General features: G+C 39.9%; 3 protein-coding genes across 3 annotated transcripts; 2 read left to right on the top strand and 1 right to left on the bottom strand.

Annotated features, from left to right (window-relative positions):
- The first annotated feature begins 5,054 nt into the window (after positions 1-5,054).
- ics (ras suppressor protein 1) lies at positions 5,055-7,715 on the top strand. Its single transcript, XM_029301477.2, has 8 exons — positions 5,055-5,284; positions 6,101-6,151; positions 6,237-6,357; positions 6,436-6,554; positions 6,629-6,711; positions 6,807-6,921; positions 6,995-7,127; positions 7,318-7,715. Exons 1-8 carry the CDS (start codon positions 5,137-5,139, stop codon positions 7,400-7,402), a joined length of 855 nt encoding a protein of 284 aa, XP_029157310.1. The 5' UTR covers positions 5,055-5,136; the 3' UTR covers positions 7,403-7,715.
- Positions 7,716-8,486: 771 nt separating this feature from the next.
- Positions 8,487-10,418, top strand: LOC114932813 (tubulin alpha-1 chain). Its single transcript, XM_029305218.2, is given in 5 exon segments — positions 8,487-8,697; positions 9,016-9,845; positions 9,935-10,098; positions 10,190-10,211; positions 10,213-10,418. Coding segments are annotated over 5 exon segments (1,293 nt in total). The 5' UTR covers positions 8,487-8,522; the 3' UTR covers positions 10,315-10,418.
- A 179-nt stretch (positions 10,419-10,597) lies between these two features.
- On the bottom strand, positions 10,598-40,338 carry neur (E3 ubiquitin-protein ligase neur). Its single transcript, XM_029305157.2, is given in 5 exon segments — positions 10,598-13,589; positions 13,591-14,686; positions 15,158-15,726; positions 16,478-16,644; positions 39,374-40,338. Coding segments are annotated over 5 exon segments (2,190 nt in total). The 5' UTR covers positions 39,705-40,338; the 3' UTR covers positions 10,598-13,562.
- Between the last annotated feature and the right edge of the window lie 14,045 nt (positions 40,339-54,383).

Here is a 54,383-nt window from a genome sequence, read left to right as displayed (position 1 = left end):
ATGCTATTTTTTACCCCTGAAACATGATTTGTCGGTCTAAAAAGGTCTTACTAACGTCGACTCTAAGAGTATCGTTTCTTCAAGCGTTATATAATAGTCATTATTGTGGCACGAATCATTTGATCTCGAAAATGCTATTTCTCTCGAATCAATTTCAACTTCATTTCAATATATGTCACAAATTTTAAAGACGTATTCTAGGAACCAAAATAAGAGAAAACGTTCCGATAAACATGGGTCCGTAAATACTTTCCCTCCGAGTTTAGCCGTCTAAAGTTGGGGGAAAAATCGAAAAAATGTATTCTTAGAGATTTCTTCACCGAGATTGTTGAAAAAGTCTCCGAAAGCTATATACAAACATTTCTCTATATTTTTTCACTCATCTTTAAGAGGGTTATAACTCGGAGGCACGTTTGGACCCATGTTCACAGCAATAACTTTTCCTCTTCTTCGACTCCTAGAATACACCTTGAAAATCTCTGACATAATTTTAGAAACACCCTGTATATAAGAAATACAGAGATGAGTTTCCCATTCTCGCACACTATATCGACCGCGTGTATGAAAGGAGGCGGAGTGTGCTCTTAGAATCTCTGCGGTCTGCTACATCTATTTATAGCTTGCACACACACACAAATGCACGCGTGTTTCAACCAAGCACATTGATCGCCGTGCATAACGGGCTTTTATACACGTTGCACTGAATATTCCTCTCGCCAGCCAGAGAATCCGCGCGCGGATTTCTTTCTCTCTTCCTCTTCTCAGCTCATCGTCAGCCGTCCTCTCTCAATCCGCTCGTGCACGCGTACGGAACGCGCGCCACATGTGTCCGGTCCTTACTCCTTCGTGTCTTATTGTTGGACGCGTCTCACGAGTTACGCGATTTCTCGAGGGCGATTAGCTTTCTTTTTTAAGGCTCCTCAGTCACGTTGGATTGTGACGTCAGAGAAAGCACACGCTGAGAATTCTTACATGCCATTTTTAAATGAAAAATTCCTCGAAAACGATTCCTTTCCTTTGACAGTCAATCAACAACTGTGAAATGATAGGGTGTCTAGAACGGTCAGGGAAAACCGGGCATCGTCTGGGATTTTATAAATCTGGAATTGTCAGGGAAAAAGTCTGGAAACTTAACTATTTATCTGGATTTTTTCACATTATTCTACATTTGTCTTAATAATTGGAAATTTTTTATTTAAATAAATATAAATTTTTTTTTGACTCCCAGCACGCTAATTTTCTGTGTTAAAAATCGTTTGTTTCGATTATCGTACATAATGCAGATTGTATAATTGATTAAAATTTTTGTTTTTTTAACTTCCGAACCTTATTCATTGTTGACAAAAATATCTCAAGGATTTCATGATTTGACATTTAATTGATTTATTATATAGATATATGCAAATTATATATTTGGAAAAGATAATACTAAAAAGTTAGGGAAAAAATGAATTTCTGGTCTTGGAAAATCTGAAAAAGTCAAGGAATTTTCATTGAGTCTGCTGAACACCCTATATAATTATGATATAATGATTGATTATAAAGGGAAGAGGATAGTTTTCGAGAAATTTTAAGAGTGTAGCCATCTGTAGTGCTGCTTCATCGAAATATCTTTTTATTTCGAAATGCCATCTAAGAATTTTTAGCGTATGTTTTCTTGCCTTGCATTTGTCTTCTCTTAAAATCAATAAAAGAATTAATTGTACTTGCTCTTCTTTTGAATAAACACTGGGATGAATTTGCATAATTAAAATTTAAAAAAATAAAAAATTAAGAAAAAATGTAATCATCTCTCCCTCTTCTAGAAAAAAATCCTACGGACACCCATGACCTTAATTATAAAAAAAAAACGAGATTATTTCGATTACTCTTTTCGGAAGTTGAAACGAGACCTCTCCAATTGCTTGGATCCAATTCAGATTACACGCAATCTCTCCTCGGTTCTAATTAGATCCACAAATTTATAGCTCACGGAGCATACACAGTTTGCGCTCGCTCATTATAAAGGACCACTGTACTAAGGACAGCGGCGCGTTGTCCGGTCGCAGCGTTTGGCTCTCCTTCTCTCGTTGCGGTAACGAGATTTGCTTTTTCCGCGCCGGCCTGGCGAGGGAGAGACCGGTCACGGCGTCAGTAAATTGACCGATAATGTTGCTTGGCACTGATTACCGGATAGCAATGATGGATACTCGAAGAGGTGGGCGCCTTTCCCTCGTCGTGTCGTCGTCGTCGTCGTCGCTCGTGCGTCTTCCTTTCTTACCTTCCCTATGTGCGTCCTGTCCTTTGCCTTTACGTGCACGCCAAGGTCGCTAACCTTACGAGCCCTCGGGTGCTGTTTGGCGCCACACTCTGCTCTCTCGTAGCTTTTAGCCTGCTCCTGTTACCGCGGCCGTCCGCCGATAACGGGCAGGGAATATGTATAACCGGGCACGTGGAGGAAGCGGACCGGATCATCGCACCGGGATATTTATAGTTTTCGGAAATCGCTACCGCGATTCCCCGAGATAATCGTCAGCCGTGAGGCGTTTGAATATTCAATTTCGGCAAAATACGAAGAGAGAGATTATTTCAGCGAAAATTAGGAAAAATCGAGAAATGATCGACGCGATGACCCATCGATCTTTTTAATTAACTTGAGGCGAGAGCGGATCATCGCACCGTCGAGATATTTTTAGTTTTCGGAAATCGCTACCGCGATTCCCCGAGATAATCGTCAGTCGTGAGGCGTTTGAATATTCAATTTCGGCAAAATTCGAAGAGAGAGATTATTTCAGCGAAAATGAGGAAAAATCGAGAAATGATCGAGAAACGATCGCATCGGGATATTTTTAGTTTTCGGAAATCGCTACCGCGATTCCCCGAGATAATCGTCAGCCGTGAGGCGTTTGAATATTCAATTTCGGCAAAATTCGAAGAGATTATTTCAGCGAAAATTAGGAAAAATCGAGAAATGATCGACGCGATGACCCATCGATCTTTTTAATTAACTTGAGGCGAGAGCGGATCATCGCACCGTCGAGATATTTTTAGTTTTCGGAAATCGCTACCGCGATTCCCCGAGATAATCGTCAGTCGTGAGGCGTTTGAATATTCAATTTCGGCAAAATTCGAAGAGAGAGATTATTTCAGCGAAAATTAGGAAAAATCGAGAAATGATCGAGAAACGATCGCATCGGGATATTTTTAGTTTTCGGAAATCGCTACCGCGATTCCCCGAGATAATCGTCAGCCGTGAGGCGTTTGAATATTCAATTTCGGCAAAATACGAAGAGAGAGATTATTTCAGCGAAAATTAGGAAAAATCGAGAAATGATCGACGCGATGACCCATCGATCTTTTTAATTAACTTGAGGCGAGAGCGGATCATCGCACCGTCGAGATATTTTTAGTTTTCGGAAATCGCTACAGCGATTCCCCGAGATAATCGTCAGTCGTGAGGCGTTTGAATATTCAATTTCGGCAAAATTCGAAGAGAGAGATTATTTCAGCGAAAATTAGGAAAAATCGAGAAATGATCGAGAAACGATCGCATCGGGATATTTTTAGTTTTCGGAAATCGCTACCGCGATTCCCCGAGATAATCGTCAGCCGTGAGGCGTTTGAATATTCAATTTCGGCAAAATTCGAAGAGATTATTTCAGCGAAAATTAGGAAAAATCGAGAAATGATCGACGCGATGACCCATCGATCTTTTTAATTAACTTGAGGCGAGAGCGGATCATCGCACCGTCGAGATATTTTTAGTTTTCGGAAATCGCTACCGCGATTCCCCGAGATAATCGTCAGTCGTGAGGCGTTTGAATATTCAATTTCGGCAAAATTCGAAGAGAGAGATTATTTCAGCGAAAATTAGGAAAAATCGAGAAATGATCGACGCGAGTACCATCGATCTTTCTGATTAACTTGAGGTGAGAGCGAAGTGAGTGTGTAAAATTTATTTTCAGCCATTATCGTGTAAACGGCTGAAAAAGAAACTCTAATGCATCATCTATTATCGGTAATAAAGCATAGATGTGTGCGTGCAGTGTAGCTATGCATCGATCGGTTAAGCACTCTGCTATTTTCTAAATTGACGAATCGAGGGATGCAGCGGCACAAAGGTGGGCGACTTGAAATCCGTAATCTTTGAAATCTTCGCGGATCAAATTATCTCGCTAAGCCTCAGATCCTTATCCCGCGTCGCGCGAGAATTTCCCTTCCTGTTATCTTTAATGTCGCTGCTGATCTCGTCTTCGTTGAGCTGCGGAATGCGCGCCGCTCCGGTTTCAACCGCAAGGGAGCTGCGGCTGCAGAGATAAAAAAAATCCGCGAACATTATTAAAACCAGTTTATTAAAACCGTGCCGCCATCTCTCGCGTCACTGATTCTTTCTCGTGATCCCGTCCCGTAATTACGCGCGATTTATTAACGCGACGCTGAGATCGGACGCGTCTAAGCGCGGATCAGCTTCATCCTGAGTTGTTTTTCGGCCAGCTTCGAAATCGGAAGAACACCCCTTTCTTTAAATTTACCCTTTAGTTTCATAAAATTACATTCTTCGAATATGAAGAAATTTTTAAAGAAAATATATTTTTTTTTAAATTGTACCACAAGAAATGCATAAATATTTATCATTTTTGCGCACCCTTTTCTTTTTATTGGTTGAAAGAATAATAAATGCTTTTCCACGATTAAAGTACTTAATTTTTTAATTTAAAAGAATTCTTTGTTTTTAACATAAAATTGGTAGGTTTGTCTTTTGTTTCAGTATACACTTTAATAAAAAGAAAAAGGTGCGTAAAAATCGTATTCTATCCACAAAACAGGACGGTGTTTAAGATTCCCTTAAGCAAGTAAAAAATCGACGTACAACAATGAAAGGAAAGTTTAAAAGAAATGTTTATGCTATCGAAAGAAATGAAAAAATTGCTAAAGTACTCGATGATGAAGTCTCGTGTCGGATGAGAGAAAGAGGTACAGGAACCGCCATCTAACGAACAGAAAGAAGCCGGCTCCGTCGATCGGGACGGCTCAAAGTTAACAGAGTGCGCCGAGGCGAGACTCTTAGAACGGGCGTGTATTCACGCGCACGCTCGCAACGCTCGCTCCGTGGTACTATTTCTCGGTACGTGTGTCGCAGGGCGATTGCGCGGCGCAATGAATCAGACCGCGCCAGTGTCGTGTATTCCTGCGGGGAAGATGTCAAAGGCGAAGAAGGTGCTGGACGAGGCCCGGGAGATCCAGAATCCGGAGCTGGATCTCGCGGACAAGGGTATCGCCACGTTCGAGGAGATGCCGGGATTGCGTGAGTCTCGTCCCACACGTAGTCGCGCTCGTATCGCGCCAAATTAGGCAACTTGTCGCGGCTGGTTTCGGCTGACGCGATCCGCGCAGCTTCGGCCATCTGAGCGTCCGGACCACGTGGGCGCGTCAGAGCGCGCGCGCGCGCTGTCCTTTTAAATTTGACATTTCGCGCTTAACGTAAACATCGAGTTATACGCAATGTACACAGTAGGACATTTTTTCTTGTTAAAAATGGTTCCCGCTGAAAATTTTTGTGTTAAATATTTAACGCATTCGTGTGTTAATTTAACATATTGTTGTGTTAATTTAACTTATATGTTTAATTATTAAAAGACTGAAAAAAGATGTAAAATTGACACAATGTGCATCTATTTTTTATTTTACGTAACAAATATGTTCTGTTTTATTAGTGACAAGATTTATCTGTTAAAATTTACAAAAAAATATTGATTTTTTATTTTATAATATAAGTGAGGATTATTTTAACTATGTTTATTTTATTACAAAACATTTATTTTAAGTTACTTGAGGTTTTGCATTTATTTTGTGTTAAAATATTAACACAGTATTCTGTTTGGGACATGTGATATCTTTTTAACACAAATTTTTTAACTGTGTATAAATCTCGCGATGCGCGAATTTGAAGGTTTGAAACATCGTGACTTTATATTGTGACAAAGAAGTGTAGATACACGTGTTAATGTAGGATAAATTCTAAACTTTTTTAAAACAAATTAGTTTCTTGTTAGATAAAATTAGTAAAATAATCAACATTAAAATATAATATTACAGCGGCTTTTACTTTATTATGTTTCAGTGAATATGATTAATGTAACGAGGCTGACGTTAAGCCACAATAAAATTCAAGGTAATGTAGCTTGACGTAATTGCACGCAATTGTATGTTCGATGATTCAATTGATTCATTCAGATCGATAATTGCTTTCGATATAGCGGTTCCACCGGGTCTCGCCAATCTAGTCAACCTAGAAATACTGAATCTCTTCAACAATTGCATCACCGAGCTGCCTATATCACTGTCGCAAATGCCAAAGTTGAGAATCTTAAACGTAGGGTCAGTATAATTTGTAGGTAAGCTTTTTAATTGTGTATCACACGATAAAGATTTACTAGAGTATTTGACTTCCGGCAGGATGAACCGATTAGATGTGCTTCCTCGCGGTTTCGGTGCGTTTCCGGTTCTCGAGGTACTAGATCTGACGTACAACAATCTCAGTGAAAAGAATTTACCCGGAAATTTCTTCATGATGGGTCAGTCGTATAGTTATTAAATTGTTTAATGCGTCTTCCCGCAAACCGCGCATTAATCTTTTTTTTTCCTTTAGAAACTCTAAGAGCGCTCTATCTAGCTGACAATGATTTTGAGTATCTACCACCTGAAATCGGACAGTTGAAAAATCTGCAAATTGTAAGAATTGTCAGACACTTTCGCAATTTTTAAGAAAATAGTTTTGAAAAAATCTGTCGATCTTGGAGGAGATTACAGAGATTAAAATATTTTAGCTCGTACTGAGGGAAAACGATCTGATCGAATTGCCGAAAGAAATCGGCGAGCTGGCTCGCCTTAGAGAGCTGCATATTCAGGGAAATCGTTTGACGGTGTTGCCTCCCGAGATAGGTATGACTAGTGAATAGCGGTAAAATAAGTTTATCGCCGAAAGAAAAAGGGTCTACATAAGTTTACCTTACAGGAAACTTGGATCTAGTGAGTAACAAAGCGGTATTTCGAATGGAGTTCAATCCGTGGGTTACTCCGATTGGCGATCAGCTGCAAGTGGGCATATCTCACGTCATCGATTATATCCGCTCGGAAACGTATCGATAGTAGGTGTTTCTATTATCATTAGATGCTGTGTCACAGCACAATTTAATTAAGAGTCGAACAAATATTTAGAAGCTTAAACTCGACGATTTCTTCGCATTTGTTTGCATTTAACATCACAATTCAAGGCTACTAACATAGAATTATTGATTGAAAAGTCTGGACGATGAAGGTAATTGTCACTTTTTGCAGTGTTTACAATCGACACCAAAGCGCCAAAGGCCCGCCACCTCCTATCGAGACCGATAAGAGCAAGAAGATCTCACGTGCTCGTTAACGTGCGCTCGTGTTCGTATACTTCTGCCTAAATAGTGCTATCTGTGACTAATCTTGTTTCGGAGATTATTTTTATAAGTCGTATATACTGCCAATTTTAATCGTTAGTTCGCATTAATTAATTCAGGAATTAAATGGTGCCTTTTAGAAATAGAGGAGAATAATAATGAGAAATAGGAAAAATGTAATGTGCATTTTAATAATATTATACTTTTTTAATACCTATATAATATATACTTACATATATATTATATACATATTATTTTAATCCAAGAAAATTGTATATGTGTATTAAAGATTTTTTTACTAATTTATTCCGCCTTTTTTATTAAGAATATTAATAATGGTGGACTAAGTTTTAAGCTGAAAAATATTTCCTGCATCTGTAGCTATGTGTGTAACTTGGATTTTTTAAAATTCATAAATGATTCCGGTCGATGAGAGTACATAGAATTCAAAACTGCTCTGAGAACATTTTTATATAGTTTAAAATTATAATTTATTGTGTGAAACTTATATAAATTATTTACTTTAATTGAAAATAATTGCAAAGATGCGTTCTTTATTATACTATTTTTAAGAAATTAATTTTTTTATTTGAATTATTTTACAAAGTAGAGTAGTAAATGAATATATTTCACGATAAAAAAATACTTTATCTGAAAATCAAAGCTTATTAGATTTTTGCACCGATTTCTATCGCTCCGGGCAACGGGAACAAAATCGCAAAACAAATCATCTCGCCGTCAGTTTGCGCCAAACTTTTTCGGTGTCAATATTGTTTGTTTATCCCACCTTTTCGCTGCAAGCTAAAAAAAACGTCTTCAAAATGGTGATTATCGAAAAATATATAACTTAATTATTTGCAGACTCGTCGAATTCGAAATAACATTTTTCATAATAGAGACTGAGTTATTCAAGATCGATAAGCTTTATCAACCTCGAAATACACTCCACATGTTTGAAATTAAAAATTAGAATTAAAAAAATGAATATTACTCCTGTTTATTACAAAAATCTATTTTATAACGAGAAATAGGGAGACGCGATAACATACATTAATTAATTAAAATGGGTAGCGCGAGGTACTTTCGATCCACATTGGCCAAGGCGGCGTGCAGATGGGCAACGCCTGCTGGGAGCTTTATTGCTTGGAACACGGTATACAACCGGATGGTATGTTGCCACCGCAGACTTGTACGAACGACGAAGGTTTCCAGACCTTCTTCAGCGAGACGGGCGGCGGAAAATATGTGCCCAGGGCCGTTTTCCTCGATCTCGAGCCGACGGTGATAGGTAACTCGTAGAGAAAAAATATATAATCTTATATAAATATAATATAATATATTATATTAATATATTCTATATAATATAATATTAATATATTATATAATATATAATATTATATATTATATTATATAATTTAATATTATATTATATAATTTAATATTATATTAATATAGTATATAATATATAATATAATATTATATAATATAATATCATATAATATAATAGTATATAATATATAATATAATATTATATAAATATTATATAATGTCGAAACGATAAACGAAAGACGAAATAAATTTCGCCCAACTTACCGTCCATCCTCAGACGAGGTGCGCACGGGAACCTATCATCAGCTGTTCCACCCCGAACAGCTGATCTCCGGCAAGGAGGACGCCGCGAACAATTACGCCCGCGGTTTCTACACCCTCGGCAAGGAGATCATCGACCTCGTGTTAGATAGAATCCGCAAGATAGCCGACATGTGCGCCGGTCTGCAAGGCTTCCTCATCTTTCACGCGTTCGGCGGCGGAACCGGATCCGGTTTCGCGAGTCTGCTGATGGAACGACTGTCCCTGGATTACGGCAAGAAATCGAAGCTCGAATTTGCCATATATCCGTCGCCGCAGATCTCCACCGCTGTCGTGGAGCCGTACAACGCGATTCTGACGACCCACACCACTCTGGAAAATTCGGACTGCGCGTTTCTCGTGGACAACGAGGCGATCTATGACATTTGCCGACGTAATCTCGACATCGAACGGCCGACTTACACGAATCTGAACCGGCTGATCGGCCAGATCGTCTCCTCGATCACGGCGTCTCTGAGATTCGAGGGCGCTCTAAACATCGATCTTACCGAATTCCAAACGAATCTCGTGCCCTATCCCAGGATACACTTTCCCTTGACGACCTACGCGCCCATCGTGTCCATCGAAAAGGCTTATCACGAGCAGCTCACCGTGATGGAGCTCACTTCGGCCTGTTTCGAACCGGCCATGCAGATGGTCAAGTGTGATCCTCGAAGAGGAAAGTACATGGCCTGTTGTTTATTGTACAGAGGCGACGTGGTGCCGAAAGACGTCAACGCCTCGATCGCGATCATCAAGACCAAGAGGACGATACAGTTCGTCGACTGGTGTCCAACGGGTTTCAAGGTTCAATGTCTTTTCACAAATTCTTCGCGATATAGTCTAGGTTTTCGTAATCGAGTGATACTTTATTTATTTAATTGGGCAATAATTAGGTAGGAATCAATTATCAACCGCCGACTGTGGTACCAGGAGGTGATCTGGCGAAAGTGCAACGAGCCATGGCCATGTTGGCGAACACCACGGCGATCGCCGAAGCGTGGGGCAGATTGAACAGAAAATTCGATCTCATGTTCCACAAACGAGCTTTCGTTCATTGGTAAACTTTGCGCGGATTTTTATTTTTTATACAATTTAAATTAAACTCTTGGATTGTCACTCGCGAATTGTAGTCAAATATGCGTTATCAGGTACGTCGCCGAAAATATGGACTGAGAACGAATTTAACGAAGCTAGGGAAGACCTGGCCGCGCTGGAGAAAGATTACCACGAAGTCGCGGCGGATTCTCTAGACATCGGCGAAGAGGAGTCTTAATCGCTCCTTTGAAAAGACTTGCATGCATTTTGGTGGGATAAATGAACCCTTTTTTTTTTTACTCGAGTGTACCGTTTTTATAGGATTTTTACAATTTTTTTGTATCGTCCCTTATATTTTAGATATCATTTTTATTTTAGACATGAATGTTTATGCGCGTCTTTGTGATATAATAAAAAAGTTGCACCATTCATAGTCTGCGATTTCTTAAGAAACTTGGATTAAAGGAACTTCTCGGGAGATTTTCGGGAGGGAGAATATAATTAACGAAAAACAGCACTCGTAGATATTATAGGCTTTTATTGTATAGAACAGCACGCGGCTGCGCGAATTATATTACATATGTATAAATTTCCGTCGGCATCTTTACATCACGGTCGGAGAAACTCTCGCATCGCGCACGTAAAACTTTTGCTTTCTGTTTTCTTCGAGTGTCTGTAAATGCGGTGTAAAAATCGGTTTCGGTTATTTGTGCATTGTTACGCTGATACGTGAGAAACTTAGGATAGATATTGCAAAGAAGACGAAAGGAAAAAAAAAATATACTCTCTTGCGGAAAGAGCACAACTAACCGTTGCGAATATAATAGTCGAATTAAAAAGTCGTTAGTCGTATAATTACGATGATAATAATAAATGTGTGTTTTGCGCAAATGATCGAGGCGCGGCCAAGCTGACGACAGAATAACACACGACAACTAATCACGCTGATCACAACGATAACGATGATAGGATTAATCATAAACATTCGTCGTAATTATTATCAAGCATTACTCTCTCTCTTACGCTATCTCCCTCTCTTTTTCGCTCTATCGTCGGCAAGGTTTTTTTCTGTTCTTATCTCGTCGTATCATATCAATAGAATAATAATAATCTATTGTTATATATATTTTTTTTTAATAAAATCTCGAACGCGCCATTCACTGGCAGACGCGCGTGATAATTTGCATCTTCTCCTCCTTCGTATCTATAAAATTTCTCGGTCTCTCTCGCTCACTGTATTCTACCTATCTCCCTCTTTCGTTTTCTTAAAAGGAAAAAGGGGGAAACGCTTTTCTTTTCATCAGTACTTTTTGGATTGGCAGACTGAATCTGCCGCTCGCTGGACTAGAGATTTTCACTACCGCTTTATTGCGCATCCGTTATTATAGTCGAAAGGAGGGATACTCCTCCTTCTCGTTAAAAATTAATTCCTTAAAAGGGCCAGACGCTTCGTTTTTTTTTTCTTTTTTTTTCTCTCCCCTCTAGAAAATCGTTTCTTCCGTTTTCTCTCGACTGTGGAAAATTCGTCTTCCTCATTCTCTTTCTTTTTCTCTCTCGGGTAGACGAATCGCAAAATAAAATACGGACGATTCTTTACGTGGACAACCTCGTTTCGTTCATCATAACGGATCAAACGCTGTGCGTTTACGAAGTTTACGTTCAGAGGCGAACTTTGCCTAGGGCAATCTCTTCTCGAGATGAGAAACTTTTTACAAACACGCGATTAACAAAACACCGAACGCACAAAACATTGCCTCGAAAATTGAGCAGAAGGCTGTTCTCATCCGAAGGCTCGATACAAATCACTAAAACGCAAAAATGAAGGAAGTCTAGCGACGGAGTTTGAAACAAATTTAAATCTTCAGTCGCTTCAAATTCCGTCGAAGAGTCATCCAAAACGAGGTCGCATGAAAACTCGCAACAATTACATATGTATGTAGCTTCAAGACTAAAATGCTTTTATAAAAAAGTTACTGGTCGTAGGATCTGATTGTCAAACATCTTTAATCAAACGCATCGACGTAATATTTGTGTCACAATCTATCTATATAAAGTTTTAACGTTGCCGCAAAACAGAGATTAAATTAGATCGAACTGTCGTTCTCTCGGGGCTGCTTGCACGCGAGTTAGATGTCGCGAAGGGCGGAAAACGCTTAGGATCTTTGGTAAAGTCCCGCTTAAAATATTAGCGGCGATCATAAACGTTCAAGCGTTTTATCGTTGAAGGCGGAAATGATCGGAACAAACTAAACTGCTTCGTATGCCTGAGCCCATCACGTTCTCGTGACTTACGATACGGGACGACAAGATCTGTCGGATCGTCCTCGAGGACGGCGGAATGCGCGAATAAGCTTTCCAAATGCCCTAGGCGTCATAGTTTGATCAAGTTCGCGGCTATCAAGTAAATCACCCGGTCCATTAAATAATAATGCTACGAGATAGTGACTATGTTAACTCACCAATCATATTATAATCGGCAAATCGTAAAAGTAATAGCTATTGTGGCAAAACAAAGCTGCTCGCAAGTAATTAAAGACAATTATACAATGCTCGAATAACTAATAATATAATTGATAGTAACGATAAGTATTAATATTAATAATAAAAATAATATATATAGTAATATAATAATAATAATAATAATAATTATAATAAAATAATAATTAAAGGTTGGAAGAGTAGTATGATAGTATAGTAATAGTAATAGTGGATAGTAGTAGTAATAGTTGAGAGCGGTAGTAATAATTGTGGTAATTGTAGTGACGATTATGTCGCTTGTGAAAATATCTAGGATCGATCTGTCTCTTTGATGACGTAATCGCACTCATTCACGCGTTTCACGCTCACTCACAGACTGGCAGACAGCATATCGATATACAAGCAAACTCGATCAACTACAGCGATTTGTCACTCATTCTCTCTTTCTCTCTCTCTCTCTCTCTCAGTTATTCGAATCCGCGGCGATTCATCTCCCTTGTTCTCGCTTGATCAGCAGTAACGGTGGCAGTGATCGCGTTTTCGAAAGCACCGCTGCTTTCTTTGTGCACGATGCGATGGTCCACCTATTGACATGTTAATTGACAGCGACGCGACCTCGCGGGCGCCTCGAGAACTGCTTAATTTTAATAAGCATAATCTTCGGATTGGCACGATCCTCAAGTAATTTCGACGCGAGACGTACGTCTTAACAAATGATCGTTGCTTTCTCGATATACTTTAAGCACTCTTCCGTTAAGAAAAAAGATAGACAATGGCAGTGTGAAAACGGCGACTTTCGCTTCGATTCGTTTATTCGTTCTGGTAATCGCGAGAGGACACGGGCGAGAAGCGCGACGGGGATGAAGCGAGACGGATTCGACGCGGAAGGAAACCAAGACGACGGAAGCACGGTGACGGACGCGGCGGCGACGATAACGATGGTGAAAACATCCGGGTGAGCATCCGCGATCTCTCTCTCCCTCTCACGCTCTCTCAATTCGGAATCGTTCAGGAGCGGTAGATGCGGATGACGTCAGCGGATCGGCGCTCGGCAGAGCGGACAGTGGCCGCCGCCTTTGCCGCGCCACTGCTGAATCGCGCAGGTGTAGCACATACACATGTGGCCGCACATGTAGAGAACACTGTCGATGCTACGCTCGTAGCAGATGGAGCACTCGCTGGGCTGGCCGGAGAGCGTCGGCTGCAGACCTTCGCTCCACTGCTGCAGATGAGACGACGTTGCGTGCGACGAATGCGTCAGAGTGCCCTCCAGGCTCTGGTAGGTCACCGGGTCGACGTACGTGGACGAGCCGGTGCTGGCCATGGTGCCGGTCAACGGAGGCGAGGACTGTCTCGAGGAACCGGGATGCGGTACCGGCGCGGGCGCGGCCGCGGAAAGATGCACCGGCTGTGGCGGTGGATTCCTGTGCGTTGCGGACGCGTAAATCGGTTGTGGCGTAGGTGGTGGCGGAGTCGGGTAACCAGCCTGCGGCGGCAGGTTCACGACCAGCACGGTGCCGCCACCTACCGCCGGCTTGAACTGCACCATCTCGGAGAATCTCGAGAGTTCCGTGGCGGCGTTGCTGTGGTTCGAGTGTTGCTGTTGCTGCTGCTGTTGCTGTTGAACGATGTTGGCCGGCGAAGGATTGCTCTGACGCTGTCGGGGTGGTGAGGTCGGTCTGCTGGCGAGCATTCGGACACGTTGAGTGCTCCCGTAAGCGTCCACGAAGGCCCACAGCTGAAGACTCTGATCGACGTGCATGACGACGTTGGGCGGGCCGCCGTTCTTGCTCATCTGCACCTCGCCGTAATGCGTGACCGTGAAGGCGATCTCGTCACCGGGTTGCGGACTCGACGCCACGTCCTTGGAGACCACCCAGTACTCGGGACGATCCAGCAGCAGGTCGCTGTCGTCCGGCAGGTCCTCCGCCGTAAGTCGCGCCGGGTCGCACGAGGTCAGGCCCAGAGCTAAAGCACCAACGTACATCGGCTCCGTCGAGAGGATCTGCACGACCAGTCGCTCGCCCAGAAGCAACGGTCGACCCGTGAACGCGTAGCCGTGACAGAATTCCGTGTCGGTGCGCGTCGCCACGCACTGCTGATTGCTGAAGCGGATGTTCCTGCCTCGAGTTCTGCGGAAAAACAAAACCAGGAAGCGGTTAGCCTCGGCGGCGCTCGGCTTGACACTAATGACGGGGGCGTCTTGGGAAACCGTGAAAAGCGGATGGCGAATTAGTTCTGTTTGGCTGACCGGTACGGCGAACCGTCGGCTTTCGCGCCTTCTATCGTAGACTGATGACTTTGAACATTTGCATGTTTCTATCAGCGATTTTGCGAAAGGAGTAAAAAGCGCTATTATACAATTCAACCGGACGACTTGAAAACATAATCGCGTGGCATTTTAAAATGGACAAGTTGCATCCGAAATAAATTTCCTCGATCGCGTGACTCGAGGCTGAATTGGTTCGAGAGGTAGACGAACTTAAGGCTACCGAGTGCAAGAACCTTTTCCACGTTAGCGTCACGTTAGCTTACGTCGGGCAGACCTAGATGATGCGGATGAGAGGCGCGTAATAGATGACCTAGGTACGATCGATACTCACGAGTGGAAGGGCAAAGGAGTGAAGATGACGCCGGGAGGTTGAAACCTGAGTCCGGGTAGCTCGACGTCAGGCTCGTGATGAATCGACATGTTCTGCATAGACGGCACGATTATCCTTTCGACGTCTCTACCGGCGTTGCTGGCGTCGTCCATGGCCGAGTGCCTGCTGTGCTGCGCATTGTCCTCGTTGCTGTGCTCGGCGCCCCTGCGGATGTTGTTGAAGTGCTGGCGATTCGGGTCGACGAACTCGATCGCCGTGCTGTTGCCGTAAACGTCGATGATCGCCCAAAGCGGACCCCGGGTCTCGACACCGCTGAAGAAGAGGCCCTTCTCCTCGCCGTTCACGCCAAAGTGCACGTCGCCGGCTGACGTCACGTAGTAGAAGAGCACCGTGTCCCGCTCGGCGAACCGCTCGGCGAGAGCCTTAGCCCAGTAACCGGGCTTGTTCGTCAAATCTGGACACGCGTACCTCGGCAGACCGCTCCGTAGGTTGATCGGGTCGTTGCTGGTGAAGCCGAAGCGGATCACGCCGCTCCAATTGTCGGAGATCTCCAGAAACTTCACGCAGACCTGCGTTGTTCCACAAAAAGGCAAACATGTAGCTTAATTGTGCGTAAACGAGTAGACCAAATTGGGAAAATTTTGCAGTACAAAATCAAAATAGTCATGAAACTTGATGTAGACATAGTATGAGGTGAAATATGAACTTGCGTGACGATTAGTTTTGTACCGTAAAATTTTCTCAATTTGGTATACTCCTTTAGAGAGAGAGAGAAAGAGAGCAGGAAAGGAGGTGACGAAATTACGGGGACCAGAACGATCGAGCGATCCTAAAATGGAATTTTGTCCGAGGAGGCATCCTCGGAATTGATTGTTTCGAATGACGTTCCACATTATAATAATTTTACATCTCGCCCGCGCCCGATTAGCTCCAATCCGTCGTAACCGAAACCGAAAATACACCTAACGCGTCGCCCACACGCTCTATTAGCGACCGGTCATCGTATATTTATTCGAGGGTCCACGGAACGTCGGTCCACCGTTTAGCCCGACTATACTAATCACACTCGTGTTATCTAACGCTACAAATAACAGATACACTAATAATAACTCAAGATAAGAGAGTTCGTAACTTTAAAGTGGAACGATATGCAAAAGAACGATTCGCGGGATAAAAACGATCCCTTCTCCCTCTTATAATTGCGGGCAATAGTCCGTTCTAATAATATTGGAGAAATATGCGATCGGTGGAGCGGAACGAGATAGTGGCTCGGTTTCCCACAATTAGCGATTCAGTTACGGCTTTAAGAGACAAACTCACCTTCTCGCCCACTCGCACAGGTCTGGCGCTAAAGGTGACACCCTTGCAAAAGCTCTCGTGCCTCCGGGCGATCGTGCCGCCATTGCACAGCCTGATGTTGTCACCGTGGACGTGGTGAAACGTCAACGGAGGCAGGTTGTTGGTACCCGCGCTCGAGGATCTGGGCGCTGCAACAGAAAGCGTCGATCATTAAATAACGGTACTTCATATTCGCAAGATATTCATAGGAGATTGTAGGCATCTATTATTGTCGGCGGATCTATCCAAGTGCGTGTATGTATATATACACTTGGAGTTTCAATTTACTCGTTTCGCAAGTGCGTTGTTTCATAATTTGTACAACCCGACTAACGTCGCTGGAATGTGACTGCGCGTATATATGCATATATAATATTGATCTAACGAAGGCCACGCGATAGCGCGATCTTGAAGATCCTTTTCCCGGATGTTCTTGAAAAACTTGAGGAACTTGTCAAAGAGTTGTATATACTCTCGCGCGTTCGACAAGGAATTGTTTACGTAGGCGTCGTCGCGAACCGACTTGATTTCTCTTTTTCGCGAGGGAATCAAAGTAACGTCGCCGCAAGAAATGGGCCATCGACCGCGTTCTAACGTCCTCTCTCTCTCTCTCTCTGGTCGGGAAATTCACTCGAGGCGGATAAGCACTTCGCGGATGAGGAACAAAGGAGAGTTCTGCTCCAACAACGCGGAGGAGAAAAAAAGAGGGAGCGAGAGAGAGATTCGAGCGGGGAAACTCTCTGATACAAAAGCGCACCTCTTGGGGCAGCTCGAGCGTTTCCACTTCGATATTTCATAATAATGCTGGCTCGCCGATCCGGAATGCGGGGATACACTCCGTGTATAATATCTTCAGGCGAAGACGAACGCGTTTGCGAGTTGGTGCATCGAGGTACCAAGGTACATGAAGGGAGAATCTCCTCGAGAGAGATATATAATCAGCTGTTTTTAACATTCACCCGCGGAACTGTGTACACACGGACAGAATTTGCTCTTAGAATTTACCCTGACAATCATTATGATAATCGTAAGGCAATTTGGTATATTGGAATAATTTTTTAAAAGTTTCTCTCATTAATATTTATATCGCAATAAAAAAAATATTATTATATATATATGTAATAAAATTAATTGAACATCACATTTTATATCTTATTGTGGCACACTGAAACAAAATTTATTGAATTTGAATAGAGAATGTTTTTATATAAGAAAATCTTTTTGAAAACAGATCAATATTTATTAATTTAATCATTGTTTTTCATTAATATTTTTATTGTAGTAAATATTAATCAGTCTTATGAAATTCTTCCAATACCATATGATTACCATGATTTTCCGGGAAAATTCTCTCTGCGTAAATAATTAGACCACCATATCGTCGATTTTCATCGCGCACTTTAATACATCACTCCTGAACCACGATAATTATTTATTAACAATTAAATAAATACATGCAAATTTTGAAGGAAGAAGAAAGAACTATTTCTAACGCGAAAGACGTCGGTGCGCGAAATAGTTGGCGAGTCTTTGTGTCGATTTGAAAGTAAATCGGGAGTGCCGCGTCGATTCGACCGGCGCCTGCGAGAGTCTCGTTCTTACTGACGACTATCGATATGCCGAGGCGCGTAGCCGATTATTGTATGCGCGCCGGAAACCGCACGTTTCGTACCGGAAGCGGCCCGCGCGGGAAACGTCAAGTACGCCGATCCGCTTTCTCCGCAAAACGGATGCGACCCGAAAAACTGGCGTTATAACAATGCACAGGGCGAGAGGAAGGTGTCGATTTACACCTTGATGACTCTGATCATCGACACTTTGCGTGCTTCCTTGCCGTATTTGTATACGACTGAAAGAATAACAAAAAAACGACGGTTCAACATACCCGTGGATCAGTAACACTATATAGTAATTTTAATCGCAACAAAGAAATATGTACGATGTATCCTGTCGGAAATTTTAAATTAGAAGAACAAAGATGAATACAAAAAAGATCGTAAAGAGCGAGGATTAATATTCTACCTGTAATTAAAAATTAAGCCTCTTGTTACGATCGTTTGTTCGTAAAGCGCGTGTTCAGCAAAGTATACATTACTACATCCTCATTCATTCGCGAAAGCAATTTCATTCAGTTCGTATTTAGACGTGTATTACAAAGTATTCGAAATCAACGAAAATACTAATCCTCGATGATTAATCGAAGTCGAGTACCGTCGAGATCGATGGAATAATAATCGCGACACGTACATACCTATAAATACCGGTAAAACATCGCGAGACCGTTCGATTTCTCACGCTCCCGCTCGAAGGCTCGCGTATTAGGAAACGCGCTAATTGTAATTTCTAATTTCCCCCTCGAGAAGGCGGTCGCGTTTTTTCCCTCCTTTCCACGCAAACGCGGAACCGTTACGCCGCGGTGCAACGCGATGCGAAAAGTATAAATGCGCCGATTTCCAGGATTTTACGCGACGACTTGTAAAAGTGTCGTATTTCGACGTCGAGGTCATACGACTTTTTTTTCGACTCGTGTCTCTTCCGCGGTATATTTTTCGACCAATCGTCCGATTAGGCACCATTGCGAAATCTTATGAAATTACCTGACTCGAGTTTTTTCGAGGAACTCGTGGTATTAATCTCTATATGTTTGCAAAGAGAGAGAGAGAGAGATTAATAACTATCCCTACATTTTTTTATTACGTCATTATGGAGATATCGGGATAAATCCAATGATAATAAATGTGTTATTCGGAAATGATATTAATATATTTACACAGCAATCTCTCTGCTGATTAATGATGTCACATATTAATTCTGAAAACAAGATATCAATTTTCTGAGATCTAATTATATAATATAATAAATAAATAAACAGGTACCTGTTCATTTTTATAAATAGCAAATTAATTTCTTCCTCGTATATCTTACAAAAGGAATAACAAAAGAATATATCGCGAAAGAATACACGTTCCTTATTGCTGTATCTTGAATTAAATTAATTAATCATTTAATTGAAGCAGATATCACTTAACACTGAACTTAATAATTGATTTGAAATAGAATAACTGTGATCTTGAAAACTTTCGATAAGGAAGAAATTATTTTATAATTAACGTGTAACAATAAAATATATTGTTAGTAATCATGCAGTAAAAATGCAGAATTAATCTTTTTTTTAGTATTACGAAAATTACGATGGCTGCAAGATTGCAATCGCATTCAGACTAAACAACATTGAACAACAGATTTCAAAGTCGCGACGGCTGAAACACGACCGTGATTTTCAAGTACACGGGAAAGAGCAGACGAAGCGCATCGCGCATCACCGAAAGTACATTCTCGCGGATTGTACGCGTCGTTGTTTAGCCACGATTAGTCACGCAAGACGTGATTCCTGAAGACGCATCTCGGTCGGTAGAGACGCCCGGCCAGATCCACCGTGGGAATGTTATGATGTATACCGTTGCATCTCTCGTCGGCGTTCTTGTTGGCCCCGACGGAGCAAACCATGACTCCATTTACCCCTCATGATCGGCCACTTATTCGCCACTGTCCGTATCTAGCACCGAGCCTGAAGAAGGCTCGAGGAAGGTCTCACGGAGACAGAGAGAGAAAGAGAACTGAACTCGATTGATTAGCAATAAATTTATTTTTATATTTTTTTATTATTATACTAATATTATTTATTTAATTTTTTATATCTTCGATGATGAATCTTTAGGCAAATTAAATTGCTGATAGAGCAATCAATCTAAATTTACCAAGAGTTATCGCGTTTTTTGCTATAATTTTTTTTTTAATTTTTACGCATTGTCATCGGTAGGTCATAGAAATCCAAAGACTTGACATAGACTATTCAGAGTCGGGGATTAAAATTGCGACCGCGATATGACGTATTGCCTGAACAGTTATGCGCGAACATCGGTAATCCGCTGAATAATCGCCGGCTCTCGGACGCCGATTCATCGTCGTGACCGTCATTAAACGCGACGCGTTCTTTTTCCCAGGACACGATCGATCGGCTCTCCACGCAAATCGCGCGGATAGTCAACGCGAAATCTCTCTCCTAGGTAGCAGTAATTGGTCTATGCCCGCGCCTATGCCTGCCATTCGCCGGTGCATCTCGTGGGAAACCCGTGACACACATTTGCGCGGAAGTGCACTCGTAGACTGCAACGCGTCTCTGATGAGCCGCCGCGATGCTGCGTCGTCGTCGTCGTCGCGTCTCTTCGGGACCGTGTTTAATTAAAATCTCGTTTCCAGCTCGACTACGGCTTCGCCGGGAGCGAAATAACAGATGTTGCGAGAGATGTAGCGCAAGAAAATTGGAAATAAAACGATGACACACCGAGTATCTTGCGGCCTTTCGCTTGTCATAGAGAAGACAAGACGCTTCATGGACTATTGTCTGTATAATTGTGTCAAATTGTAATTCTAGAGTTAGTGAAAAATTTGCGAGCCTTATTGCGAGGTTGAATCATTATTTTTTTATATTTTCCTTTTAAATATGTTAAGAGGATGCTGACTATGTCTGGTTTACCGGCTTCGAGTTCGAGGGCTTTTCTTTTTATTGGCTAGACAGACTGAAAATCCTTCTCCACAATTTAAGGACTGATAATAATGAACGGGGAGCGCTATAGTTTTGTATAAAAAGAATAAAAGTTGAAAAATTGCAGCTTTTTATCGATCTCTTGCATCAGCTCATAACAATATACTTACTTAATGCAAAAGTTCTGCAGTTTATTTGTGCACAAAATATGGCGCTCCTAACAAAGATGATATAAAATAATAACATATATTATCAGTACTTTTATTGTGGAGCATTTTTCAATCTGTATATTTAATAAAAAGTCAATTAAATGTGTCAACATAAATAACGCTATTTTACTTGAATAAGGTCCGTGACATTTGAGAAATGGTTTAATGCGCTCGCGACGTTATTGAAATAATTCCAATTGATTCGCGACTATTGTCGAAGTGAAAGTGATGCTTGGGAAATCAGACGTCTTTGCGAGAACATGCGATGTGAACGCGATGCACTTTGCATGATGTAAATAAACGAAGCCTTGACCGAGCTTCGTCCTCCCCCGCGGCTCATTGACTGCAATCATCGAATCTATTTTTGCATCGACTGCTATCAACCGCGTAGGAAAAAAAGATGGATATGCCCTCTAGCCTGATAAGCCGCCATAATCGATGCATCCTGGCGTGCAGCTTCGTTCAAGTTCGACGAACCGTGACGTAGAATAACTCGGGATCTTAATCGAATAAGTAACAGTAGGAAATAAACAAAGAGCGACTGTCTGAAAAAAATCTGCATACCAATATCTTCTTTCCATTAATTTACGACGTATTAAGGGGATCCTAACCGCCGTCCCGTTTTATTCTTTTTAAAATTTTTTTTCATTTCTAACATAAAATCGATAGGTTCGCGCTTTATTTCCATATATATATACTTCAATCGTGGAGAAGCATTTATTATTCCACTCAAGCAATAAAAAAAACCAAAAATGGTATTCTATCCATGAAACAGGACGGCGTTTAAATCCCCTCAAGCAAGTAAAAAATTTACCTACAACAATGAAAGGAAAGTTGGGAAAAAATGTTTATGCTATTAAAAAAAAAAAATGGCTAGGCTACTCGATGATGTTTCATCGAAAAAACAAGACAAGGGTTTAGGCTCCTCTTATATATGTTACGAATCGATCGATATCGAGGTAAGGTCAAGACGAAATCTCTCCGGCACGCGACCTTAGAATCGACGGAAATAAATCAAAAAAAAAAAAAGGAGACGAAGGTGAGACGCGCAACAGGCTGTAGTCGCGTGCGCCTACGTAAGAACGACTTTGAACGAGGGGTTACGGACCGCTCCGATAAGGCACTCGAGGTACTGTTAAGCAGCACGCCGTGGAAGTCGGTGGTAATTTTCTCCGCGCGCGCTTGTTCACTCGCACACTCGCAACACTATGCCCGACGCAGGCTAGGCCTCGTGTAGCAGGAGGGGCCTTGTTCCCACGCCCGGTGCCGTGATCTTTGCTGAGCTACCTAGAGTCTTAGGAGTCGAGATCTCCCACTCTCCATCTCTGCTGCTCCCTTTCTCCTAGGCAGAGTTTTCCTCTCTCTTTTTCTTTGTCTCTTTTTCTCCGTCGTTCTTTCGGTTCTTTCTCTGCCTTATCCACCATTATGCGCATTACATAAGGTGGCAATGTGCGAGTCTCCCGTCATGCTGAAATAATAATAACGCGTACAACAGCGCTCAAGGCAAGAACGATCGAGCGAGCAGAAGAGGAGAGAAGCCGAGGCAGGAGAGTACACGAAGAACGGCCGAGGTAGCTTTGAGGCGCGCGAGTTAGCGTAATTATGGAAAACATCTCGCGTGCACGTGATGCACCCGCGCGGGACAGGCGGTAAACAATCGGTATTAAGCTACTAACCGCACACGCGATTTGGAATGATAGAAGCGGAATGATGAGTAACGGAGGGTCGTCGAACTCTCTTTCTCTCCTTCGCGAGTCTTCTCCTAATCGCCTCGAGTTGCAACGCGAGAGATGAAGATTAAGATCGTGTAGATATCGCGATAGTGCTATATTCGCGCGATTAAACTGATGACACACAATGTGTTGTGCGGTAGGGTGATAGCAATCGTGTTGCGGAATCAGCGAGTTATTGGGGAATCTCTTAAGATTCCTTCATAATTATACGAGGAGTCCTTTCGGCGCCGCTGTCGTAATAAAACGACGAAGGAATGTATGTCTCTCGTAAACGAGCAACTCGAATTAGGCTCGTGCTATACGGACGGAATAGAGATCGAGCTTCGAGGAAAAAAACGTACACAGGTATGTTGTTGGGCGACGTTGTTGGATACAACTTGGATACCACGCTTGACGGAGGAAGATCTTTATCCGAGTTTTTTCTTCTATTTCTCTCGGCACATAGCCTTTGTTGACCATCTTTTTGACGACTTACGAGGACCTCTCTTCCCGGTACGATTAATTTTCGACTACTTATAGCTACTAATGGCAACGACCCAACAAAGCGTGATTCATTCCTCTGCTTCGGTTCGCTACGAAGAGAATTTTACAGAAGCGTCGTCGCGCATCGATGACATTTCAAAGATTCGCGATATCGAGCTGAGAAGACAAAGGTGCCGGTTTTCGTGGAAACGCAAAGCGATCCTCGAATATTTATAAGCTCCTTAAGCTACAAGTTTTTCGAGGGTGCACGCGAAACCCCAGGACGAACAAGTGTATATTCCCATCGCGGCGCTTTTACCGCGACCACCACGGCCCGTTGAGGAACAATCGGATTAACGAAGTTAAACGAGAGGGTGGCCACCCTTCGTTATCGTATATACCCCCCTCGAAGTTGAAGGATGGGGAATGCATCTGTCGCGTTTCGCACGTATAGGATCGCTACGACTTATTTGCGGGGGTGTATAGAAAACAGAAGAGACCAGCCCCTCGTTCTCTCCATATTTCGTTTCGTATATATACCCTTGTGGACACGGGATTAATGGTTTTAGCCACACTCTGTTTGTTCTGCGGGGGCTGAGCCGTCGCTTATTGATCTTTCGATCGGCAAATAATGATGCAACTTTTCGCGAAAGAAAGAAGAAAATCTCTAGACTCTTTTTATATATTTAACATATTTTATTTATACAATATAATTTGTTTAATATATTTAATATATTTTGTATTTTGTAGCCATTGCCTACGGCTGAGCCGCGTTCAAAGTCATTGCCCACGGCTTTAGCCGTGGGAAATATATTGCTCACGGCTTCAGCCGTGGACAATGACTTTGAACACGGCTATTCCCGCACCGTGACCAACTCGCCTTCGGCTCGTGCGTCCATCCCCCGCACTCGTGACCAATTGTCAACTTTCCGCACTTGACACACAATATACTATTGTAATTTCATTAATTATAATTAAAATATTCGTATTACGTATAACAATAATCTAGATCGAAGAATACGAAGGAGCTAAAAGAACGCTTGAAATGAATGAAAAATCATTGTATCCGATATACTCGGCAGTCGCAGTGATTGATTAGGAAGAGAGATTCAATTTAAATGCAACATGAATCTAGTATGGCACGGGAACTCTGGTTAATAAGCCAAGTACGATCGAGCGATCGAACTGCGCGCGGGATAACGTTGGTAATCACGATGGACGACGAAAGTAAAGAAACAAGTGCATTGGATAATTCAGGGTTACTGCTGCCGCTTCGTAGCGTGCTCGCGTTTAATTAGATACGGAAAATCCGCAGGAATATATGGTATCTCGCGCGCGATGCAATTGCGCTTAACGGTTTCAGGCGTATTCGCTCTTCTATCGTATACAAGGTGAAATTCCCCGAATAAAAACAACGACGAGGAGCCCCGTGGCTGTAGTTGAGGCTGCGATCATCGGTTGCGATATTTTACGCAAAGTTGAGAAATCAGGTTCCTCGCGCACCTCGTCCCTAATAAAACCCGACGAAAAAGAGTCGGAGAAATTCCGATTATATCATCGTATATATGTATATGTATACGTCGCAAAGTGTCCGCCACATCGCGATGACTCACGCGGGTCGCGTTAATGAAACGTCGACTTCCTTCTGCGACAAAGAAACGCGTGTCCCAGCTCGTCGTTAAACGGAGTTCGTGCTCTGTGCGCTAATTCCGAGTACAAACCGGCCGAGGAAACGTCCGTTCAAATGGAATAATAGAGTGGATACGCAATGGTTATAGAGATAACCGGTATTTACGTAAGCCTTTCAATAATGTCGAAGAATTCTGTCGTCATAAATTTATTTTATCAATTTTATCACAGTCACGAGATGGTCATTTCCGTCTGTAATAATATTTCAATGCTTTCTTTATTAATTTTCTGAATTTCGATATTAATACTGGATATTGTTCCACTATATTTCATTTAAATTAATTTAAATTAATTAAATTAATTAATTTAAATTGTTTCCAAAAAATTTATTTTTATTAAATTTTATAGATTTAATTAGTGCATAATTAAATATTTATCAGATACAAATATATAAATAAAAAATATATAAATTAAGTAAATCTAGGAGTGGAGATGTTTAACAATAGGATTGCGCGAGGTGTTTTGGTAGCGTGCAGCAGCAGCAGCTGATTCTTAGCGGGGGAGTTTAGGGAGGGAGATTGGAGTTAATAGAAGGGAAGATGCGAAGGAGAACGAATGCGTTTTTATACTCACCATGAACGTGTGCCGAGAGACGCAATCGTGCCATTCTGGTGGCCCTATTGACTGTCAACGGTCGTCTTGCCCGTTGACAAGACAAAGACATCTCGATCTTATTGTTAGAACAAGATAAAGACATCTTTCCAATTTTAGAAGATGACGACGAGAAAAAACACCAGTATTTTTTTTACACGAAGACAGGTAGAGAGAAATGGAAATTTTTCAAAATCTTTGAATTCACGAAATTATCGGGATATAAGAAAAGGAGCAGATCTGGCAAACTATTTCTCGAAGATAACTTCTTTTCCTCGTAATCAAATTTAGAATTAAAGAACAATAAATTAAAATATGCAAAAGACGCGACGCGCTATATTTTTTTCTCTCTTCCAAGATAAATTATCATTCGACTTGAACTGCAGAGAGATATAACAAAAACGAATTGATCGAATACAAGTTCGAGATTCGAGTAGTACTCACTAGATTGCAAACAGCTAGACGATCGATCGATTCTCATCGCTTCCGAGGGATCTTCAACACTATTTCAGATCCGACGAAGGGTGGAAGAGGGTGAAGGAAAGGCGCGTCGAAGGGTGGAAAGATGGCACGCGCGCGGTCACATTGTCTTCCGGATCTCTCACCCTCCCGATTTTCCGGATCGGAAGAAAAATGACGCGTAGGAAAAGAGAGAAGGACGAGAAAACTCTGGTGCGGATTTACAAGCGGGAGTTGTCGGGAAAAGGCGGGCAGCTTGAACCACGCCGCTACAACGACTGGCTTGCAGAAGCAAACTCCCCATCTGCTGTGTTGCTTGCTGCCCCAACCAACTCCCTACTGTCATTATGTGTGTTTGTATGCCGGCCCGTCGGTACACGCACACAAGCAAACCCGCTTAGGCAGCCGAGCATTCGAACCTTTCGAACGGAAAGACGAACATGTATCTGCAACATCTCAGCTTGCGGATACACTATGATAAGGCGTGGCCTTATCTGTCGATATTGACGAAAGGGAAAGATAAATCACGAGTTTCCTCTTGAGCGTGATATTGGATTTTTTTTTTTTTTATTCTAGATTACTAGCAAAATATACTTTTAATATATATTTTTCAATTAAATTGAAATTACGAATTATTCTCAATTCGCTCTGTCTCTCGTCTTCCCGCGCGATTAAAAATATTCATCAATTACCGAGAAATGACATAAAGCGTGACGCCACAGCCGGCCAATTAAAAATGAACTCCTCGGCGTTGAAGGCCATTAAGCATACTCGATACGCATCTCGCTCGGCCTGCGAAAATAATGAATGCGTATTTCTCGAGCATTAAAACGAGAGTTTTCGCGCGCGACCCTTAGCCGGCCAAGGAGGAACGCGCGCGCGCGCACTCGAATACGCGTCCCTGTATATATATATATATATATATGTCGCAGCTGCAGCTGCTCGCGAGAGCGGAACACACGGCTTTGGGGATGGCGATGCATGCCGTAGCAACGGTTGCGCACCACCTGGCCCGACGAAGCCAGCCAGCATCGGCATTGGCGTAGACCCTCTCGACCGAAAAGAACGAGTCTGAAATAAGGACGGAGGGGATGACACAAAAGGACCCTACAGCTTTTTGAATTCCGCCACCCTTCGCGCTTCCTGAAAACCGATCGATGATCCTGAGGAAGTACATAGAGCTGCTCGCTACGCTTCTGGATATTTTCTGTAGGTGTATATGTATTTTCGCCCAAGAGACGCCAGAAAAGCTGATGAATGGACGAAAGATTTATGCGTATCCCCCGAAAAGCGGAGTTTCATGCCCCGGCGATTTTCACGGGACATTAGCATACTTGATCGCTTATGCGGCGAGGTTTTACCTCGATCGGGGGTTGCTCGAAAACAGCGTGTCAAGTATTACAGGGTTGCGCGCCGTTGCGCAACATTAATCACCGGGTGGAATTATCATTTATTTGTTACGACGCGGTTTAATAATTTTGCAGAATTAAATTAAGTCTAACAATCGGAGTGATACCTTAATTATTATTTCATTACGGTTTCTATAATCCAAGCTCGTAGAAGAGAAATCTAAAACATTATTTTTTTATAGGTTCTCTTTAAAAAGACCTCCGTTCAGTCGCTTAGGGAAGATGTCAATTTTTTTATTTTAATCAATTTAGTCAATATTTTAGTCAATTTTCTTGGCTAGTTTGGGTCGAATTAAATATATCGTTCCTATTTTAAATAAGTATTCAATTTGATTTTTTATTTTATTTTTTCTTTTTTACATTTAATGTTAATATACGACAAACTCTCTCGCCTTTGTAATGATTAGTAATTAAGATTTTGTACTAAAAAAAGACTGTCGTATTTTATTTTAATTTGTTTGCGATTGATAAAAAATGAATTGAATTGCGTTATTTTGTAGACGAACGTTAGTCATTCCTAAAAAATTATTCTTCCAAATCGGTTCAATAATTTCTGACCAAAAAACTACATCAAACTCGATCTTTCCACGTTTATCGGAATAAAAGTATAAATTTAATAAAGGCACGCGTCGATGACGAAGGAATGCGAAGTTGCAGAGCGAAATCGTTAGTCCGCCATGAATCAGGGGTTGAACGGTTGCTACGCGCGCGTTTCTTTTTATATATATATATATATAAAATTTCCATAAAAGCGAGGGGGTGGCTCTCGGCGACGCAGGACTCCCCCACCATCCTGACTGCTGTCGCCACCATACTCGCCCATGGGGTTTGCGCGTTGATATCGCAATAGAAGCTCTATCGATCCCGTCGCCGACAGAGCCAGACTGGCTGTTGTCAGGGGGAGAGAAGGGGTTGATAGCGATATGCAAGCTCTGCAAGCACTATATATATATATATATATATTGGAATATATATATATATATATACTACGCGGTTCTCTGTATTAAAAGCTTCGAGCGATTTGAAGCTCGCCGGGCCGAAAACTGAAAACGGACGCGAGATCGAACGAGTCTCTCGCCGGCGTTCGTCCGAATGAATTTTCGCACGCACGATTTCCCGAAAAATTATAGGAAAGTACCTTTTGGATTAAACGGGATAATGAAAAAAATGTAATGGATATTTCGCGTTATACTACTTGTAGGTAGGTACCGAAGAACGGCTCGATGGGAACCGAGCTCTTTAATCGCGTAATGCTCTTACGACGATAAGTTTCACGGTCCATCTGCTCCCGAAGGGAAGCCACCGGTTGCACCATCATCGGCTTCCCCTCGTTTCACCTTCCTTCCTGTTTCCTTCCTGGGGAGAGATTCGATCCTCCCCTTCGATAGAAAAAAAATATCCTTGCGAGACTCGGCCGAAGTAAGTTTATGGGAATTCACATGCAAATTCCCACGCTATGAAAGAGCAATAATTAAATATACGCGTATATATCCTGAGATCTGTATCTTGCTTTCTTCCTCCAAGTTGTCGATTTACATTGAATTGTGCAGAAAAATATGTAATTGAAAAAAAGGATTAAAGGCATTGACCCGAGTATTTAACTCCTCTGCTCTCGTTGACACGTCCTTCGCCGTCGTCGTCCCGGTGCTTTCTGAGTTTACATCGGAGGTCGACGTGGCTCCCAACTGTGACAGATGAAGCGGAAAACCCCACCCGTTCTGCCATTCTCCTTCCAACGGAACGCGATTTCTTCCTTTTGTGCGCCGCGAGATATACGGTGACTGAATTCGATTAGAACGCGAGAAGGATACCTGCTTCGAGACTTGATTCGAATATTACCAGTTCAATTTTACATGCTGCTTGTTACGGTGAAATTACGAAACCATAAATTTCGTACACGCGTGGAATTGAGACAATGTCTGGAAGGCAGGAATGTCGCGTGGGAGAAGCTCGTTAAAGCGCGATCATCGGTATCGCCTCGGGATGCCGTCGATGTTAAATTAGACGCAAATTAACAACCGAGAGAGAAGCTCCGATAAGGAAACGCTACTCCGTTTCCTCGCGATAATTGCCGCTTCAGAATCCTGATTGTTTTCGCAAACTCGCACGCGTTTTAAGCAGGGTAATAATTAGTTAAAAGTTAAAAAAAAAAGTTCAAAAGTTCTCAGAACTTTTAACTTAGCTTAGTTAATTTCAAGTGTATTAATTTTTAACTTTAACTAGTTATTTTTGAACTTAAACTTATTAACTTTTTTCCCAAGTTAAATTTTTTATCTCTGAATACCGTTATTGGTTTTTTATAAATTATAAACGTATTATTTTTAAATTAAAGTATTATTAATTTTTATGTTCATTTGTCATCAATTGTAATTACCAAAAAATAGATTTCTATACAAAAATCAAAATTTCTTTGTTATTCGTTATTATATATTTCAAAAGAATTAACAAACAAAAGTCTAATTTAATATAAATAATATTTGTAAAAATTAACTTTTGATTTAACTTTAGTTAATTTAATCTTAACTTTAACTGAGTTAATTCTTTGTTCATTAAACTTTTAATTTAACTAAATCAATTTTATAAGCAAATAACTTTAACTGAACGTAGTTTAAAAAAAATCATCAACTTACCCAATCCTGGTTTTAAGTATTATTTCGAGAATTTTTTTATTCCATCTATTTTTTTTTTTTTTTTTTTTTTCAATTCAACACAAATATTTTGTCATGCAGTAAAATATAACTAAAAATAATCTCTATTCTCCTCTCTCTTCCCTATCATATTATTCAAGTACTATGTAAAGTTGCGAGGTAAATGGGGTTCATTAGTTATCGCGATCGAATAAACGCCTTTGGATGAAAGGCATTCGATGCGGATTTAACGCGATGATTTCGCATCGTCGAGTTTATCGCGGGTGTACTGCGAAATTTTGGACGGCGCGGCGGTGAAAATTTAACTCGGCGGATCGTAAATCACCGGGTGCCGGGAAACGCGAGCTAAAAGTCGCGGAGAGTTTACGCCACGTGCCGATATAAACGACGCCGATCGTTTGCAACGCGTCGCGGTTTACAAACGCCCGACGCGGCGGTTTGGTTTATCCGCTTTTAAAACTCGGTACTTTCGCGCCATGTGGGTGGGTTTCCATGGAAGAAGTTGCCGATCGCAGACGGATGATGAATCAATCCTCGTTGCCAGCCAGCGATTATACCGATTTCACAAAACGATCTTGCATTTTCAGCGCGCGGCCATCAATTATCTCTCGCGAATTATATACCTCGCATTAATCCGATTATAATTGTAGAATTATATCCCGATTTACCGGCTTGTTTGCATATTCCGTGAGATCGTGTCGTAATATAACATCCTTAGGAACGATCGATTAAATGCGAGAAATTCTCGCGAACGCGTCGCTCTTTCTCTTAATTGAATTTAATCGCGGTGGTCAGCTGCGAACTTCCTGTGATTAGGGGGCGTGGGTGGACGAGAGACCGATCGGAACACCGACGACAATCGACGACAATCGACGACGTCGACGAGAGACGAACTCTGACACTCGGCCAATTAAATCATCTCCTCGTTCATTCAGTCGTTGACTCGCGCTCCTTATTGTGGCGCCAAGCCGCGCGAATTGCGCGTGGGTCGCTCGCGTTGGATTCTTCTTCGCTATGAGGCCATTCCTTCTTCCTTTTTCTTTTTTTTTCTCTTTTCTTAATTGTTATACGACCACTAGTGGGCGTTAAGGTTGCCTCTATCGCAATCAGCGAGGAATTGCGAGGATCAACCGACTTCCGGCGATTAAAGCCGAGGGCAAGTGCACTCGAAAAGTCATTAATGACAAGCGACGGACGCTTTGTTATGCGCATTCCAGAAAATTAATTCCTGGCGAAATCGTGCGATTTTGTTCGGTTATGATATGTACATTGAAAAAAAAGACATGTACTTTTGTATGGAAATTATATACTTGTTCGAAACTGGGAAAAAGGTAAAATTATTTTTCAATGCAAAAATCGCGTGTGATTTTTAATTTAGTATTTTTACTTTATTAGAATTTTATTTTATAAGCATTTATTTATTTTATTTATAATTAAAATTATTTTTCACAATGCAAAAATCGCGTATAATTTTTAATTTAGTATTTTTACTTTATTAGAATTTTATTTTGTAAGCATTTATCTATTTTATTTATAATATTATTTTATATAGCATTTCCTATATGTATAATTCCATGTTCAATTCCAATATTTTTAATCTTGAAAAAATATATAAAAATAAATTTCACATGAAAGTACACATAATCTGTAATCTTCCATACGAGTAACAATATTGCACGATTATGCTGGATCAAAAGAAACCCAACATAATCACGTAATTTCACACAAATATTTTTTTTCAGTGTATTTTGAGAACAAATCTCTATATATATATACTTTCGAGAATTCATCGTGACTAAAAGAATTCTCTTTCAAGGAACTAAGATATTTGAATGATCAATCGTATCTACTTTTCTTCGAGAGAATGGTCGGAGTTGAAAGATTCGATCGCGAAAAACACTCGACAGTTTCTTGCGAAACCGTCATCGCCGAAGTTGCAACTGTGATTGAAGTCCTCGGAATAGATCGAGAAGGGTGTGGTTTCGCAACATTTGTTCCATTAAAGTCTAGAGGCGGCTCTCGACTCCCAGGAGTAATATGTGTACTGCAAGTGAAGGGCTCTAGGGGCTCCTTCTCTCTCTCCCTCACTCTCTTATGCCAGGAAAAAGTCAGTCTCGGACCGGAGGGCCGAGAGAGTCATGGACGGATGATGTATGTAACTAACAGTCCACAATTTTAATCGGAAAAATGAATCATCGCGCAGTATTCCGATCGACGCACGTAGCAGATAAAGAAGATAAAGAAAGATAGGGGACGGGAAAGTAAAATAAATAGGTACGTGTAAACGGACCTCTCGGAGTTTTCCGAAAATAGTTGATTTCTTTCTTCTTCATTTATGCGGCCTTTTGTCCTTATTTTACAAAGAGTTCCTCCCAGCTCCGGATTTTAGTTCCAGTTTTCTACAGCAATTAACGAGTATCGAGTACGTGCCGAGAGCGAGGAAACGAGGGTTCGACAAGAGCTCTCTGAATAAGGAGCTACGCGAATCGGGGCGAGAAGACGAAGAAGAAGCCTCGGGAGCTGCCAGACAAACGTTCGCGAATTAAGAAAACGGCTTCGCGCCTCGACGGTGTCTCGTCGTTCGTCCCATTAAAAGCACGGCTAATGCACTTGGGTGCAGTAGAGCACATCCATGAAGAAAAGGGAAGCCTTAAAAAGGCACTCCCGATAAATCTCGACGGTCAGGAAAGGAAAAAGAAGTGGGAGCCCTCCGTAGCTCGTGGCTTATATTCAGGAACTCACGCGAAGGAAAACGCATCGTTAGAAAGTCTCGCTGCGTAGTTAGAAGATTTATGCATAGAATATATGCGTGAAGATCGTACTGACAACTCTTCTCTCCATACGCGTTTTCCCTTCTAGCGCGAGCAATTTATGCCGAATAAATCTCGAGCGTGCGATTTGAATAAAATGTTTAATCTCCCTCTGAATTATAGTTTCGTGGAGGGAAATATATTTTTCTTGCGCGAATTTAAAAATAAAAAAACATTGCTCGCGTGAATTATGGGTTCGACGATTAATTCGTGATTCAAATGGATTTAAATCGGTGCTCTCGCGTCTGCTTCTTAGAAGAAAAAAATTCCGAGGTATTTTCTAATCGATGGCAGTTTATAAAAGTCTCTCTCTTTCTCTCTCGCTCGTGCATTCATCATGTACGTATAGAAGCAGCGACGACGGCGGCGAATGTCTTAGTAAATGAACTCCTCGAAAACTCCTCTCGAATCCTGGCTCGCGTCTTCTTGAAACACTTGACTCGACGACAGATGTTCGGCAGTTACTCCGATATTTTTTTTCTTTCGACTCGACTGCGAAGAGATAAATCGGGCATAGGAGCTTGCAACGGAGAATGTCTATTCATAACCGCGAATGCCGGATCAAAGAAGCTCGTCCTGCGAGTTCTAGCCGAAAACAAGGAAAAAAATACACCTGGACCCTCTTCGTGATTAATTCGAGCGCAGAAGAACACGAGCTATATTTGTCGGAACCGCGCGTGCGAGATTGACATTTCTATTATTAAATTTAATAAAATTCTAGTTAATATATCATTTATAAAATAAATTAATAAAAATAAGGGTGTCTAGCGGTCACATTATATTCTACATTTGTCTCAATAAATTGAAATTTTTTATTAAGTAATTATAAACTTTTCCTTGACTCCCACACGGAAAAAAAATTATTTGATTTAACAAAATCTGCAGTCAAATACGTGCAAATAAATATCAATGTAATAAGAACTAATTGTTAAAAACAAAATATTTAATTCTTATTACACTGATATTTATTTGCATGTATTCGATCGCAGATTTTATTAAGTGCAAAATTTGATATGATATAAATAAAAAAAGTGATTATTTAAATAGTTCATAGTGACATGTTTTATCGTACATATAATGCAGATTGTATAATTGATTTAAATTTTTGTTTTTTTTTTAACTTCCGAACCTTTTCATTATTGACAAAAATATCTCAAGGATTTCATGAATTAACATTGAATTAATTTATAATATAGATATATGCAAATTCTATATTTGGAAAAATTAATACTAAAAAGTCAGGGAAAAAGTGAATTTCTGGTCTTGGAAAATCTGAAAAGGTTTTTCATCGAGTCTGCTAGACACCCTGAAAAATAGGATATGAAAATTGTGAACTTATGAAAGAAAAATTTGGAAAAAATTCTATATTCCGCTATATCTCCATCCTGAAGAGCACCTCGTCACGGCAGCCTGGGTTCAACGAATTTTCACGCAGTCGAGCACGTGGCGATGGACTTTGCTTACGAGGCCGTGCCATTAAGTCCACGTAGGTAGCTACTTCCGGTAGGTACGAACCTGGGTGCGCGTATACGGGGTGTTCACGCACCTTGCTTCCGTAAAGTTCCACTTTCGCGTCGGTGTATCGCGAGATATATATGATGATCCCTTCACGAACGCTCGAGGCCTCGCGCGGAAAATAGCGGATATCTCGTTCCGCTTAATGTATACGCGATTGTTGTCGAAGACAAGGACGAGACGTGGAGAATACAAATATAAACGATATGAAAGACGTATAGAATGTATATATATATATATATATGTACGATACGCAGAATACACGATTATATTTACCGTTATGCGATGTCATTGTTGTGGATAAGCTACAACAAGAAGGAAAACTCGAGCCAGGAAAGCAAAGCTCTCGAGTATTGTGTGTTGTCGGTCGAAGACTTCCGTTTCCGAATCCACACGTTTCCGTTCACAGTTTCCGCCAGACGGAAATTGCGGCCGACACCTCGCGGAATTCTTTCCGGAGAGTGTCACGAACCGGTCATCTAATTGCAAGAAAATTATCGAAGACCGGAATAAAACGACGATCGCTATATTCTTAGTTACAGAACGTCTACATAAACCAACAGTATTTTATCTAGTAGACTCTCGTCCGGCAAATAAACGATATTTAGAAAATCCACATCGGTTTCAATCGACTCGAGTGTAAAATGATTATTTAGTAAAATGATTATCGTCCTGCGCGGTATTTATATCTATATTTAAACGGAAATCCTGCCGAGATAAACGCGCGATAACTACACTAACGTAAGCACAAATTCCAACGCGCTTATCGCAAACACGAGCCGATAAATTCTTAATTTACTTATTCTCTGTTCCGTCATATATCAAAGTGAATGAACTCGTCTCGAAAATTTACGGACGTCATTCTCTGGCTGTCGCATTATAAGGATGAATGAACGCTCCTCGAAAAGGATGACTGTTTGGAGGAGGCACTGTCCTGGAGGATGGACGCCGAACCCTTAAAATAGGCGGAGAATTCCTTGATTAAACGGTCCGACCAGCTGACCGGGAATACTACGCGGAACCGCAAACCGGTTCGCGAAACGCTTGTGGGAACAAAGACGGGTTTCGTCTCCGCGGCTCTCTCTCTCTCTCTCTCTGACGTCACACGCGAAGCGGAAAGTGGGTGGATGGGTGTGCGAGATTGCCGAGTCAGTGAGGACGGTCAGTGATCGCCCTTCGGTAGGTTGAATCTTCCTTCAGAAGACGTGAACGACTCTTGCGAGGGAGACGTACGAAGACCGCAAGAAATTTCATTTCCAAGCGCATGATTAGCGAAATCCCAGAGAGGAGAGAGATACACCGTCGAGATTGAGAGTAATTGCTTTAATAAAATTTGCATCAGCTCTTTCTACAAATTTATTTCAATTTCAATTTGATTGTTTAAATTTAATCGGCAAATCACATTTCATTACAAGAAATTTAATTGTTGCATTTTGAAAGCGATGTATATTAAATTTCAATCAATATTCTCTTACTGAGCTTTAAATACAATATTAGGTCAATGAGAATTAATTTTAAAAAATTTATATACAAGTGATTTAATTGTTGCATTTTGAAAGCAATATATATTAAATTTCAATCAATATTCCCTTATCGAGCTTTAAATACAGTATTAGGTGGGAGAGAATTCATTTTTACAAATTTATATGTTTGTAGATTAAAAGATATATGAATAATTAAATTCGGAAGCTCGCATGGAGAGCGGCAAAGTGAAATTTACGAGACTGTTGACATTGAATCGCATTGATGCAGGTAGCGCATTGTTGCATCGACCGGACACAACATTATGCAACTTACATTGCAACCACGTTTCGTCACTGTTAGCTACTTAATGCGTCATCGATCGCTTTCGGTGACTCAGATCGCGCGAGAGGAAGAAAGAGATCGTTCCACAGACGAATAAATCAATTTTAACCCAGTCATAACATCTGTTGCTTTCCAAAATTATTCAGACGCTATTTTGGGAAATTAATCTTTTATCGTATTTTATCGACAGTCAAATAATGCAATATTCTGATTACGGATACAATAGAAAGATACGAAATGAAGTTGTAAAAAAAAAAACTGGTTACAAAAGATGTGCGGAGAGAGAAACAAGTGCAATAACGCGGCTGCGGCCGCAAAGAGAGGAAAAAAGAATCACAGAGATGAGGATGAGAAAGTAAAGAGGCTGAGAATCTCTGCAACCGAGAAGCGAATGATTCACCAAGCCGCAAAAAGATGGGAAAAAGAGGAGAAGCAAAGAGGAGTAAAGAGAGTGGTATTCCAGGAGCATCGCGACAAGTTATGTACTTTCTTCGTTTCGCTTATTCCGCGACGATAATCGCAGCAGGAAACATACAAAGTGCTCAAGTTTGTATATTGGGAATATTCCTTTTTTTCTTTTTGCTTCCTTTCAATGTGCCAGATTCTCGTATTCCGCGATGCAGAATACATATATACATGAAAAATGAAATACTTGGTATATTTTTAAATATTCCTATCAGCTGAACCGAGTTTTGCACGCAAAGGGAAACGAAGTAATTTCAAAAGACGGCAGCGTCAGCTGTTCGCTCCAGTTTGCTTCGCTCGTAAAAAAAGAAAAAAGAAAAAGAAGTAAAAGGTATTTTCTCGAATCCAGATGCGGTTGCAAAACATTGTAGCTTTACATTGTTTAATTAATATATTTACTTAATAATAAATATAATTAATATTATCACTGTATTATTTATTTCATTAATATTATTACTCGATAAAAAGTGGAACCGCAGTTGCAAATATTCTTCTTTTTAAAAAATGATTAAACATATATATCACGAAATAATTTGATATAAAATAGAACTTAATTAATTAGTTATCTCTAACATAAAAACAATGTATCTGTGCCCCCTTCACAAATCTTTAACGGTTCAAAGCCCTCCCACAAAGGGTTCGCTTAGCGTTGGTCTCTTGAAACCTCCCGGCAGAGAAAAATCATTAACGCGTAAAATTCATCGCGCAAGGAAAAGCCTAGCCTCGGTTTCAATCGGTAACAAGCGACGCTTTGTCTTCTAATAAAGAACTGAGTGCCACAAATCTTGTTTACATATGGCTATTTGCTATTGGGAAATAGTTTTTCAAGAACTGGGTCATCAGATTACAGCGGAATGTAAATCAATGAGAACATAAATTCAAACGAAAACCTTTTCGTGGAATCATATTGCGTAGAAAAGTATCACACGCAGTTTTTCCCAAATTATCATATATTATGTTATAAACATTAATATTAGACTGTACTATAATTATGTATCATTGTTAAGCGTATTGTTTCGCTTAGTGTTTTTAAATAGAATTCCAATTTTCCGCAATTTATTTAATTTTACATCTTATCTCACAATCAGTCATCATTGCACTCGAAATTCGCCGTGATAAGACGACGTGAGAGATGAAGATACACGATGCGATGGATATCGAGGACAAAAATCAGTTACTTTGCGAAAACATTGTGGTCGACAATGCTCGCGAAAGGGAGGATCAGGAAGGATATCTAATGAAAATGCCGCGAGGCAGAGGAGCAAGCCAATGAGAAACGATATCCACTTGTTTCCGACTCCCTCGCGAAATCCAACGGATCAACCATTGAAGGAAAAGTCGGTCAGCGGTATATAGACCAGGCTACAAAGCCTGGTTCCCCTCGAAATGAGCTTTTACCAAATGCCAATGGAAATGAGCGGGATAATACGACTCTGAAATCAGGACAACCGGGAGGAAATGGCGCCCTTTAAGGGCCAGTGCTTTTCAACCTATTTCTGTCTCGCAGCTTTAATCAACCGCAGATTATGGAATATCAATCATTATTTCAATTAGTTTATGCAGTTTTAATTTTAATTTGACCTCACATTAATAACAACAATTTTTGACAACTTGGTGGCATGGTTCTTTTTATTTTTTGGTAGAGTCGACATCTTTTCTACTTACAATGTCACTCGGTTTATTTTGGCGTTGGCTCCTAGCCCTTTATTTATCCTTTAGTATTTAGTTTATGCTTTTCTTTAAAAAATCGCAATGAGAGATTGTTATTTAATTATTTTTTTTATATAAGAATTTCATGGATACAATTTTAATTTAATTTGAATAAATATTGAAAAAAAGGGACGAAAAAATTCTATTAATAAAAGCTGCTCGCTGTGCACAAGTATCTTTTTAAATAATGCTAGAAAACTGATAGTTTGACTTTTTCTCGAAATATAGCGAAAAGTTAAGGATAGTAGATGCGTCGTCAACAATTATCGGCCTTGCGGCGTGCGATAAACCGCCGATGGACCGCAGGAAATAAAAGCCAAAATTGTTTCTCGCTCGTTGTATCGCCGTTCTAGAGTTTAGAGATTCGTTCCTCGACGATGAGAGCTCGTCGCTCCATTCTATTCGCAATATTCAGCGGAGCGATCGATGAATTCAATTTTACAACGTCGATTTGAATGCAGATCACTCTGGCAAGAATTTGCGCGATATACAGGGTGATCCATTATACTATAGTATATTAGCTAATATTTCACATTTAATGGATTCGGGGGAGTCGATATTTCCTCGATTCCATTCTAAAAATTAAAGTTCGCAGATGGACAAAAAAAAAATATATATGAGGTATACAAAAATCGAGAAATCGAAAATGAATATACAGGTCCGCGTGGAATCAGCTGACTATATTTTTCGTTCCCGAATGTCACTGACCAACAAAATCGGCCGACTCGTGGAACATCGTGATCGATCGATCGGTAATCGTATGGTCAACCGTGCGGTGACCGGAAAACGTCAGAGACAATAAGGGAGAGATGGAGGTGTGGCTCACCTAGACCCATCTTGCGCTTGAGCTTCTTGAGCACTTTCATCTTGCTGCGCAAAGGTGCGAGGATGTTATTGTCGCCGCTGTTGTTGTGCTGCGGCGACGCGCTCGTCGGTGCGTTCTTGCCGTGATGATGATGATGATGGTGATGATGATGGTGCTGATGATGGTGGTGATGATACGGCTCGCAGGATTGTTGTTGTTGCTGTTGTTGTTGTTGCTGCTGCTGTTGATTCTGCTGTTGCACGCTCGCGCCGGAACTGCCGACGTGGCTGCAGCAGTGACAAGGGAGGCTACTTTTGCTGCCCTTGACCACGCACTCTCCGGACACCCCCATAAATGTAGCCGTGCTGCTCCCGAGAGAGAGAGAGAGAGACACAGAGAGAGAAAGAGACGGATGCGAAAATCCGCGGCGAGGTGTACGGAGACGTGGAAAAAAAAGAGAAAAATAGAAGGACAAATCACGGACGTTAACTCACTGATCGCACTTTCGGATCACTGATCGTGAAGACAAAGTTAATTCCTTCACACCACACTGTGCTCTCGAACGATCGTGAAAAAAAGCTTACGTGAGGTTTCTCGGAAAATGAAAAAAATCGACTTATAATATTCGACGAGAATAACTGACCGGTTGGATCACTTTAATCCGAGAAACGGAGAGAGGAGAGACTTCATAGAGGTCCGCGTGTTACGGGGACGAGTGAGCGCGTGAATGGCGAATCGCCTGCGTCTCCCGTCGAGCGCCCTGGGACGACTGACTGTTTTCTGTCGCGGAGCGCGAGAGTATTGCCGCAACGCGCGCGAGCCGCCGTCCAATGATACCGCGCTGATCCCCACCGGCTTCAAGGTGGTGGTAACACATGGAGGGGTGACTGGCACCTGGTGGACAGCTGCCCCTTACCTGGCCGCCGCGATGCACCCGGCCACCCCGACGAGACCGGCCGCACATCGCCGCCTGGGGTTAGATATATACGAAGTGATCGTCGATTGGACGAGAGAGACTTCGACTTCGTTTTCTCTCTCCGTTCGTTTCTCGACCTTCAGACAGAGGATTGTCAACATCGATATATATTTTCAATTATCATCCTTCGCCGAAAGAATCCCATTTCATTAATTCAACGTGGCAATTTCATTGAAAATCTATTTCAGGAGCGTGTCTAATCGGATGTCGTATTTTAACTTTATTACGATTTGATACTTTAGCTTGGTATATTTTTCAATATTTAGTTTTCAAATTATTTTGATATATAAATGAGTAGTAAATAATAGTAGTCGATTCGTGAGAGTTCGCAGTGATAATCACGGTTGCTTTTGGTCTCGCGACTCGGAGCATATCCAAAGAAAGATCGTATTTCCATGAGACTCGAGATGCATCTCTCATCCCATGACGATGCAGACCGAGATCGACGCGAGAGCTACAAATTATATAATGACAATAAAAGTGATATTCGTGGCAAAAGAATTTTACATACAGGTACCCATATAATATACCTTCAATCGGTCCAATTTTTAATTCGTTCAAAATTGTGTGCCCAACACGTCTCGTTCAATTTGGCCATGCGGGCTCTTTCAGGAATGATATAGCAATGATTTATATTAATGTAGTCCCGAAAAAAAAAATTTTTTTCAACAACGATCAAATTAACGATTTTATAGGAGAGAGCATATAAAAAAAGAAGGACAATCCTTAGAGAGCTTCACTGCTAATACTTTTCTTCTGGGACGAAATTTAATTCGCGCGAAGGAGAGACCCCGAATCGACTTACGCGAAAAGAAACGTCGTTATAGCCAGAGGGAATTGGATCTGTATCGAGTTGACGAGGTGAAATCGAAGTCTCCGATCGATACAAGAACGGATACTCGCGAGAATTCCGACAGTTTTTATTTCCTCTGATAAATGGCGTAAAAATTAATGGCGTATAGAGTTGCGAAAAAAAAAATAATTTATTGTATAATGCCGCTAGATAATATATATACATGTCCGATCATATCGACGACCTCCTCGTCCATATTATTTCTCACCCCATTTCGCTTTGTGCCGCTATAAATGACTCGTATTCTGCGCGACCCCATCATCGACAACTCGAATTTCGCGTGGAAGAACCAACAGGTTGCGGTATATCAGCGCAAGGTGCGCTCGATATATTATGCACCCTTGCAAAGTACGAGCGCAGTGCCCGTTATAACAGACCGGATAAGAACTACTGCCACTTTGTTTCTTTACGTCGTTACTTACCGGGAAAAAAAATATACGCAACAGAGATAATTCGCGATCGATATTTTACGCTCGCAAAAATATTATTAAGCGAGAGTCGCGCGCGAAGGAAAAGAAAAATATGTATAATAAAGTCTCTTCAATCATGGGTGTCCGCAGGATTTTTTCCAGAAGGAGGCATAATTAATCTTTTTGTTTCTTGAAAAATTGTATTTTATTTTTTTTAATATTTTTTTATATTAAATAAATTAAATAATATAATAAATAAATAAAACAGATAAAAATAAAGGAGAGCATATGTTGAATTTTTTCCTGATTCCAAGGGGAGCAAATGGTCTCAACCTTCTGGATTTTTTCCAGAAGGAGGCACAATTAATCTTTTTGTTTCTTGAAAAATTGTATTTTATTTTTTTTTATTTTTTTATATTAAATAAATTAAATAATATAATAAATAAATAAAACAGATAAAAATAAAGGAGAGCATATGTTGAATTTGTTCCTGATTCCAAGGGGAGCAAATGGTCTCAACCTTCTGGATTTTTTCCAGAAGGAGGCACAATTAATCTTTTTGTTTCTTGAAAAATTGTATTTTATTTTTTTATATTAAATAAATTAAATAATATAATAAATAAATAAAACAGATAAAAATAATGGAGAGCATATGTTGAATTTTTTCCTGATTCCAAGGGGAGCAAATGGTCTCGACGTAATAAAATAATGTCGCTTTATCGACATCATTCATTGTTCCCGCGGTTAAGCGAGAATAAAAATAAGAAACGTCAAACGCCTGGGACGTAAAGTGCAAATCATTGGGATCCTCCTCGCGGTCTCGAGGTACTTTTCGCGGGGCGTAAAATAGCTAGGTGCTTACGTCTAGCTATCTAAGTAACGTCGAGAGTAAATACGCGGTCGCGTGAGAGTCAAATCAAACAGACGCGGCACCTAAGTGCGATTACCTCGACGAAAAGAGGTTTTGTCACGCCGCCGCGGTTTCCACGCAGCGTTCCTTCGTTGCGCGTGTGCGTATCACGCAGACATTTTATTCATTCGTGCATTCGTATAGTATTATATTCGTGCGGGAATAAGAGAGAGATTCGCATTCTCTCTCATTCTTTCGTAAGATGGGAAATATGCCCACGGCACCGTGGCTGCGGCTTCCTTTCGCACATCCTCTTCGTCGACACTCTTCGTATCTATTGCGATTATACGCGTAGTAACGGATTGTTTGCTCCTCTCGGATTCATTCATCCAACGATCAATAAGAATCTCGAATCATCAGTAAGCAGGGTTAGGTAATAACTAGTTAATTAGTTAAAAGTTTTAAGTAAAATTGTTTTTCACCTTAAACTTATTTTTCAGTTTATTTGTCATTGTATCATCAATTGTAATTACCAAAAAATATATTTCTATATAAAAATCAAAATTTCTTTGTTATATATTTAATATTATATATTTAATTTATAAAATATATTAATAATATATATTTAATTTATAAAAGAATTAACAAACAAAATTCGAATTTAATATAAGTAATACTTATAAAAATAAACTTTTGATTTAATTTTAGTTAATTTAATTTTTTGTTCATGAAACTTTTAACTTAACTAAATTATAATTTTATAAACAACTAACTTTAACTTAACTTAGTTTTAAAAAATCATTAACTTACCCAACCCTGTCAATAAGACACTTCATTTAAATGCCAAGAGAATGGAGTATCTCGAAAACTTATTAAAAAGAGGGAAAATAAAATAATAAAATAATAATAAAAATATTCGTTTCGTTAATATAATATGCGATAATTAAAGAAAATTCTTTATATTTGAAGCTTATATATTCGGGTAAGTGACGAACGATTTAACCGTCTAATTACGACGCAGGAGAAGAAAAAAAATAACGAGAGACCCCGAAAAGATTTCTTACAGTGCTCCTTCGATTAATTACCCGCTCGTATCTCATTATATATCCCCGCTATACATATACGTGGGCACGCACATGTGAAAACCACGCACATTGTTCCCCGCACGTGAACGACCACCAGTACACGTGCACGCACTCGCGGCCCGTATGCGGTTATTTATATGCACGCGTGCGCGCGCGTCCCTGTACGATGATGATAATGCACCTCGTTGACCGCGCACGCATAGACGCGTGAATTTCAGGACGCGAGTGCGAAAAGCAGTTTCGCTGAGAGCAACATTTTCAGACAAAAAATCAAGAGACACCTTTCAAGAGATAAATCTCGGTATTATAAAGTTAAATAATGAGACAGGAACGCAATTTCGCATATTTGTACTTTTGATTGAACGTCTGCTCGTAAAGAGGAAATATAATGAAAGTATTTTTTTTTTTTTTTTTCGATGTCGACAAGTGCGTATTGTTGGTGCAACTCGCGTTTACCCTCTACGATTTCGCGGGTAAATGCAAAACCTCGCAAATCCGGCCACAACCTCGAGGAAACGGAGACACGCCTCGGTAGCTCACTCGCCACGTTCACGGAAACTTAAAATCCGACCCGGCGATACGTTTTGGAGAGAGACGCTCCAAGAAATACGTAACATATAATTAACTCTACGTTCCCGCGAAAGTGCTTGAATTTTAGCATAAAACTTGGAGATTCTTCCTCGGAAGATCTGCGAGAAAAATCCGTTTCTCATTTTACACGCGATATAAAAAAAATTTATCTTTTCGTCACGATATTCTTCTAGTAAAGAAAAAACAGATTTCATTTTCGCCTATCTTATACAATACATATTTAATTTTCCGATTAAATGCAAGAGAGGAACCGAGTGAATATCGAGGAATAAGAGGTTGCTCGGTCCAGCATCTGTCTGCCACGTCTCGACATTCGCGCAAATGCTTGAATTTTAGCATAGAACTTTGAGATTCTTCTTCGTAATATAAAAATGTTCTCCTCTCGATATTCTTCTTCTAAAGAAAATAAAAAAGGGGATTAATTTTCACATCTTTTTTCTCTCTTAATCGTATACGTAATAATTAAATTTTCCGATTTTTCGCGTACGATCGATTGATAAAAGTCATCGTACAAGAGAATAAGGGGTTGCTCGAATTTTAGCATAGAACTTTGAGATTCTTCTTCGTAATATAAAAATGTTCTCCTCTCGATATTCTTCTTCTAAAGAAGATAAAAAAGAGGATTAATTTTCACATCTTTTTTCTCTCTTAATCGTATACGTAATAATTAAATTTTCCGATTTTTCGCGTACGATCGATTGATAAAAGTCATTGTACAAGAGAATAAGGGGTTGCTCGAATTTTAGCATAGAACTTTGAGATTCTTCTTCGTAATATAAAAATGTTCTCCTCTCGATATTCTTCTTCTAAAGAAGATAAAAAAGAGGATTAATTTTCACATCTTTTTTCTCTCTTAATCGTATACGTAATAATTAAATTTTCCGATTTTTCGCGTACGATCGATTGATAAAAGTCATCGTACAAGAGAATAAGGGGTTGCTCGAATTTTAGCATAGAACTTTGAGATTCTTCTTCGTAATATAAAAATGTTCTCCTCTCGATATTCTTCTTCTAAAGAAGATAAAAAAGAGGATTAATTTTCACATCTTTTTTCTCTCTTAATCGTATACGTAATAATTAAATTTTCCGATTTTTCGCGTACGATCGATTGATAAAAGTCATCGTACAAGAGAATAAGGGGTTGCTCGGTCCAGCATCTGTCGGCCACGTCGTCTCAACATTCGCGCGACACTCGTTGCCCCTCGCAAGCAACGTCGGCGAATAAATCGGTCGGATCGCGGGCGCAGATGCGTTTCCTTATAGGGATTCCCAGCGGCGACCCGTATGTATGTATATAGCATAATGTGAAGTAGCGGAAGCAAGGCGGATGGCAGGAAGTCGGAGAGACTGGCGCGTGCGCGCCGTTCTCTCCCTCGTGGAAATATATAGAAGACGAGGGAAGGCCGGATTTTTAGAAGTGTATTGTCGGCTCGGATTACTATATATATATACGCGGCACCCCCGAGGAAGAGGGACGACGGATCCTCCAACGGTTGCTAACCTCCCCCAGGACTCTCTCGATTCTCTCCTGCGACGCAGCTGATCGCGATATTTCGATCGACCGAGCTCGAATTTCCGACGCGAATGTATCTCTCGCGACTTCGTCCCCTCAATGTTGCGGGAAAAATTCGTCTCATTATTTCCAAGACGTAATCAAAGTTTAGTGATGGACGACAAGACAAAAATTTGAAAATTTTGGTCTTGTCTTGATTTTTCAAAACGAGACCATACATTTTTTTGTACTTAATAAAATCGAGACGAGACAAGATTTATACTTAAAAATCTACAATTATATATGTAATTGTAATTTTATATATATTATTTTTTTCTTTCGATTTTTCAAAAATAAAATAATTTTCAAAAATAATAAAATCGAGATGTTCTAAATAAATATTTATAAATATTATAAAACTATCAAGAATCAAGACAAATTGATTGTCGAGATCAAGAGAGAATTCTTGATTATAAAAAATTTCGACAAGACAGTATGTCTGATTCTTGTCTTGTCTTGAATCCATGAATCCACTAAATGAAGGGAAGGCAAAATTATGGGAGCCATCGAATAGATGTACAGAAGTGAGTTTGACGTAAGGAGATTCTTTCAGCTAGCTCATCGGTGCGAGCGTAGTGTCAAATAATGAAATACAACGAGGAGATCGGCGGAGACTGTCTTTAGTCAATTTTTCTGGCAAACATATTTTTTCGATTTTTCAAAAATAAAATAATTTTCAAAAATAATAAAATCAAGATGTTCTAAATAAATATTCATAAATATTATAAAACTATCAAGAATCTTGTAAGAATCAAGACAAATTGATTGTCGAGGTCAAGAGATAATTCTTGATTATAAAAAATTTCGACAAGACAGTGTGTCTGATTCTTGTCTTGTCTTGAATCCACTAAATGAAGGGAAGGCAAAATTATGGGAGCCATCGAATAGATGTACAGAAGTGAGTTTGACGTAAGGAGATTCTTTCATCTAGCTCATCGGTGCGAGCGTAGTGTCAAATAATGAAATACAACGAGCGACGAGGAGGTCGGCGGAGACTCCGTTGTTTGAGCAAGGAAGCGGAGATACGCTTGGCAACTCTTAGGCGGAATTGACTCTCGCGTCGAACCCCGGCGATGCGTCTCCGAAAGGCAGTCACCGTTCGAGTACGATAAATTTGGGATATTACGCGTAATCTCGTGAAAAAAAGAAGTAACGCGTACAACGCTTTTCCTCGACCGTTTCACACAATTCCCATATATTCACAACAATCCGCGTGTCTCAACGTTCGAAAGTAACATCCGTTTCCGGACGAGAGCCGACTCTCATTCAAGGTTTAAAATAATAGAACGCAATGAGACACAGACGCATACATTTTCATTTGCATTTTATCGCGTTAATTTTACAGAAACGAGACGAGTATTAATTATGCACGATGTTGAAATTGAATATACGTGGAGAAGTGTGTGCGTTTAATATTTTACACGGACATTTTGCAGCAATGTTCTTTTTTTCTCTCTTCGTTCTTATTAACGCGCACACATGCGACAATATCACAGATATTAAAGCACAATATGCTTTGACACGCTGTGCGCTTTTAGAGGCACGGCACTGAAGACACGGGTCTCTGGACCAAGTTGACCCCATTGTGCCACAATCATCCTATTATCACTCAATTTGTCGGCAGTGCACGTGTACGTGATGTTATGAAGAAAGTACGTTGCTTAATATCATTGAGAACGTTGTTGGAAAAGTGAAAATAATTGCCTTATATAAGAGTAGTAGCTTGTATCTTATTTACATCATTCATTCCTTCGACTTATTATTTAAAGGTTACCACGCTGAAAAAATTAAATTAATCAATATTTGATTCAATACTGCCTAACAAATCATTTATTTCAAACAAATCAATATTTTTTACACATCGAATCAATATTATTAGTTTTAAATAAATTATTTATCAGGCAGTATTGAAAGAAATATTTATTATTCGAGTTCAATAATTTTTTTACAGTGTACTAATATTCGATTTAATTAATACTAATAAAAAATAATTATTTTTTCAAAGTCAATTTACGTCGATTTAATTTAATACCAAATCAAATACCTTCAAGCAAAATGATATCGATATTAATCGCCTCGAGTATTATAGGCTTCGCGATTTAGCGTCGATTTTTTTCAGAACACACGTAGGATATATATCTCTGCGAAATGCGGCGAACTCTGGCGTTTTATTTTATTCTCGGTACAATTAAACATATAACGTGCCCGGCAGCTGCATACGGGCATTATCCTCGGTGTCGCGTAATGATCCTTCAGCTGTCACCATATCATTCGAGACGACGAAATGCCCAGTCTCTCGTTGCCGCGGACAATACCTAAGTGCACCTGTCCAGTGCGAGGAAGTGCCCGATACTAGCTAAGTAAAATATTAGCGTCGATATATGTATAAGGAAAGAGACCCTTTTCTCCTTCATGCGGGTCGTAGAGTTTTATTCGCACCAAATCTGCGAATTTAAACGCGAAACGAGGACGATTACTCGAGACTGATAAGGGGCGGCATGATCTCGAGGCTTCGAAAACACATATATAGCGCATTATAAATTATGCTAAATAAATAAACGCGAAGATAGAGCGGCGACGTAAGAAGTGATATGTACGAAAAGTGTATAAAGTCGGTTTGTCGAGGGAGTTTAAAAGGCGTTTGCAAATGGGAGTAAGTACGAGCCGCGAGAAAAGCGCGCGAGAGAGATATATGGATGACTGTTAAGGGACAATCATGGCGTAATCGGCTTTTTGGTAGCGACAAAGGAGACCATTATCTCGTTGCTCAAATAGACCGCTTATCGCCGCCCGCTATGCAGACTGAAGGATAGGCTGTGCCAAAAGTAATCTGCAGAATGTACATGTGTATGTGAAATCATTTTCCATCATCTGCCTCGTCACCTACTTATCGATATTATTCTATTACTCTCTTTCTCTGATTTTCATTTAAGGGAATGCTGACCATGTCTGTTTTACCGACTTTGAATTCAAGGGCTTTTCTTTTTATTGGCTACATAGATTGAAAAATCCTTCTCCACAATTAAAGTATACTGATAATAATGAACGGAGAGCGTTGTAATTCCGTATAAAAAAACAAAAGTTTAAAAATTACAGTTTTTTTTATTGGCTTGCATCAGCTCATAACAATACTTATTTAATACAAAAGTTCTGCAGTTTATTTGTGCACAAAATATGGCGCTCTCAATAGAGATGACATGAAAGAATAACACATATTATCAGTACTTTCATTGTGGAGGATTTTTCAATCTGTATATCCAATAAAAATGAACCTAACCTAATTTAAAATCGATAAAACAGAACTATGGCAGCATCCTCTTAACGGGCATGAATTTTTTTCGGATTATCTATAAACTTTAAATCGAAGAGAAATACTTTTTTTCAAAATGTTATACTTATTATCATGCATTATAAATATTTTGCTAGTTTGAAGTCAAAGAGTTATAGGAAAAATATACTGCTTATTTCACAAAGTTGATACATCTTTTGTGTAGAATTATAATAATATAATTCTTCATAAAAAATGTAAATTTTCTTAATATCGTTAGAGCTTCGCAAAAATTTTACACCGCACACTGAAAAAAAATGATTAAATTAATAAATATTTTTCACCTCAAATCAATATTATTAGTTTGAAACAAACGATTTATTAGGCAGTATAAATAAATATTTATTCGAATTCAATAAATTGTTTTGTTCAGTGCGCAGGCATCACGATACTCGAAGGAAACGGATATAATAAACATTTTTGAAACTTGAGCTTTTTGTCTGGCGAATTATTCAGATGACGATACTCGAAAAGCAATTCATTCAGCAGGTCGCACACGGCATCCAGGAAACGCCGACGAAAAGAGAAACATTGTGATGCTTGCGTCCGCTTTGTGCCAGGAAGTCCGAGCGCGGTTCGCGTGAGCATCGGTGCAACGTCTGCTAACAACAAAAAACGCAACATTCCAATAACCGCATGGAAAAGCGAGCACGTGCGTGCCTCGCAATAGTTACGCCACAAGTGAACGGCATATGTAGCGTTCGTTGTTGAGCGACTGATCCGATGCACCTGGCTCGCGCGCGCCGCGAATAACGAAGAAAGTTTAACTGTTTCCCGAATGTCAAATTTATCGATTAAGTCACGAGACGGCACCTTTTTCTTTCTTCAACATCATCAAAAAATTGAAGACGAATCTCCCTCTCGTTTTTTTTTTTTTTTTTTTTTTTCATTCAATATTGCTGAGTGAACCCTCCTTTTTAGGAGGATATTTAAATGCAGGAAATCGACGAATTAGAATTCCGAATTCTTTTTCGGAAATAATTTTTTTGTACGATCCCAGAAGGTAGTTCATTCACTACACGCGTTCTGGCGCAGTTACGCAAAGCAGATGTTCGAGATCTTAAAAGATGAAGACGGACTTCCCACCTTGAAAAAATACCGGGACGAAGAACAGGTGCTTGTAAAAAATCTCCTCTCGAAGCTCACAGAATCGATCTTTGTGCGAGAAAGCCTGATTTTACTTTGCTCAGTTCTATAATTTGTAATTCTAATCAGTGATTATTTTCAATTTATAAGAAAGCAGTTCTCTAATTAAAAGTAGAAGAAAATTATACAACTTTCGTCGGATGCGCTTCTTTCGACGCTACGTTGCGTCGATTTCCTTTTTTCGCAGCTGGTCGGCTTTCAGCTTTTGTCAGAATTCTATATAGAATGACAAAATTCGGTGGTCGCTGGTGGACCATGCCCGATAATAGCTTCCTAAATCGCTTCGTATAGTCGAAAAAAATCTTTCGTACGAACTTCACATCCACCGAAAATCACAGGGCGTGATACGAAAGGACAAGATCGACGTCTTTGCTGGAAACGCAAGAATGGGGATGCAGGTAGTTGCATTCATCGAGACTGCTATTCAAAAATCATTTTCGGAAACCTCGGCACGTGCGTGAAAAATTACTTCGCTGCGCGAAACAATTTGGAGACAAAGCTCAAAAATTTCTTTTATCATTTTTTTCGCGATCTATCGTCTATATTACCTAAAACCTAAAAAAAATACATACTCCAAAAATCCTGGAGAATTGATATCTATGATTAGGAAATATTGAAATTATGTTGACGTAATAAATGTCAATATATCAAAGTAATTAAATCAATTTTTGGATATTAGATTTCGTAAGAAGCGAATTTTGCAGGACTTTAAATCACTGCAGCGAGTAAACAGACGTCACCTGAGAAACTACGCTCTTCCTCTCAACATTTGTCTTTCTCTCTGTCAAACCAAAAGAGATCTTCCTAGAAATTCAATAATTCTACCCTACCCTTTATTTTCTATATTCATACGTAAATAATTTTTATAATCATTGCGCAAAACTTTTTACCATCACGCAACGCGACTAATTATATCAGTGTATCACGAATTAACGTTATTACCGCACTCATTATTACAAAAGAAATTAATATTATTACAGTTATTATCTATCTTATTCCGTCCGCGTGTTCAGCGACCATGCAATATATACATATAAGCTTTCACACATCAACTTTCTAATTAAAGCGCTCCTTTCTCGGTTCCGTACACACATTTTCTCAAACATCCATTGCTCTTCCTCAATTATACATGAACAAACCTCTTGGCCGCGCGCTACCGGATCGCATTTCCACTCTAATCCCTCGCGGCTATTTTGTCGGAAGTTTCTTCCCGCTGCTCCTTCGTAGCCGCGGCTCGACAAAGGCCGGCGTGAAAAAGGATGCGTGGCAGGTGCGTGCGCGTGCCGGCCGACCAATAGTATTCGGCAAGGCGTACATATATATACATATACATCTTGTACCTTATACCGGGGTACGGTAGGAGCACGCACATGTGAGACGAGAAAGGACTGCGATGCACCTTGCACCGGCCTCGATTCCATTGACAGAATTTCTTCCCTCGCTCTGAGTTTCCTTGTACGTAACGTAAAGAGAGGAGGATTCCTTCGCGAATTAATTGCACGCTCCACGGAGATCGTCGTCGGTGATAAGAGGCGACGCGACGAGTCGCGCGAGTTCGCTTTCTTCGTGCAAAATGGAGAGGCATTTTTGCATGCTCCGATATACGCCTTCCGGGAAAAAGATCGGACTTGCAGTTAGATTAGTACATTTTTTCATTCGCTTGTTCGGAAATTGAAAAAGATATTTTTAGATACAAATATTTCAGAAATATTTATTAATATAAATATTTATCATTATTATATAATTATATTATATATACTATATTATATATATTACTATAAATATTTACCATTATTTTAATTATGCAAATAAATATTTATTTCAACACCTTTTATGCATCATTTATTTGAAACTAAGAATATTGATTTGATATAAGAAATCCTTTATATATTATATATACTATATTATATATTATATTATATACTATATTATATACATTACTATAAATATTTATCATTATTTTAATTATGCAAATTAATATTTATTTCGACACCTTTTATGCATCATTAATTTGAAACTAAGAATATTGATTTGATATAAGAAATCCTTTTGATACAATCATCTACGGATAATTTTATTGTATTTATTCATTAGAATTATTCACGGGTATAATATTTTGTGACAAGATGCCGGCTTGCTTTTTTTGCGACTTGGGGATTCGTGCCGAAAACAACCGATCGTCCCATACCTTAATGGGAATTGAGTCCGCGGAACGAATCCGACAGGTGAGTAAGAACGCGATTAACGCTGTGAAACGGGAACGTTTATGCTGTCCAGTTATCGTCCACCTGATATAGGTAGCGATCTCGTTGCAGGCTCTGTTTACCGACAAGCAGGCGTTTGATTGCATCGTATAATGATAGAATTTATGCGAGGAAAAAGACAGGCGAGTCTCTTACGACAGGTTGAAAGAGAGCCAAGCTTATTATTGAAACTTTCTCGCAAGAATACAACGAATCGACAATGAACGATGTTATTTAAGGACTTGTGCTTCTATAAAGCATATTTTTTATTTTCCTACAGTTTTTCTTATTTTCATATAATAAGGCTTGGGAATTTTCGCTCTCGTTCGTTTGAAAAGTCGACGTTTGTTCTTCAGTTTACAACATTACATAATTGACGCAGGATTAATTGCTTTATTGTCGTTCACTTTCAGTATCGTTCTCACACCTGTTTCCATTGTGCAGATCGATCGATAAAAATTTAAAATATATTCGGGAGAATTAACGGCCTTTTCTTTATATCTGATCATCGCATAAAGAAACGAGAAAACGGATGACCCAATAAATTGTTGTCGGTAAATTTAGATATAATATAAGTGTATCAAACCTTGCATATGTGTGTGCCTTCAAAGTAATATATTAAATCAAATGGAGGAAAATATAGCTAGCCTTTTAATTAAAAACGAGGCCTTCAATATTTAATCAGACGAAAGCTCACGGTAGGAAAATTTGTTTTCTTGTTAAAAACGGTCCCCGTTAAAATTTTTGTGTTTAATATTTAACATAGATGTGTTAATTTGACACATTGCTGTTGTGTTTATTGAACTTAAATATTAAATTATTAAAACAACTAAAAAAAGATGCAAAAATAACACAATGTGCGTCTATTTTTAATTTTACACAATAAATATATTCTGTTTTATTAGTGACAAGATATTTATCTGTTAAAATGTTAAAGTTAAGTTAGAATAAATTAACTGAAGTTAAATCAAAAGTTAATTTTTAAAAATATTTATATTAAATTAGAATTTTGTTTGTTAATTCTTTTCAAATATATAATAACAAAGAAATTTTTATTTTTATATAGAAATATATTTTTGGTAATTACAATTGACGACAAATGAACATAAAAATTAACAATACTTTAATTTAAAAATAATACGTTTATAACTTAGAAAAAAACAATAATGGTATTCAGAGATAAAAAATTTAACTTGGGAAAAAGTTAATAAGTTTAAGATCAAAAATAACTATTAGTTGAAGTTAAAATTCCTACATTTTAAATGAACTAAGCTAAGTTAAAAGTTATTAACTTTTTTAACTAATTAATTAGTTATTATCCAACCCTGCGTTAAATTAATACAAAAATGTCTGTGGACCTGTGATACATCTGTCAAATTGAACACAAATGTTTCAACCGCGCGGCCAAGATGAAATTGTCGTTAATTGCAAACGCGTAGGAATTCTGAGCCATCGACTCGCAGTCGTACCTACATGTATATCATCGCGAGGGCAAAGCGCGAGTGCACCTCGGAAACCGATGTCGACGAGGAGGAGTCGGCACGTGCTACGCGTCCGTTCGTGCGGAGTTTACCAAACGCGATCGTTTAAACAAAGTTCATTACCTCAGGAACGTCACTCGCACAAAGAACGTGGTTGAGTCACCGCGAGCGTATGTGCGGTTTCGTCTCTCCTCGAATCCGTTCCGTAAGAAAGAACCATATCTCATTACGTATTCACGAAGCAATCGTCGCGTCGGGATCGTAGACAAACGTTAAATCCCGGCGAAACGACACGCGCGCGGTAGAGAAACTTTAATGCGACCCGAACTTGTGACTTTTGTCTCGTGAAAAACAGGAAGATTGTGTGATTCGACTCGGAGCTTCAAATTCTCTTGTGTCAGTAATTTTTTAGATTTTTTTTTAATAACGTTAAAAGTCAAAGCAATCACGACAAAGTATAGTTTAGATATTTAGAACTCGATTAGTTTGTATTTGTCCTGAAATAATTTTATACAA

This window comes from Nylanderia fulva, unplaced genomic scaffold (assembly GCF_048542155.1).
Source record: "Nylanderia fulva isolate GAGA-0341 unplaced genomic scaffold, ASM4854215v1 Scaffold23, whole genome shotgun sequence".
In the NCBI taxonomy this organism is placed as follows: domain Eukaryota; kingdom Metazoa; phylum Arthropoda; class Insecta; order Hymenoptera; family Formicidae; genus Nylanderia; species Nylanderia fulva.
Note: the sequence above shows the minus strand (reverse complement) of the source record. Positions and strands in the feature narration are given on the sequence as shown.

Bases quoted from the DNA above. Each gene is read 5' to 3' on its own strand.
- ics (XM_029301477.2), top strand. From the start codon at position 5,137: ATGAATCAGACCGCGCCAGTGTCGTGTATTCCTGCGGGGAAGATGTCA. The intron at 6,712-6,806 runs GTAAGAATTGTC...AAAATATTTTAG, and splicing joins AGTTGAAAAATCTGCAAATT to CTCGTACTGAGGGAAAACGA. The intron at 7,128-7,317 runs GTAGGTGTTTCT...CACTTTTTGCAG, and splicing joins CGCTCGGAAACGTATCGATA to TGTTTACAATCGACACCAAA.